At 48.1% G+C, this 69,828-nt stretch overlaps 4 protein-coding genes and 2 long non-coding RNA genes across 21 annotated transcripts; 2 read left to right on the top strand and 4 right to left on the bottom strand.

The window, feature by feature from the left end:
• Nucleotides 1-11,152: 11,152 nt before the first annotated feature.
• LOC146075135 (uncharacterized) lies at nucleotides 11,153-15,749 on the bottom strand. Its single transcript, XR_014473510.1, has 3 exons — nucleotides 15,714-15,749; nucleotides 12,675-12,752; nucleotides 11,153-11,237 (listed from the first exon to the last, which is right to left on the bottom strand). It is a non-coding gene; the product is annotated as an uncharacterized LOC146075135 (long non-coding RNA).
• Nucleotides 15,750-19,668: 3,919 nt separating this feature from the next.
• LOC146075133 (protein Hook homolog 2-like) lies at nucleotides 19,669-40,167 on the top strand. 5 transcript variants are annotated; one of them, XM_083184061.1, is made up of 5 exons: nucleotides 19,669-20,108; nucleotides 21,257-21,424; nucleotides 23,738-23,896; nucleotides 24,531-24,671; nucleotides 35,024-38,937. In XM_083184061.1, the coding sequence occupies exons 3-5, from the start codon at nucleotides 23,769-23,771 to the stop codon at nucleotides 35,184-35,186; spliced, it is 432 nt and encodes a 143-aa protein (XP_083040187.1). In that variant the 5' UTR covers nucleotides 19,669-20,108; nucleotides 21,257-21,424; nucleotides 23,738-23,768; the 3' UTR covers nucleotides 35,187-38,937. The 5 variants fall into 5 exon arrangements, with proteins under 5 accessions (XP_083040187.1, XP_083040186.1, XP_083040189.1 ...); XM_083184060.1 differs by having other exon boundaries at nucleotides 19,683-20,108; nucleotides 21,257-21,392; nucleotides 35,024-38,759; XM_083184063.1 differs by having other exon boundaries at nucleotides 19,693-20,108; nucleotides 21,257-21,392; nucleotides 34,992-35,034.
• On the bottom strand, nucleotides 35,324-38,992 carry LOC146075132 (uncharacterized). Of its 2 annotated transcripts, none has more exons than XM_083184059.1 (4): nucleotides 38,603-38,992; nucleotides 38,127-38,307; nucleotides 36,465-36,619; nucleotides 35,324-36,279 (listed from the first exon to the last, which is right to left on the bottom strand). In XM_083184059.1, exons 3-4 carry the CDS (start codon nucleotides 36,611-36,613, stop codon nucleotides 35,853-35,855), a joined length of 576 nt encoding a protein of 191 aa, XP_083040185.1. In that variant the 5' UTR covers nucleotides 36,614-36,619; nucleotides 38,127-38,307; nucleotides 38,603-38,992; the 3' UTR covers nucleotides 35,324-35,852. The 2 variants fall into 2 exon arrangements, with proteins under 2 accessions (XP_083040185.1, XP_083040184.1); XM_083184058.1 differs by having other exon boundaries at nucleotides 38,227-38,307.
• On the bottom strand, nucleotides 39,031-41,479 carry LOC146075134 (uncharacterized). Its single transcript, XR_014473509.1, has 3 exons — nucleotides 41,449-41,479; nucleotides 39,959-40,009; nucleotides 39,031-39,652 (listed from the first exon to the last, which is right to left on the bottom strand). It is a non-coding gene; the product is annotated as an uncharacterized LOC146075134 (long non-coding RNA).
• A 3,874-nt stretch (nucleotides 41,480-45,353) lies between these two features.
• On the top strand, nucleotides 45,354-65,057 carry LOC146075131 (protein Hook homolog 2-like). 6 transcript variants are annotated; one of them, XM_083184054.1, is made up of 5 exons: nucleotides 45,354-46,850; nucleotides 48,104-48,271; nucleotides 50,589-50,747; nucleotides 51,382-51,522; nucleotides 62,409-64,198. In XM_083184054.1, exons 3-5 carry the CDS (start codon nucleotides 50,620-50,622, stop codon nucleotides 62,593-62,595), a joined length of 456 nt encoding a protein of 151 aa, XP_083040180.1. In that variant the 5' UTR covers nucleotides 45,354-46,850; nucleotides 48,104-48,271; nucleotides 50,589-50,619; the 3' UTR covers nucleotides 62,596-64,198. The 6 variants fall into 6 exon arrangements, with proteins under 6 accessions (XP_083040180.1, XP_083040177.1, XP_083040179.1 ...); XM_083184051.1 differs by having other exon boundaries at nucleotides 45,381-46,850; nucleotides 48,104-48,239; XM_083184053.1 differs by lacking the exon at nucleotides 62,409-64,198 and adding an exon at nucleotides 59,272-59,643 and having other exon boundaries at nucleotides 45,962-46,850; nucleotides 48,104-48,239.
• On the bottom strand, nucleotides 59,572-65,794 carry LOC146075130 (uncharacterized). 6 transcript variants are annotated; one of them, XR_014473508.1, is made up of 7 exons: nucleotides 65,679-65,758; nucleotides 64,191-64,241; nucleotides 62,852-63,901; nucleotides 62,476-62,556; nucleotides 60,713-60,867; nucleotides 59,900-60,527; nucleotides 59,572-59,854 (listed from the first exon to the last, which is right to left on the bottom strand). XR_014473508.1 is itself a non-coding variant. In XM_083184047.1 (6 exons), the coding sequence occupies exons 5-6, from the start codon at nucleotides 60,859-60,861 to the stop codon at nucleotides 60,101-60,103; spliced, it is 576 nt and encodes a 191-aa protein (XP_083040173.1). In that variant the 5' UTR covers nucleotides 60,862-60,867; nucleotides 62,376-62,556; nucleotides 62,852-63,901; nucleotides 64,191-64,241; nucleotides 65,679-65,758; the 3' UTR covers nucleotides 59,572-60,100. The 6 variants fall into 6 exon arrangements, 5 of the variants coding, with proteins under 5 accessions (XP_083040173.1, XP_083040172.1, XP_083040176.1 ...); XM_083184047.1 differs by having other exon boundaries at nucleotides 59,572-60,527; nucleotides 62,376-62,556; XM_083184046.1 differs by having other exon boundaries at nucleotides 59,572-60,527.
• Between the last annotated feature and the right edge of the window lie 4,034 nt (nucleotides 65,795-69,828).

Here is a 69,828-nt window from a genome sequence, read left to right as displayed (position 1 = left end):
GGTGTGAGTACCTGAGACACTGGACACTGATAATACTATGCAGCACTGGATGACTTCAGGTATGAGCTTGAAACCAACAAGCAGTGAACAGAGACTGAATGAGCAAACTGAGAGTGGATCTCCCCAGGTACTGTGCAGATGGTGATTGCAGTCAGCTGTATAGGCAGGTAACACTGGAGTTTGCAGGATGAGCTTGGTGAACAGGTATTTGCAGGATTGATTACTTGCAGACAAGTACTTAGCTGGAGTGCAGGGAATTACAGCAACTGCAATTCTGGGCCAGATAACAGAATCTTTCACTTGACATGGGAGACAAGGAACAGCATGTAGCTCAGGGAAATAACACCTTGCTTCTGGCACCAGTGGGAATTCTCACAGGGAGTATCACTCAGCTGTAGGGGTGTGATAGGCTGCTGAGATCAGCTGACAAGGTGATGTCAGAGTACCAGGTATTCACACAATATAACAGAGTGTGACAAATCCATTGACAAAATTATAAACTGTACACCAGACGTTTGGAGCTGGAGCAGGGACCGGCTGCTGGAAGGCTGATATCTCTGGTTCTGGGCATGATAGAGACAAGCCGCTAGTGTCGACAGAAAGAGGAGAGTCCCAGTTTTCTAAGTCAGAGAGAACCTGAGAAATATGACTGGGAATTGCAATTAACAGGTGGGATGTGTTAGAGGCATCCTGGATGGAATACAAGCATAATAATATACAGACGGAGGAAGAATCCCCCTCATTGTTTTGGCAGGCCTCCAAATCTGTATTAAGAGGAAACATTATCTCCTACACATCTAAACATAAAAAAGATGCCCAAAAACTATATTTAGATGCCCAGGAGGGATAAACCGAAGCGTATCAAACATTCCAGAATCACCCAACATTGGCCAACAAAGTTAAATATAATGAAAAAAAGAATCTATTTGATGCCCTACTAACCCAACTGGAGTCTAAAATCACATTCCTGTCACAGGCCAGATTCCATAGATTTGGTAATAGATCAGGCAGGTTGTTATCTAATTTATTGAAAGGCCAGCATCCCCCTAGTGTCATCCAGGCACTTAAGACAGTAGATGGTACAGTGGTACACTCTGGACAGCAGATCACTGACACACTTCATAAGTTCTATGAGACATTGTATGCTCCACTTTCAGTAGGGGATCAGCGAGGGGAGACTTTCTGGGAGTCGCTTACACATCCAATCCTAGATCCAGACTCCTCAAATTCTCTACTGACACCTATAACGGAGGAAGAGGTATTAGCTACGATTAAGGCACTTAAAATGGGTAAATCCCCAGGCCCGGATGGATTATCTAATGAATATTATAAATTACTGGCACCTAAAATTGTAAAACCCCTGTCCATCTTTTATAATTCCATACTACAAGGAACACCTCCTCCATTATACTTTAATTCGGCCCTCCTTAAAATTATACATAAACCTGGTAGAGACCCTTTACTCCCGGGATCCTACCGACCCATATCCCTCCTAAACTCAGACTACAAAATTTTTACAAAAATATTAGCGGACAGACTCAAGCTTAAGCTTCCCTCGCTGGTACACCTTGATCAAACAGGATTTGTTTGGGGCCGTCACTCGGTCCTTAACGTCCGTAAGGCCCTCACAGTCATGCAGTGGGTGGAGTCCGCTGGGGAGCCCGACCATTATGCTTTGCTTTCATTAGATGCTGAGAAAGCTTTCGATTTAGGGCCTTATTCGAGTTCACTCTTTCAGACAAAATCCTTCTTAGATGGACAAAACCATGTGCACTGCAGGGGGGCAGATGTAACTTGTGCAGATCTAATTAGATTTGGGTGGGGTTTTACTTCAAAGTGAGATCTATATTGCAGTGTTAAAATAAAGCAGCCAGTATTTACCCTGCAAAGAATCACCAAATCTATTTCTATCTGCACATGTTACATCTGCCCCCCTGCAGTGCACATGGTTTTGTCCATCTAAGAAGGATTTTGTCAGAAAGAGTGAACTCGAATAAGGCCCTTAGTCACATGGGAACATTTGTATGATACCATGGAGAGGTTTGGGCTCCCGGGGGACTTCATCCGCACTATTAAGTTATTGTACTCAGGCTCGAGATCCCATATCTTAACGAACAACTATTTATCGGACCCGGTATCTGTCACACGTAGCCGCGACGGAGCGCGGCGGGTACAGTACTCACCCGTCCGCGCCCGCCGCCGGCTAGCGTGTGCAGGCTCCGGTGTGCGGGTAGCGGCAGCTCTGGGTAGGGATGGCAGCAGGGGAGCGTCGGGTAGCGGTGTCTTTGCAGATAGTGGTGCCGGGAGGCCGGCGTCGCCATCTTGGTTGAGGGCAGGAGACAGATTGGCCCAGAGTGGAGGTTCCCTCCTCATCCTGCGCTGACAGCCAATGGCAGCCGTCCCCTGGGGATATAAGGGATCTGCCTAGGCTGTTCAGTGTCAGTGCAATGAGTCTTTGGAGTCATTCACAACTCCTAGCTGATTCCCGGATCCTGGCTCTTTCTCTCCTGACTCTGGTGCCTTGCTCCCTGCATCTTGCTACAAGGAAGTTTTCTCCTGACACCAATGCTGCAAGTCCTACCTAGTGCTTGTTCCTGCTTGTGTCCCAGAATTACCCTGCACAGCATTCCGCTGTCCTCCTTCATACAACTCATTCATTCCATCATCTTTCAGTCATCCGGATCCATTTCTTCTGTCATCAAATCAACCTCTTTCCGGATCTTCCTCTATGTACTCTGGCTCATCAAATACACGTTTCCAGATTTACCTGCTCGTTATTAATATTGTGCTGGACTCTATTTAATTTATCCCAACTGTCACTTAAAGAAGTATTTGAGTGAAGTTTATCATTTATGAAATCTGTTATTAAACCTGCACGTTTCAATCCTACTCCTCCTGGTCCGTCTCCGGCTTCTGTGCACCACACGACTCCATCCAGCCCTTTAGCCGTGACAGTTTGCACTGACCCGATGGAATCGGGTGAAGCACAGGCCTCCATGACAGATGTTCTTCAAGGCATCATGGCTCGCTTGGAACAGGTAGAGGCTACTCAGCGTCAAGTGGCTCAATTTCTCCAGACCTTGTCACCACCTCAGGCGGCTCCCCCAGTTTCGGCAGCACCAACCTCCGGAGCTTCGACCTCTGCTGCTCCTCCTGGGCCAGCTGCTCCTCACCATCTACAGCTATCAACCCCCAGTAAATATGACGGGTCCCCGAGGGGGTGTCGAGGATTCCTGAATCAATGTGACGTCCATTTTACCCTCCAGCCTTCCAATTTCCCCTCTCCCAAGACTCGGGTGGCTTACATCGTGTCCCTACTGGCGGGTCCAGCCCTGGAGTGGGTGTCCCCCCTTTGGGAGCGTGCGGATCCCATCCTCAACAACTATGAAGAATTTAGGGCCTCCTTCCGTCGCATCTTCGACGAGCCTGGCAGAGTGTACTCCGCAGCCACGGAGATCCTAAGGATTCGTCAGGGCAGTCGCCCAGTGGGACAATATGTCGTACAATTTCAAACCCTGGCTTCCGAACTCAGATGGAACGAAGAGGCTCTCGTTTCTGCCTTCTGGAACGGCCTAGCCGGGCGCATCAAGGACGAGTTAGCAACTCGCGATTCTCCTTCCACCCTGGCTGAACTCATTTCATTATGTAACAAGGTCGATCTGCGACTCCAAGAACGCCAACTTGAGAGGAATCGCTCTGATCGCCTTCGCCCTCGATTCCCTTCCAATGTCGCACCAGTTTCCAAACCAACCCCGCCTCTTGCGGTGTCAACAGATGAGCCCATGCAAATCAACCGCTCCCGTCTTTCTCTCGAAGAGAAGTACCGAAGACGGCGTGAGAATCTGTGCATGTACTGTGGTTCCTCAGCTCACTTATTGGCTTCCTGCCCGCTGCGGCCGGGAAACGACCGCTCCTAATCTCCCCGAGGGAGGTCCGATTAGGAGTCTTGCTTCCATCTCCCTCTTCTTCTGATTCCACCATTCCGGTTACCCTTGTGTGTCCCCAAGGGAGAAAAAGAGTTCAGGCCCTATTGGACTCTGGAGCAGCGGGAAACTTCCTTTCTTCCTCTTTTGTCACCCAACATGCCCTGCCTGTACAACCCCTGGATCACTCGCTGGTCCTCACTGCAGTGGATGGGAGTCGAATTCGTAGTGGACAAATCACCCATCAGACCACCCCGGTGACACTGCTCATAGGAGCTCTACATCAAGAGACCCTCGAATTTTTCATTCTTCCACAGTCCTCACACCAAATGGTCCTGGGCCTTCCCTGGCTCTCCAAACATAACCCACACATCGATTGGACCAATATGGAGGTCAAGGCCTGGGGAACAGATTGCCAGTCTACTTGCATTCCTCAGATCCTTCCGGTCTACCAGACCCATCCACAACGTGAGGGTAACTGTCCTTCATCCTCTTCAGCTCCACCCTTGTCGATACCCGCACCATATCGTTCATTTACAGATGTCTTCAGTAAAGGTGGTGCCGACACCCTGCCTCCTCACCGTCCTTGGGACTGCCCGATAGAGCTGGTGGCCGGAAAATTCCCTCCTCGTGGCCGCATCTATCCCCTGTCGCTACCCGAGACTGAGGCCATGTCCTCGTACATTCAAGAGAACTTAAACAAAGGTTTCATTCAACCATCTACTTCTCCGGCCGGGGCCGGGCTTTTCTTTGTGAAAAAGAAGGATGGCGGTCTTCGGCCATGTATCGACTATAGGGGCCTGAACGACATCACCATTAAAAAACGCTATCCCTTACCCCTTATCGCAGAACTATTCGACAAGATCAGAGGGGCAGTAATCTTTACTAAATTGGACCTGCGAGGGGCCTACAATTTGATCCGGATCCGTCCAGGTGACGAGTGGAAGACGGCTTTTAATACGCGCGACGGTCACTATGAATACCTGGTGATGCCCTTCGGCCTTTGTAACGCCCTCGCCGTCTTCCAACAGTTTGTAAATTATATCTTTCGGGACTTGCTGTACCACTCCATCGTAGTCTATCTAGACGATCTACTCATCTTCTCTCCGAATCTTCAACTTCACAGACAGACAGTGTCCGAAGTCCTACGACGTCTTCGCCAAAATCAACTGTTCTGCAAGTTGGAGAAGTGCGTTTTTGAGGTCACGTCCATTCCATTCTTGGGTCACATTCTCTCCGCCACTGGGATAGAGATGGACCCAGAGAAGGTGAGAGCCATCCAAGACTGGGCAGCCCCCACAACACTCAAAGGAATTCAGAGATTCCTAGGGTTCTCAAACTATTACCGGCGATTTATCCGGAACTTCTCTACTATCGCTGCTCCCCTCACTGCTCTCACTTGCAAGGGAGCTGATCCAAGCCGATGGTCGCCAGAAGCATCCTCTGCCTTCCAGCAGTTAAAGAGAGCATTCATGACGGCACCAATCCTCCTCCAACCAGACCTCGACAAGCCCTTCATTCTCGAGGTGGACGCATCCTCGGAAGGGATCGGGGCCATCTTGTAACAAAAAGGTGAGGATCAAGAATTACACCCTTGTGCCTTCCTCTCCAAAAAATTCCTCCCGGCAGAGAGGAATTACCCCATCGGGGAACAGGAGTTGCTTGCAGTCAAAACTGCGTTAGAGGAGTGGCGCTACCTTCTGGAGGGGGCGCGGCATAAGATCACCGTGTATTCAGACCACAAAAATCTGTCCTTTCTCAAACAAGCTCAGTGCCTTACTGCCCGCCAAGCCCGTTGGGCCATGTTCTTTGAACGCTTTGATTTCCATATTAAATTCCGACCTGGAACCACGAATACTAAGGCGGACGCTCTATCCCGCTCCTTTGAGACGACCTCTGACCTAGAGACACCTCCTCGTCCAATCCTCGATTCGGTGGTCTTCACCCAAGTAACCGTACAGCCATCTCCTCCTCCAGGTAAAACGTTCGTTCCCCCCGAACTCCGCAAGAAAATATTGTCATGGGCACACTCTTCCCGCTTCGCAGGGCACGCAGGAGCACAAAAGACCTTGATGTTCCTGTCACGTTCTTATTGGTGGCCAACCATCCGCCACGACGTAACCAACTTCGTCGCCTCTTGTGTAAAATGTGCTCAGCATAAGGTGCCCAGAACAACTCCCGCTGGTCCTCTCCGCCCTCTAACCATTCCCACAGAACTATGGACCCATCTGTCAATGGACTTCATTTGCGAACTACCTCCCTCAAAAGGTCATACTGCAATCTGGGTAGTGGTTGACCGATTCTCTAAAATGGTCCATTTCGTCCCACTAAAAGGTCTCCCCTCTGCTCCAGTACTGGCTCAGCTATTTATCTCAACCATTTTTAAACTTCACGGACTGCCCAAAGAGATTGTATCCGACCGCGGAGTACAGTTTGTTGCAAAGTTCTGGAGAGCTCTCTGTGCCGCGGTACAGGTCAAACTCAAGTTTTCCACTGCCTTTCATCCCCAGACCAACGGCCAGACAGAACGGGTGAATCAAGACTTGGAGGCCTTTATCCGACTGTTTGTCTCATCTTCCCAAGATGACTGGGTGGATCTTCTCCCGTGGGCAGAATATATGCATAACAACTCCTATCACTCTTCCTCCGGAACCACCCCCTTCTTTACAGTATTCGGCAAACATCCACGATCTCCAGATTTCTCAGAATTATCCTCTTCCAAAGTTCCTGCAGCAACCACTTCATTACAACGCTTTGCTAAAATCTGGTCGGATGTCCACACCGCTCTCCTTAAATCTTCCGCCCGATACAAGAGGATGGCAGACAGGAAAAGAAGGGCAGCGCCCAGATTGAAAGTCGGAGATCGGGTATGGCTGTCTACCCGCCATATACGCCTCCGTCTGCCCTCTATGAAGCTGGCTCCCCGGTTCATTGGACCATACCCTATCACCCAAGTCATTAATCCGGTCGCTTATAGACTTCAACTTCCTCCTTCCCTAAGGATTTCCAATTCCTTCCATGTGTCCCTCCTCAAGCCTTTAAGGTTGAACTCTTATCAAAAGAAGATTCCCAAACCGCCCAAGATTAACTCTGAAAGTGGGGCTGAATTCGAGGTAAGACGCATTATAGACTCTCGTTGCCGCAATTCTCGTACCCAGTATCTGGTGGAATGGGTTGGGTTTGGTCCCGAAGAGAACTCTTGGGTGGATTCCATTGATTTGCACGCTCCGAAACTGATAAAGCAATTTCTCCAGAGAAATCCTCACAAGGCCCATAGGCGCCCTGGGGTCACCCTGAAAAGGGGGGGTACTGTCACACGTAGCCGCGACGGAGCGCGGCGGGTACAGTACTCACCCGTCCGCGCCCGCCGCCGGCTAGCGTGTGCAGGCTCCGGTCTGTGGTGTGCGGGTAGCGGCAGCTCTGGGTAGGGATGGCAGCAGGGGAGCGTCGGGTAGCGGTGTCTTTGCAGATAGTGGTGCCGGGAGGCCGGCGTCGCCATCTTGGTTGAGGGCAGGAGACAGATTGGCCCAGAGTGGAGATTCCCTCCTCATCCTGCGCTGACAGCCAATGGCAGCCGTCCCCTGGGGATATAAGGGATCTGCCTAGGCTGTTCAGTGTCAGTGCAATGAGTCTTTGGAGTCATTCACAACTCCTAGCTGATTCCCGGATCCTGGCTCTTTCTCTCCTGACTCTGGTGCCTTGCTCCCTGCATCTTGCTACAAGGAAGTTTTCTCCTGACACCAATGCTGCAAGTCCTACCTAGTGCTTGTTCCTGCTTGTGTCCCAGAATTACCCTGCACAGCATTCCGCTGTCCTCCTTCATACAACTCATTCATTCCATCATCTTTCAGTCATCCGGATCCATTTCTTCTGTCATCAAATCAACCTCTTTCCGGATCTTCCTCTATGTACTCTGGCTCATCAAATACACGTTTCCAGATTTACCTGCTTGTTATTAATATTGTGCTGGACTCTATTTAATTTATCCCAACTGTCACTTAAAGAAGTATTTGAGTGAAGTTTATCATTTATGAAATCTGTTATTAAACCTGCACGTTTCAATCCTACTCCTCCTGGTCCGTCTCCGGCTTCTGTGCACCACACGACTCCATCCAGCCCTTTAGCCGTGACAGTATCATTATATCGAGGCACCAGGCAGGGTTGTCCCTTGTCGCCCCTACTATTTGCACTCGCAGTCGAACCACTAGCAATAGCTCTGAGAGCTTCGAGCGAATTTACTGGAGTAAAGGTGAATAATATGGAGGTCAAGCTTAGCCTCTTTGCGGACGACATCCTTTTATTTATAGCCAATCCCACGACTTCGATCCCCGCCATACAAGAGATTGTATCTCGTTTCTCTACCTTCTCGGGGTTTAGGGTGAATTATGATAAATTCCGTTTACTGCCACTGAACTCCTCCTCAGCATATTTTAATTCTCCCTCCTTCACTTCACAGTTTGCCATCTGTCCACATTCGCTTAAATACTTGGGAGTTCAAATCCCTATAAAACTAGATGACCTTTATATTATAAATATTAACCCCTCTTACTTGTCAATTGAAAAACTTTTGAATGGCTGGATGGGGTTGCCTCTGTCTCTAGCGGGCAGGATAGTTGTAATTAAAAATATAGCCTTTCCCAAATTATCCTACCTCATTCAGATGTTGCCACTGCAGCTCAGAAAGGGAGATCTGCAAAAATTCAAATCGTTGTTTCTTAAGTTTGCCTGGGCGGGAAAGGGGCACGTGTACCGTATACTAGATTAAAGCTTAACAAGGCTGATGGAGGTTTTGGCATGCCCGACATACAATCATTTGCTCTGGCAGCGCATTTCAGATATATTACGGACTGGTTCACAGCTAGGTCAGAATATACCTCCCCCTCTCTTGAAAAACAATTATTCCATCCTTACTCACCAGCAGCGTTATTACATGCCCCAACAAGACTAATACCTAAACCAATCAGAGATTTAGTCCTATTTAAAGACACTTACAGGTCCTGGAGGCAAATTAATAAAATATTGCACAGAGAATATACTTCATCCCCATTTACAACCTTATGGGGGAACCCCCAGTTCCTCCCGGGACTTGAGAATGCAGAGTTCCGTGGCTGGAGAGACAAAGGTATATCTAATGTTCGTACATTATTCGACCCGGGTGGCTCAATGCGCCCATACTCTGAACTGGTAGAAAAATTTGATCTACCCAACAGACAATTTTACATGTACCTTCAGTCGAGACACTTTGTACAATCTCAACCACCCTCCATGAGTTTGACCACTCAGACAGATCCAATTGTATCTTTGCTACGTCCGGAATATGTATTGGGATATCGGATCAAATATTTATATTCAGAACTTATTGTGGCAGGGAAGGATCTACAACTTCAGAGACTTCACACTAGATGGCTTCTGGATGTTCCTGACCTTCCAGAGCCAACTACTCTATATAACAAATTGTCATTCACCATGAGGCATTTGCAGTCGGCTGCTTTACAAGAAACCCATTCCAAATTTATAAATAGAGCATACATGGCCCCAGCGCAGAGGGTGCACTATGTCCCCACTGATACTGGGGCGTGTTACAAATGTCAAAAATCCAATGCCTCTTACTTTCATAACTTTTGGGAGTGTAGGAAAATTAGATACTTCTGGGACAAAGTGATCAGTTATATAAATAGCATCTATTCGCTGAAACTTCGAAAGCACCCGACTGCATGCCTATTCCTATGTTTTCAGGTCTGGGACCTCGGCCCCAAGAAACCACAGATCATACCTGTTTTGTCCATTATTCTAACTCTAGCCAAAAAATTGATCCTTACGCACTGGATCCATGGAGTTGGCCCCTCTATTACTGAGCTAAAAAAATCCATTATGAATACCCTGTTTTATGAAAGGCAAGCAATGAGATCAGACCTGGAGAAGGGGGCTCCACGCTTTTATAAAAAATGGGAAACCTATATATTGAGTCTTGAACATCAGGTTCAACTACAAATACAAAAAATGTTTGAGTCCACCACCTGGTTTCTTCTCCGACAGATTTAGATTTCATCCCTTCCTAATGAGATGTTTGTCTGACTCAGAGAGATCTATTTGTTGAGAAGTGATAGATTATGTGAAGAGAATTGTATTCTATACTTGAAAAATTATTTTAGGTTCTGTCTTGTGTCTCCCCCCCCCCCCCTCTCCTCCCTTTTCTTCCCTTACCTTATCTTACCCACTTGTTACTATTTTTAGAGTGATGCATAGAATAATGCTATTCTGTTAAAACTGATATACAGAAACAATTTTTATTTTTTATATGGAAAATATGTATACTTGAAAACTTGTCACACAATTGTATACATCTATTTCTGCTATATTTTACTTGTATTGTTCTATATTGCTCTATTCTGCAAAACAATAAAAATTGTTTAAAAAAAAAAAAAACAGGTGGGATGTGGACTTCTGCTTTGAAGTTGGATATCTCCAGTTCCCCAGGGTCGATTTTCAAAATTCTAGTATCCCTGGAAGAAGGGGGTCCTCAGTTATCAGCATAGGTCCCTTATACACCTGGGGCCCCTGGGCAAGTGCCCATTAAGCCCATATGAAAAGACGGCCCTGAGCGTGGAGACTTGGTTATGATGACATGAAAGGTTGGGGGTTGCTAAGAGCTACGTCATTATGAGGTGGGGTGCCTAGGACTGACCTAACTCCATTCACATGAATATTTTGGCACTAGATCCTGGGGCGAGTCCTCCAGTGACGGATGCAGGTTACACCGTGTTCTTGGGAAAAGTTCTTGCTACCTGGAAATTCCGGTCGATCAAGAAGTTGGTTTCAAAATCATCATCGTCGTCACCAAAGGGATTGTTCAGCTGCTCAGCCACCTGGAGGGGGGAATATGGAGAACGGTCAATTGGATTTAGACATGGTGCACAACGGCCCCTTATGTAATTACCACCAGCTGCCGACACAGGTGTGATCCCGGTGACGTATCTTTATCGGCAATAAATTTAAAATGAAGATAAACAGTTTGGTCGTTCCAGAACATTTCTTTATTCGGCATGCGCAGAACTATTGCAAAGAACAGATTCATTATTACTCTGGAGCTTTAAACTGAACATTTAATTAATGGCACCATAAAAAGTGTTGAAGGGTATCCAGGCACATTAACATCCCCACCTTGAGCCAGCCAGCATAGAAGAAGAACTGCAGCAGAGTGAATACAGGGACGTAGAGGTTCAGGTCATGTCCGGTGTACCCCTTGGATGTATCCAGAAACTGCCGTCCAATCAGACAGGTGATAAAATAGCTGTACACCGCGATGGTCACCACCTAGTGGAGAGAGAAGAGATGACAACGCGACTCTGTGACCTGGTGTCAGAAAGGGAGTCTGCACCCTACAAACACACATGCCCACACACCCACTCCACAAGCAGGATCTCTGTGTTAGATGTATGAAGCAGTGAGAAGTAGGCGGGAGGAGAAGTTGGCCCATGGTGACCAATCAGCATTGAAGTAACATCTATAGTTTGCATAATATAAGATTATACAGAGCAGCTGATTGGTTGCCATGGGCTACTTCTCCCCTGGCTCACTTCTTTCTTATCACTGCTTCATACATCTACCCCCAAGTACTAATTATATATATATATAAATCTAAACAAAAGATTTGTAAAAGAGAAAGTTCTCTTTAGTGAGGGATCAGATAGAGGTAAGATTTATACAGCAAACATGACTGGAATCTCTGGGACAGGTGCTCATCTGACAGACTCTCTGTACAACCGCCGCCTGAGACCATCTTAGACCTCCTAAGGAGGAATCTCCAAATACATATCATTTTATAGTATCCTCCGAACCTTCCGAGATTAAAAAAAAAAGGTACTTGTTTCCTAGCAGGGCGCCCACTAAGCTATTTCCTTAGTGGGTTATTCTGCGTAGTGAAATCGCATCGCACATTTTTGTGGCTTGCGATGTGTGCGATGCGATCTCAGTAGTTAATTTAGTTCATTTATTCACTGCACCCTGAGTGAAATCACATCGCAGATGAGATGAGATCTCAGTAGTTCATATGGTAAAACACCTAAAACAGCACCACTCTCCACATCACCCCGAAGCATGGCGAACGCAGCGGAACGCATCCTCCGACCTTTTCATACCCCCACTATCCACGTCGGCGTGGAGTTGATATTATATAGTGTGGCGAGACACCAAGCCCGAAGCATGGCGAGCGTATCGAGCCCCGCGGATTACTTTACATGTATTCCACGTCCCCTTGCTGCGCTCGCCACACTATATAAAATCAACTCACCGCTGATGTGGATAGTGGGTGTATGAAAATGTCGGAGGATGCGTTCCGCCGCCCCTCGCGGGGCTCGCCACGGGGTGACGTGGAGAGTGGTGATGTTTTAGGTGTTTTACCATATGAACTACTGAGATCTCATCTCACGCCACAAAAAAGCGATGCGATTTTACTCAGGGTGCAGTGAATAAATTAACTAAATTAACTAGTGAGCGTACGTAGGAAATCTGGGCGCCCTGCTAGGAAACAAGTACCAAAAAAAAGTATAATATGCCCCGACACTGGACGCAATTATACATTGCTACCAACCACTAACTGTTCAGAGTCCTTACATAGAAGTTGAGTTCTGGGAATTGTTTTTTTATCCCAGCAACCTGTGTATAAGATTTCTATACGCTGACTGATAACACGCCCCCTTAGAAAAACCAATCAGCTGCCGACCTGCTGGGCACTAGTGACGCCCTCCTTACCTGAGTGTAGACCAATGGGATGCTGATCCAGTCATAGTGGAAGAGCATGCTGCAGTTCCCCCGAAACGCATTCAGTTCCTAGACACAGAGAGAGCAGCGGAGATAGGACATAACTGTAAATACGGTTCTCTTTAAGTCTCTGTAAATGGTCAGAAATATATCGAAAAGGAGAAATATTAACATTCATAAGCTGGGTTCACAGACCGTACACTAAACGCATGACCACCGGTAACCATATTATTGTGTATGCACTATATTAAATCGTTCGTGACCCCCATTGTTTTCTGTACATGTGGCTCATTCCGGACTATATTGACAATGACATTTACATTCCTGTATGTGGTCACTGAACGATATCATCTGTAAAAATCGTTTAGTGTGTAAGCACGATATTATTTGTCCTGGAGCTCTGGGGAGTTCAAGGGAAATTGTTATTGATATTATATCATTTACAACAGTGGTGGAACTTGTGAGTGGTTGGTGCAAAATAGCATTTGGGCTCCCACTCCAACCCAAGATTACAATATGCCACCCAGCAGTGGACGATCGGGAGAGGCAGAGGGTGACAGGGGGAGCAAGGTGGGTGACTGTTTAAAGGTGCGTACACATTAGACGATAAAATCAACAATAAGCACAATAACGAGGAACGCTAATGATTTTTTCATGCAGACCATCTAAGATATATGTCCTACAATGCTAAAAATGTGCTCTCCCGAGGGTCCTGAGAGATGTCGTACATAGTCTGTATTGGAGGATATCGCTAGCGGGAGCCATGTTGCAGAATCCATCATGGGCGCTGCTCCACCTCCGCTCATCGCAGTTGGTATCAGCACGTGTGTATGCACTAGCCAATACAGACTACACAACACTTTTATTGGCAAGCTGCTCAGTCAGAGGTAATGTCATTCAGGTGCCAACAGGGAGGGGTCAATCTGGTTAGGAAAAAAAACAGTTTGTATCCCAATTGCACACTGAATGAGAAATATACATATAATAATCAGATAATACAGAGATCTTGGTTGCATATATCTGCAGATATAGGGCTAAACCCCCAGGCCGTACGTCAAGGCATCTCTGTCACTGGGGGTCCCTAACACTGGGTATGGGTCTGGGGTGTCGGCCCCCAATATGCCGGCACAGGCTGACTACTCCAGGGCAGCACACAAATGAAAATTAGTAGGTGTTAAATAAGAAGCACATAAGTGCTATGTAAGGAGGTGAAGGTGTGGTTAAAATAATACATACAATGTGATAGGGAAAAACATAAATGTTAATAAAGTGTTATGGTTTGCTGACCTGGAGCAGACCAGCCATACCAACAAAGAGGGAATCACACTCCCAAACCCATCCCATGCACAATAACAAATTTTTGGGCCTAATAGCCCAGTGTAAGGCCACATGATAATGGCTTACAACATCTGAGAGCCAGCTTACCTGGAGATACCCCTGGCTTCTCCAATGGCACTCAGGTGTCAGCAATCCCTCCTAATGCTGACCCATCTATGCCTCTCTCAACTACACAACACTTTTATTGGCAAGCTGCTCAATCAGAGGTAATGTCATTCAGGTGCCAACAGGGAGGGGTAAATCTGGTTAGGAAAAAAAAACAGTCTGTATCCCAATTGCACACTGAATGAGAAATATACATATAATAATTAGAAAATACAGACTATCTCGCCAGGTCCCGTAACCAACAAGGTCGCTGGGTACACAGTATCGTCTAGTACCCAGCTTAAGGCTGGGGGAAGCAGACGGTGACAATGGAAAGCAGAGGGAGCCAGTGGGTGACAGGGAGAGGCAGTGGGAAGGAGACTGACAGAAAACGGCAGGGAATAGGGTGGGGCACTGGGTGACAAGGAGAAGCAGAGGTTGATATACAGAGGAAGACCACAACAACGAAAGGAAAGAGGTAGAAGGTGAAGGCGGAGCAGTGGGTGACAAGTACAAGCACAATCTCCTGCATGGTGCGGAGAACAGGGTAAGGTAAGGTGCAGGTCCCTCAGACAGTGGGGTCCACCTCAAAATGGTCTGCGGAGGGCTCAGGGGTATAACTCATTGCTGGTCTGGGCAAAAGTGGGCCCCAATGCTATACACCTGCTACACCAATGGTAGTTCTGTCTCTGGTTTACAATTCATCTAATATGGACCCAACTATAGACTCCAAGGGTGCAGCACCCCCTTGTGGACAAATAGTAATTACCAAGTCACAGAGCTGAATATTTCTTTAATCGCTTGCTCTAGTAAAGTATATTCTGGAAAATGTAAATGTTGGTTGTAACACAGTTGGATGACACAGTTTTGTAACCTGTTTTATAATATTAGATCAGACTGCACGCACTATGGTTGATAAACTACAAGATGGCGCTATAGTACTGAATACCGGACACATGTTACTGCATAGTCACCAAGTATTAGTACATTCTCATTAGAGCAATGTGGAGCTTGTTGAACCTAAAAGGGAAAATGCTCTAATCCAGGGGTTCTCAACCCTAATCCTCAGGTACCACCAACAGGTCATGTTCTCAGGATGTCTTAGCGCTATCCACTCTACCTAAAGCGCAATTACCAAGTCCCTCAGCGATAACAAGTTCTGGCCAATGCGGTTGAGAGGGAGGACCAATCAGAAGCTTCACTCAGAGACAGTGGCATCTGGTTGGCCAACCTGCTCACCAGAGGCGGAACTACTATTGGTGCAGCAGGTGCATTGCACCGGGGCCCCTGACAACCAAGGGGCCCACTGCTGCATAAAACCATCAATGACTTATGGTGAACCTGGGTTGGGGTGGAGGAGGGGGCCCAGATTATATATGTGCACCTGGGCCCACAACCCACAAGTTCCGCCACTGCTGCTCACACAAATCATCTGCAGGCAGATCAGAAGTGAGTAATGCATTGGGGTTTCCGGATTTGGCTATAATGAAGCATTTAGCCAGGTATAGCAGCCCTGGGTGTACCCAATGGTTGGACCTTACAGCTACACACTACAGAAATAAAAGGGAGAATGTATCATTATGTTACCACTAGATGGCAGTCTCTCACCTGTATGAGCATTTGATATGCGTGGTCATCGTGTACAAGAGGAGAAGGCAGGTGAGCCAGGGGGAGAGAAAAAGATGAGAGGAGTCTATTACTTGCTAATTTAACCCCCTCCTCCACCACCACCACCACCAGAGGGTACTTTGCCCACTCTCTCCCCCCAACACCGGGCACCTTGCAACACCTCAGAACACTGGGTACTTTGCCCTGCTCAACCCCAGTAAGACCTGTACACCGCCCTCAGGAGACTTTATTGAGGCCAAGCCAGGGGGGGAGAGCGGCCTGGCGGGCAACCGGGCCATTTCCCGGTGGGCTGGCCCATAACATATTAAAACAGGCCGCTCTCCCCCCCTGGCATGGCCGCGGGACCTCAGCGGTATTTCGATTTTTTTCCCAAAAGCAAGATGGTGAGGCTGTGAGCGGCGGGGGAGGCAGCGGCTAATTACAGATCAGTAGCCTGTCTGTCACTAGTACACAGACCCCAAGACCAGAGTAGGTGAGCGCCGAGTGTCCGACAGCGATCAGCCTGGCGAGAGGGGAGGGGCGAGATGCGGCTGGAAGAGCAGACACGCTGCTGAACTCAGAACAGCGTGTGTGCTCTTCCAGCCATATCCCGCACTGATAGGCCTAGGCTGCAGGTTAGGGATGAACATCGGAAGCCAACCATCAAATGATGGCAGTGCTTCCACCATTGAAACTTTCAATGCGATGGTAACTAACCATAGCATCAAAAGTATTCGATGGTGAAAACTAGTTATATGACTAGCGCATGCGCAAAAGCCTGTATTGCCATTTGTAAGGTGGTAATTGGGTTTAGTGGCAGGGCCCAGGCTCTGAGCAGCATATTACTTTATCACTGGACATTGTGTGTATAATATACATACTGTATATAATATTCACACAATGCCCAATGATGAAGTAGTATATTCATTTTGTACACATTATTAACACTTTAACAGCAAGTAATCAAAATGTAATAAAATTAGATAAATTGTAAACTAACTCGCTTTAGGTTTCACTATTTTTTCCAGATAGGAAAATGTCTATTTATTAAGGCAAGTGTAATTACACACACAAATAATGGAGATGACGGTACAGTGGTTATCACATCATTTTTATGGTGAGATAAATATTGCAAAGAGCAGGGCCAGCTCTACCATTAGGCAGCTGCCTAGGGTGCCAGGATCTGTGGGGGCACCACTAATAATGCTACACACTAGGCGATTCTAGCTTCCATCATCAGCTATATGGTCGCTCAGTGACCATATTGCCGGTGATACCTAGCGACCTTCGCCGTGTGTGCGCTCCCACCGCAGCCCAGCGGTCGCTGGTCGCAGGAACTTGCTAGAATCGCTGGTCACCAGTAAAATACTGATAACAAGCAATTCAGTCGCTGAGCGACCAATCGCTAGCGACCAGGTCACGTAATATAAAAAATAGTTCACTATATATAAAAACAGTTAAGGTGCCCCTACACTGAGGCGATTTGGTCCGATTTTGGCCAATTGCGACCAATCGACCCGTTAAATTGGACCAAATCGCCTCTCCCTGACATGCCGTTGGGTCCCGTGCGCATCGGACCCGACCAGGTGGTCGGACCGGCAGGCCGTCCACCCGTTCCTCCTGGCGGTGAGGCGGGCCGGAAGCAGGGACGCATGCAATCTATCACAACGGATCGCATGCGTCCGTGCATGCAGGCTGTCGTGTGTCCGTACACTGCTGCGAGGCGTTGCAGCAGTGTATGGGCACCTTTAGCTTGGTCGATTCCACTGGTACCCCAGGACTGGGTATATTGTTCCTCATTATATTGACAGAAACAGACAATCTCTGACCAACACTTCACTGATGATCATATAGTGGTTTCTGCCTGGTAATACTAATGCAGTTTATTAATGAGTGTTGTATGTGAATGACATTCACAAATATCTGTAGCTAGTTGTATTGTGTACTTATTATTATTATTATTATAGCTTGCCTGAGCTGGTATAACATTCAGTGACTCCTCCTCTCTGAATCCTCCAGAGCTTAAGGCCCCCACATACAGCACGATATTCAGGCATTTTCTGAGCGATTCTAACAAATCGCTCAGAAAATGCCTGAAGATGCATGTAAATCGCTGTGTATATAGCCCACACAGCGATTTACATGCGCGCACCCGCCGTTCTGAATCTGTCATAGATTCAGAACGGACGGGCTGTTCAATTCAGAGCAGTCGCTCAGAAAGCTCCTGCTCATCTCCCGCATGTGTGGCTGCGGGCAGATGAGCAGGGCCGAGCGACTGCGGACGCCGCAGACCCGCCGCACCCCGCGCCGCAGAACCCGCCGCCGCCGCCACCCCTGACCCCCCTCCCCCACCAGCAGTAGCACCCATCCCCATCGCCACCCCCACCTCACCTCTCCTCTCGGCGGCAGCGGGGCGGCAGCGCGGCGGAAATGTTTAAAAAAAAAAAAAAAATAAATTTCAAAATGGCCGCGGCCAGCCAATCACGGCTCGCCGCGTCATTGCCCCGCCCCCTAGAGCTGGCTATATTAGCCAGCTCGAGACGGGGAAGGAGCAGTCAGTCCGACGGCGGAGAAGGAGAGAAGAGCTCCTGAAGTCCTGGGAGGCGCGGCCAATGCAAAAGAGCTTAAAAGGCCGCCGCCCCCAGGTGAAGAACACAGATGAAGAGGCCGAAGCCCTGGGAGGCGGCGGCCATGCAAAAGAGCTTAGGGGGCCGCTGCCCCCAGGTGAAGACCAGATGCAATTTAATAAAATACTAAAAACTCTGTGTTTGTGTTTTTATTAAATAAAACATTTAAAACCAGTGTTTGTTGTTTTATTTTAATATTTCCTTTACAGGGGGGCTATAGGTACCGGTGGGCCTTTAATGCCCCACATGCTGGTACCTGTGGTTCTGCCAAGTGCCAGCATGTGGGGCAGGCTTGCTGGGACCTGTAGTCCTACTGTAAAAGACAATATTACTGTTAAATAAGCTATCAACCCTGCACCCACCGCCCAGGGGTGCAGGGGATAGCCCCGGGCTGCAGCCCAGGCCTGGGGTGCCCTGGAGAGGGGGGACCCCCTTATTTGGGGGGTCCCCACCTCCCCAAAAACTCCCGGCCTGGGCTGACTAGTTAGGGTGGGTAATGCTTTGGCCACGGGACACCATCAAGCGTGTCCCCTGGCTATGGCATTACACCCCTTGCTAGTTGAGCCTGGTGCTGGTCTCCAAAATATGGGGGACCCCTATTCATTTTGTCCCCCGTATTTTGGAAACCAGGGCCAGCTCAAGAGCCTGGTGCTGGTCCCCAAAATCCGGGGGACCCCACGCACTTTGTCCTCTGGATTTTGGGAACCAGGACCACTCAAAAAGCCCGGGGCTGGTCATACCTGGGGGGGGGGGACCCCATGCCATTTTTTTTTTTACAAAATCATTGTCTGTATGACAGAGGATGAGACGCTGGACCCCGGACTTGGTAAGTATTTTTTTTGTCAGCTCCCACTGTACCACCAACGTTTAATAGTTTGCATATGGGTTTGCATTCGGTTCAGGGGGAACCACTAGCCACCATGATTTAATTTCTTTTTTTTTGGGGGGGGGGGGGGGGGGTAGCATATTAGGGGAGGTGAAAGAATACTTATTAAAGAAGACATAAAGTTATGTGCTAGATGTGTTCAGTAATAATAACATTTTTGTGATGAAGTGCAGTGTTTTTACTTCACTTTCTGTGACAGATTTGAAATCTCCCGTGCTGAATCTCCCATTATGAATCTCTGACACAAATCTCTCTGTATGTGGCTCATTGTCTGAAATGAGTCACAAGAGTGAAATCTCTTGTGCTGAATCTCCCGTTATGTATCTCTGGCACACATCTCTGCGTATGTAGGGCCCATAAGTGTGTGTCTGTGAAATTTGCTGCTGTTTGAGTGACTGGTGCTGCAGGGTGAGGTTTGTGCTCTGATTGGCTCTCTGAGTCAGTGAGAGCCAATCAGAACTAGCAGTGGGCCCTGTTGCCTAGCAGCTACAGCAATCATAGAGAGGGAGGGAAGCAGAGAGAAAGTCAGACAGCCTCCAACGAACCTAGGAAGTTTCCCTGACACAGACACAGCAGCCAGGGGAGGCATATCTTTTGAGAATTACAAAAAATAAGCCACCGTCGGTACACCATCGAATGATTAGCATTCGATGGTGACAAACATCGGAAGGTCACCATTAAATGGCAAAAACACTAACATCGAAAGAAAACATCGATGTTTCTGAAACATCGACCATCGATGTCCATCCCTACTGCAGGTGCCGCCGCGGGACAGCAGAATTAGCAGTGTGCGCCGCTCAACAGTTATGCGCCGCTGCCGCCCTAGGATAGAAGGCCACTGATCGGTCCCCTAGCTGCCGGAGCCTGCCACTGATGTTACCAGTGAGTAGTAGGGGAAGGGGGTTGGTGCTTTCTGTGTATGTGAGAGAGGTGTCAGGTGGGTGGATATGGTGCTGTGTGAGAAAGCTGTCACTGAGGAGGGGGTTCTGGTGCTGTGTGAGATGTCAGTGTGTGTGTGGGGGTCTGTGTGTGAGGTGTCAGTGTGTGGGGGGGGTCTGTGTGTGAGGTGTCAGTGTGTGGGGGGGTGCTGTGTGTGAGGTGTCAGTGCAGGGATTTTGCTGTGTGAAAGAGGTGTCAGTGGGGGGTGCTGTGTGTGAGAGGTGTCAGTGGGGCGGTGGTGGTGCTGTGTGTGATAGGTGTCAGTGGGGGGTTTGGGGCTGTGTGTGATAGGTGTCAGTGGGGGGTTTGGTGCTTTGCGTGTGTGTGGGAGAGTTGTCAGTGGGGCAGGGGTTGGTGCTTTGTGTGTGAGAGGTGTCAGTGTGGGAGGGTGCTGTGTGTGAGAGGTGTCAGTGTGTGGGGGGGGGGGGTGGTGTGTGTGAGAGGTGTCAGTGGGGGGGTGCTGTGTGTTAGAGGTGTCAGTGTGGGGGGGGGGGGTGCTGTGTGTGAGAGGTGTCAGTGTGTGTGGGGGGGGGGTGGTGTGTGTGAGAGGTGTCAGTGGGGGGGTGCTGTGTGTGAGAGGTGTCAGTGTGGGGGTGTGTGCTGTGTGTGAGAGGTGTCAGTGTGGGGGGGTGCTGTGTGTGAGAGGTGTCAGTGTGTGTGTGGGGGGGGGTGCTGTGTGGGGGGGGTGCTGTGTGTGAGAGGTGTCAGTGTGGGGGGGTGCTGTGTGTGAGAGGTGTCAGTGTGGGGGGGGGTGCTGTGTGTGAGAGGTGTCAGTGGGGGGGTTTGGTGCTTTGCGTGTGTGTGTGAGAGGTGTCAGTGGGGGGGTTTGGTGCTTTGCGTGTGTGTGGGAGAGTTGTCAGTGGGGCAGGGGTTGGTGCTTTGTGTGTGAGAGGATTCAAGATGGCTGCAGGTGGACTGCGGTGCATGCGCTGCTACCTGCAGCTCCTCTCATATGCCTTTACAGAGCAGAGCACTTGAGCGACAGCTCACGGCTCTGCCTCAGATCCCCATGTCTCTTGTAGGCCATGCAGAGGTGTGTGTGTGGCTACGCTGTGTAAATTGGAAACAACATTGGTAGTTCTTGTTCACAGTAATCGCGGGTGCTAGCATCTTCTGGAGCTAATGCGGATTAGGAAGCTCAGGAGGGTGTGAAGGCTGCATGAAAAGGATTCAGGGAACCGGAGTTCCCCGCTGGAGGTATCCAGAGCCCAAGTGCCATGACATGAGGTGAATGATGTCCAGTGTGTCTCCCCCCAAAGGCAGGTTTATTTCATCCTTTCAATGGAGGTCCAGGCTAGTAGCCACTACACCCCCCCTCACAGCCTAACCCTATCTATATAGACACCCAGCCGCAGCCTATCCATATACACACGCATAGCCTAACCCTCTCCATACACACACACACACCTGTACCCTAACCCTATCCATACACACAGCCGTAGCCTAACCCTGTCCATACACACATATAAACACAGCTACTGCCTCACCTTACACATATACACACACACAGCTTAACCCTATTCATACACACACACATAGCTTAATCCTATTCATACACACCCAGCTGCAGCCTATCCCTATCAATACACACACCTGTAGCCTAACCCTGGTCATACACACACACACACACATATACACAGCCACAGCCTAACCCTAACCCACATATATATATACCCATAACTTAACCCTATTCATACACACACACCTGTGGCCTAACCCTGTCCATATACACACAGCTGCAGCCTAACCCTACACACACACACACACCCACCCGCACCCATAGCTTAACCCTATTCATAACTGTGGTGGAGAAATCTCATGAGGGGTCGTGGTCAGCAGGGAGGGGAGAAGTGATATGAGGCAGGAGTAGCCCCTTCCCCTTGGCTGACCATGTCCCCTCATGAGATCCCACCCCCATTAGGGCTGCTTTGAGAAATTTCCCAGGCTGGTTTAAAATCCCAATCTGCCCCTGGGGCCAATCCGCCCCTGCCAGTACTCCTCTGTGCTACCTGTTACTTCTATGTGCTCATTATCCACAGACCATCTTACTCATTATTACTGGCAGAGTACCAATTAGTTCCTGTTATACATATATGCTACTAGTCCACATGCCCTGTTATTTATTATTACTGCTACCTGATTACAATTCTACATACTCTTAAGCCCCGTACACACGGGGGATATATCGCTGAGCGATATATCGCTCGCAATGAGCGATATATCGCTCAGTGTCCCATTTGCATCAGTGACCAGAGATGGTCGCTGATGAAAATGAAACTGCCGGGGGAGCCGCAGAGGGAATCAGCTGGTCGCAGGAGCATGTTCCTGCGACCAGCGATCACTACGGGGGAGAAAACGGGAGCACGCACCCGGCGATATATCCCCGGTGCACACTCCTATCGCGGGCAATATGGTCGCTCAGCGACCATATTTCCCGCTATATTAGACAAAATCGCCCCCCTGTGTACGCACCTTTACCCATAATTACTACCATAGTACTAATTAATACCCGGTGCTTATCTATACTTACAGTCTACAGAGCCTCCTACTAATCACTTCCAGAGGATTACATGATACATATTCCTCATCTATACTACCAGATTAGAGACTCACTAATTATTACAGACAGGGTACCACTAGTCCACAGATCCTTACTTATTATTACTACCAGAGTACCCAGATAGTGCTTGTTCCTCATCTATACCACCAGGTTAGAGACTCTCTTATTATCCCTACCAGTTCATATTTTCATTTTGCTCATTATAACTACTAGAATATGTTACGCGTGGCTGTCATTCCTTTATACTATCAGTCCAGAGCCAATTTTACTCATTATTGCTCTACCACCAGAGTTCCAAATACGGATTCAGTATTGAATCCCGGCGGTCGGATCCCGGCGTTCAGAATCCCGACAGCCGAAATGCTGGCAAGGGGGGGACGTGGATCGCCCCCCCTTGCGGGCTCGCTGCGCTCGCCACACAGCGGGCCCGGTGCCTCGCTACGCTCGGCACACTAATTTATTCTCCCTCCAGGGGTGTCGTGGACACCCCAGGAGGGAGAATATGTCGGCATTTCGGCGGTCGGGATTCCGGCGTCGGGATTCTGAACGCCGGGATCCCGACCGCCGGGATATTAACTGCATCCCCCAAATACAACCTGTTACTCATCTGTGCTACCAGATCCAGAACCCTTACTGTCTAAACCTGTGGAACACATTGGGGAAGGGAGTGAAGAGTCTGCAGATTGCTGCATGTACATTCCCTGTTCTATACCCTCCCCCCCTCTATGCATGGACTGCCTGCGGACCCCGCTGCATCTTGGATCCTTCGCCCTGTCACATAACCAGCCAGCCCTGCTGAGAATTGTATCTTGCCACAATGTCCCGCAGAGATAACGGTTACTATGTTCATAGTCTTTGGGCTGATCCATTGTTTGAGGATTTGGTAGGGAACCCCATATTTGTTACTACCACTTTCCTCTTAACCCCTTATTTATGTGCTCTTTATTAACCCTTCTTACACTGTGGGCCTTGCTCCTCTCCCCCCCCCCCCCCCCCCCATTTGCTTCATCAGGTGTCGGTGCTCATGGAAGAAGAGGAGTCTAATGAGCGAAAACAGAAACCTGAAGGAGCAGCAGGAACAGTCGGCAGAGGGCATGGGGACACCAGTGTTTGGCAAGAAGCTGCTTCTGCTGCAGAGTCAGATCGAGCAACTGCAGGAGGAAAACTACCGGTAATGGGAGAAGGGTGGGGCCTAACGGTCAAGAGGACCAGCGCTTGCTTTACGCATGGCTGTAGGAGCTTTGCGATCCGGTACATGTGGGGCTTGCTTGATGGCGGTTTTTGCTGCCTATATGGGAACGTGTAAATTATAGGGATTATAGCAGTTGCAACATATTTTTATTAACCCCTTCAGTGGTAATCCAGGAAGCTTTCCAGGCTATGCTTCAGTGCTAGCACTTCCAGGATTGCCACTGTCTTTTCACCCTCCTTGGCTCTGGGCAGCACCGCTGAGCTGAGCGATGATCTCCTCTGCAGCGGCTGCCCGTCCCCGGCTCCTTCCTTCCTGGCTGTTTGCGGCTTGACCTTGCTAACGTCACGCCATACACAGCCAGGTTGCTGGGGTAAGTTCCGGAAGGCGCTGCCCAGCCTCGGGACACTCATCGGTGGCTTTTTTTTTTTCTTTTACTGAGCCCCCTCCAAAAATCCTGCCCTGTGGGGAGCGCTCCCTAAACAAAAACAAACAATGACTGTAGGGGGTTAAATGTCCAGAATGAATGGCTGTCCATGTGCCCCCAGTGGCTTTGGATGATCTCTGTGAGAGGCCGCATAGAAGGTAACTTGTGATGTTTCTGGGCTTACTTCAGGCTGGAGAGCGCGAGAGATGACTACAGACAGCGATGTCAGGAACTGGATCGGGAGGTTCAGGATCTGCACATGCGTAACCAAGATCTAACCGGGCTGGCTCATGAGGCGCAGTCCCTCAGGGATGAGATGGACGTACTCAGGTGAGCAGTGGTCCAGGGAATGGGGGCTCTCGGGCCTGGAATTGCAGAGAGATCACCTGCTTTTTGACTTATTTATCCCTTGTCTGAGGTGTGGTCACAATTTGTAATTTAGTGAGACCAGATTGACTCTAGGCCAGTTGCAGTATCAGACTATGCACAGCAACACAGAGTATTTCAGGAGTTGAGCCAGCTGTACTTGTTGAAGTCTTGTATTTGTAAAATTAAACAGCAGGAGTGGAATGGATGCATCAAGAATCCAGAGGCTGAAAGTTGTATGGTAGAAGGAGCAGAGTCCACAACAGAGTAGTGATATGAGGATGCAGCAAGAAGCCACAGGCTAAAGTCCCCCATACATTAGTTTGACTATTCCAAGTCGGACCTGATTTCTCCTGCACTTTTCCCCTGGAGGGGTCACACACGATTAGGCACTTGATGCACTGGCGGAAATAGCGTAAGGCAGCCCCCGCTGCTGCTTGGGGGAGCGGGGGCTGCGTGGGCGCCGGGTGTTGGATAAGTGAGTGTGACAGACAGAGAGTCTGTCACACTACACTCAGTGGGAGCGGGGGCGCCGGGTGCCGGACAAGTGAGTGTCCGGCACACACACTACACAGTATGCGGCCGCCCACCGCCGCCTGCCGCTGCCCGTGCGCTCGCTGATCACAAGCGAGTCGGCACGGGCGCGGCCATGACAGTGGATCTGTCATAAGAAAAAAAAATTTTTTTGACGGACGGGTGGGTTGCCCAATGGGAGGGAGGGAGTTCAGGATAAATATCCAATGGGAGGGAGGGTGGGCGGCCGGGGCGCGGCCTTGTAATGTCAGTCAGACTGAGGCAGGGGAAGCAGCAGTGTCTGCTGGTCCCTGCCTCAGCTGCTCCTATGCGTGTGACGTCACACGCTGGAGCCTGGTGATGCCGGAGGAGCCGGAAAGCCAGCAGGAGAGGGAGCGCTGAGAGAGCGCTTGTTAATAACAGAGGTGTGTGTGTTTTTTTTTTACACCAGTACTAGTTAAAAAAAAATCTATATATATAGATATCTATATATATATATATATATATATATATATATATATAATATACTGTATAGGTGGGATCAGGCGGCATGGAGCATCGTAGTAAGGGGACGCACGCGCATCTCGTGCGCGCACGTTCCCTTCCGGGTGCTGGCGGCTGGCGAATCTACCGCCAGCCCCTGAAAGAATGACGGGCACTCCATCTGTATGTGTGTGTGTAGTATATGTATGTATGTCTATATATGTCTATATATATATATATATATATATATATATATATATATATATATATAGCTGCTCTATATATACAGATGGAGTGCCCGTCATTCTTGCAGGGGCTGGTGGTAGATTTGCCAGCCGCCATCCCCCGCAAGGGAACGTGTGCGCAACAGATGCGCATGCGTCCCCTTACTACGGTGCTCCATGCCGCCTGATCCCACCTTTCCACTCCCCCCTAAACCTGCCCGACTCCGTGAAGCCGAGACGGGCAGGGTTCAAGTCCCCTGCCACCAGGAAAAAGGGACGTGCGTGCGTGTGGGACGCTCGCGCGTCCCAGTTAGATGCAGCGCCCGCTCGCTAGTGGGGGAGTTCTGACAAGTCCCAGCGTCTAATGGAAAAAAGAAGGACAGGATGAGCTGCCAGCCTGAAGTGCCCTGATCTACTTGAGTAAAATGTGACTGTACTGCGTCTGGTGTGGACATATGTACAGGCAGTGCTACTAGCGTCGGCAACTGGTGTGGACATATGTACAGGCAGTGCTACTAGTGTCGGCAACTGGTGTGGACATATGTACAGGCAGCGCTACTAGCGTTGGCAACTGGTGTGGGCATATGTACAGGCAGTGCTACTAGTGTCGGCAACTGGTGTGGACATATGTACAGGCAGCGCTACTAGTGTCGGCAACTGGTGTGGGCATATGTATGGGCAACACTGCTACTGTTGGAACTGGTGTGGGTGTTACGTATTGGCAACACTACTATTGTCAACAACTGGTGTAGATGTTATGTATAGGCAGCACTACTCATGTTGGCAACTGGCGTTGGCATATGTATAGGCATCGCTACTCGTGTCGGCAACTGGTGTGGGCATATGTATAGGCAGTGCTACTGCTGTCTGCAACTGGTGTGGACATATGTATAGGCAGCAGTACTACTGTCTGCAACTTGTGTGGGCATATGTATAGGCAGCACTACTACTATCTGCAACTGGTGTGGGCATATGTATAGGCAGCGATACTAGTGTTGGCAACTGGTGTGGGCATTATATATAAGTTATGATACTACTACTATCGGCAACTGGTGTGATCAATATATACAGTATGAGTTGCGCTGCTACTGTCAGTAACTGTCAGAGATCTTACACTTGTTTTTGTTGTTGTTTTCCTGCACCTTGAAAACGGGGTTGATCCCCGAAACGTCGGTATCTTTTGCACCTGTGATGCTTTGATAAACAGAATTTTTTCACTAAGCCTACGAGTGCCGCCATTATTGTTGTTTCCTTCCTATATATATATATATATATATATATATATATATATATATATATATATATATATATATATATATATATATATATATATATATATATAAGCAGCGCTACTACTGTCGGTAATTCTGTGCATTATGTAGTCGTATGTAGGAGGTGTACTCGGGGCATTGCGTGAAGCATAATGTGTGTCGTAATATATGGGCATTATGGTGTGTGGCATATTGTGTAATGAGCATTACGCTGTGTGGCATAATACATAAAGCATCACTCCTACATTTTGCCGCGCGCCTTCGGCGCGCACTATCCTGTTTTTCTTGTGGTGGTGGGGCACTCACCAATTCCCTTTCTGTCACAAGGTACCAAATGGCTAGTTACGCCACTGGTTCTGTTGTGCTACTGTGTGGTGTAATTTGGAATGGGATTACTATTGTGTGACCATGCCCATTTCTTGTGAGATGACATCTCTCTCTTTCGGAGTGCACTGTATTTTTTTATATGGGGGGGGGGGGGGGCGCCACAAAATTTTATGGCAGGGGGGAGCAAAATTTATAGTTACGCCACTGACTTGATGTGCCATGTTTTGAATGCGATTTATCATATGCAACTCCCGGGGAGCTGCAGGGGGAGAGGAGGACAAAGAGGCAGCGGACAGGGGATGCTGGTGAGCCAGGCAGGTGGAGCAGCGGACACAGATGCAGTGGGAGGGGGATGCCGGTGAGCCAGTGGGGGGTGGGTGAAGAACGGTGAGCTGGGCAGGGGGATCAGGGAGCTGCAAGGGGGAAAAAACACCCCAATACTAATTAATGGGCTGAATCAAATGAATCAGCAATTGGCTGAGAGCAATCAGCCAATCACTGGCTGCCCATTCATTTGTATTGGTTTTTACTTTCCTTGCAGCTCCCTGATTGTCCTGCCCAGGCGTCCCCTGCCCGCTACCGCTGTGTTCGCTGCCTGCTTGTCACTGCACTTGCAGTGTCTCCCGCCCAGAGGCTGCACATAAGTTTTAGAAAGTGTTATGTGCAGCCGGCCTGACTCTGATCCGGTGCGCAGAGTTACATCAGAAGGAGCAGGGTACCCAGCAGCACATAGTAGTAATATGAGTGGGGAATAGTGGTGGCAGGTAGACTGAGAGCCAAACAGGTACTGTATGTACTAGAAGGGTCACAGAACTGAAAGAGACCACCTTCCCTGTCAGTTCCATGTGTTCTATACAAGGGCGTAGCTACCATAGGGGCAGGGGGGTGCAGCTGTTATGGGGCCCAAAGCTAAGAGGGGCCACCTTCCCTGTCAATTCCATGTGTTCTATACAAGGGCGTAGCTACTATAGGGGCAGGGGGTGCAGCTGCTATGGGGCCTAAAGCTAAGAGGGGCCACCTTCCATGTCTGTTACGTTTATAGTTATTTAGGTGTGTGTTTATTTTATTATACAATTTATTAAATGAATCGCCATAAAATTCGACACAACACAACAAAATACAGTAGCAGTAATATCACAATAAGTCAGATCCAGTTTATCAGACTAAAAGATAACCGTCAAAGGCAATAGAACCAAGAGAAGGTCGAGAAGGAGAAGACATAAGGAAAGAGAGAAAAAACAAAGTGTGTGGGGTGTGGAGGGGGGGGGGGGGGGGGGGTGGAGAAGTCGGCATGGAGACCAGATCTTGCTAAATGTTTTGGAAGTATGTATTATGGCAGCCATATATTCCTTATCTGGTATGTTTAGAAGATTGAATATAACGGCCTGCATGGGGAATGTGGGGGATTTTTCCAGTTGTATAGTTACTTTCCAGACGATGCTGGTCTAGAGCGGTGAAGTGGTTAAATTGCCCCCCCCCCCCCCCCAAGAAAAAATTACATGTGGCTTGTGGATTGTAAGCTCCGCTGAGGCAGGATCTAAGGTGTACCCAGCTTAATTCTTATCCATGAAATGGGTGTAACTATAATTATAACCTTTCAAAAATAATTAACAGCTCTTCCAACACACCCATGAGGTGGCTGCCTAGTGTCGTTTTTTTTGTGGGGTGTCGCCAGTAGCCCTAATCCCCAGATGACATTGTAGTTCAGACCAAACTACAGACATGGAAAGTCGTGACTGCTTAGAGTCGGTTAGCAGAACTGTACCGGACAGGTGGAACACGGTACATCTCGGAGAAGTAGTCGAGGACGGAGCAGGCAGCAGGTGCAACAGGTGTCTATTCTTTGTCATGCAGGTCGCCATTAACTGATGATATGGTATCTAGCTCCATTGGCACGTTGTGATAGCTTTTACCCCATTTAGGGCACACAAATTGAATGTCGTCAAAGAGGCTTTGGTCCATGTCAGTAATCGACTCTTTGTAGGCTTCGCTGTAAGACAGGGGACATTGTTGAGCTTGTACCATGCACGTGTGCCTTGCACATGTGCGGTTTGAGTGGAGACGCTGTTTTTCCAGTCTCTACGTTTTGCCATGCAACTGAAGAGAAGTAGGGGTGTTCTCGCACGTTGCCGTTTACCCCGAGCCGGAGGGTCTGGTCCTTGCGCAGGAGTTGGGATATAATGTCCTTTGTTGCGGGATCAGTAATATATGCGTACGATGGTTTCTTAAGGGTACTTCTCATGATCTTTTCCTTAACCTTTCCAGGAAAAGGGTGGGTTCCTAGGGTGAGCTTATATAATATCACACCGAATGCAAACCAGTCCACGCCTGCACTATATGATGCACCTAATAAAACTTCTGGAGCCTTATAGCCACGTGTCCCAACAATCATACTGTCCTTGGTTTCTCCATATACATTTAACATGGCCAGACCAAAGTCTGTGATCTTTACATGTCCACACTTTGTCAGCAAAACATTCTCAGGTTTTAGGTCTCTGTGGATTATTCCTCTGGAGTGCAGGAACTGCAATCCACAGACCAGTTCTGCGGCAATAAATTTTATCGCCAATGCGTTCAGCATGTTCCTGACCCCAAAATCAAAGAGGTCCCCTCCGCCAGCAAGTTCCATTACATAATAAAGATAGCTGTTTGTTTGGAAGGCTGCGTATCCACGGATCAGGAAAGGACTCTCATGTGCCACCTGAAGTACCTGACACTCGGTCATAACGTACTCACGTTCCAGTGATGCTCTCATCTTTGCACTTTGAATGAGTGCTCTTTTCTTTAGGATCTTAACTGCTACTCTTTTCTTATGAACAGAGTCTTTGGCAAGCATCACTTTGCCGTAACCTCCCTTTCCAAGAAGCGAGTGGAAAGTAAATGTTTCCACTGTTAAGGGGACAGTAACGCTCTCTTCTGCAGTTTGCTGACCTTCTGCAGTTTGCTGACCTTCTGCAGTTTGCTGACCTGGTAGGGTGTCTGGTTGTCCTCTGCCAATTGCTGTTATAAATTGACTCTCTTTCTCTTTAATAAAACCAGCAAATCTATTCCAGTGTCTATGCCAAGCTACTTTGCCTAACTTCTTATCGCAACTCTTTTTCTCTGCCAAGTTTGTCTGGCCTGCCCAACGGCTTAATCCTTCCCCTGGATCTTCATCAATGGACATGTTTCTCCTTTTTTTCACTTGCCAAAATCTGGGACATCTGCGACATGATTTAAGGAACTGATCTCTTTTCTTTGTCATAAAGGCTACCAATCTCTTCCAGCCTCTTTGTACACCTGCTACCATTGGCACATTTCTCATGTGTCTCACTCCCTGCTTTATTTTCCTGCTCACTTTCCTTCTCCTCTGCATTTTCTTTCCTTTCTTTATCCATGCTTTCTTTCTCTTGATAGGACCCATGTTATGTCCAAAGACAAGACTAGGGCTCTTAGAGAACAAACAAATTTGCACTATCGCAAAAACAAATTTGCACAAATCGCAACTGTGACCTCCAGTAAGAACTGTATATCACATCTGAGACTCTGTGTCTTCAGCAGTTGTGTGATGTCATCGGTAACTGTGATGTCACAATGGAGCATAGTTCTAAAGGTCACCTACATTATGCCAGCTGATATGAGGTGTTTTTTTTTTTCTTTACAAATTCTAAAACTTATTTTCACCAGTTATGATATTAACTATTAGAAAACCTAAATGTGTTCTTTAATATTGCCAATGTTTTCCACCAGTCCTACAAGGAGTTATTTGCTCAATGTAGCTTATATCTATCTAGTGCTTAGTGCTGCTTCAGTAATCCGGAAGCCCTAACTTGGCTTAATGGGGACAACCGATAATGTGGCAGATGTATTAAGCCTGGAGAAGAGATAAAGTGGAGATCAGATAAAAGGAGATAAAGCACCAGCCAGTCAAATCCCAACTGTCATTTTCAAACACAGACTGAGAGTTATATAGTAGAAGGTAGAAGCTTCCCAACTGGCAGAGTAGGAATAAAAGGCTCTTGTTGGTTGATGTTGATGAAGTTTGTTCTGGGGGAATGGGATAAATGTACAGATATGCCCTGCTTCATCTTTTCCCCAGCTGCGACTATTCAATATACCCGCGATAGTAGTTCCCATGAACGGGTTAATATGTTGCGCTCGTACCCACATCCCAAAGGGAAAGAATGGTTGCTTATGCACGGCATCAAAGACCCATGCGGCCTCCAACAGTTACATGCTTCAATGGGCATGGCCTAGATTATGCCGGACTCCTCTGTATGCAGCTATTGAACGCTTTACATGGCTGGATCAGTCCCAGTGCCTAGTGAGAGTATAAGCCACATCCTTACATCGCTTGTTATTGTGGTGCGCATGTCTCACGACACTGTGTACATACAATAAACAGCTGCTATCCCAATATAGTGTTCATTCTAGCACCTTTTTGAAACGTGTGCAGTTCCGCTTTCTTGCCTGTGGGGGCGCTGTCTGCTGTGGTGCTTCTAGTGGAGTCTAGTCTGTATGAAGAAAACCACAGCAGGTGACGCCACCACAGGCAGGAAAAGGAACTGCACATGTTTTGAAAGGTGCAGGTTGCTAGAATGAACACTGCCAAAACTGCTGGGAAAAGAAACTCTTCAATTGTGGAATCTGAACGAATGTAAGGTTCCTACATGCTACGGTAATAGGATAGAGCATCTAGGCGGACATCTAGAGGATGATGCACAGTGGGAGGTATTGTACGGTGTATCTGGTGTGCAGGAGGGCGGACATCTAGAGGATGATGCGCAGTGGGAGGTAATGTACGGTGTATCTGGTGTGCGGGAGGGCGGACATCAATAGGATGATGCACAGTGGGAGGTATTGTACAGTGTATCTGGTGTGCGGGAGGGCGGACATCTAGAGGACGATGGACAGTGGGAGGTATTGTACGGTGTATCTGGTGAGCGGGAGGGCGGACATCTAGAGGATGATGCACAGTGGGAGGTATTGTACGGTGTATCTGGTGAGCGGGAGGGCGGACATCTAGAGGATGATGCACAGTGGGAGGTACTGTACGGTGTATCTGGTGAGCGGGAGGGCGGACATCTAGAGGATGATGCACAGTGGGAGGTATTGAACGGTGTATCTGGTGTGCGGGAGGGCGGACATCTAGAGGATGATGCACAGTGGGAGGTATTGTACGGTGTATCTGGTGTGCGGGAGGGCGGACATCTAGAGGATGATGCACAGTGGGAGGTAATGTACGGTGCATCTGGTGTGCAGCCACTGTGTGCATACCCAGTTAGTGTGCGCCTATGGAGACTTGCGCCCTTCCGTGTGTGGAGTGATGGGACGTGGGGAAGGGAGGGAGCAATATGGGGGAGTATCTGTGACCAACGAATAAAATATTGCATTCAAGCTCAAGTTTAAGCCCCAGCAGCAGCACCAACACACAGGAGGGGAGGAGGAGGCGCGGCAGAGGGGAGGGAGCCGGGCAGCGCTGAAACAAGCTGAGTTCAGCGATGCCTGGCCCTAAACACTGGGAATCCCTAGAATTTTCCAGGCTTGCCAGTCTGGGCGTTAAAGCATAGCCCGGAAAATTCTCGGGATTACCAGCGAAGGGGTTAATGGAACTTCCATCTTAGTAAATAAACCACTTAACCCTTAACTGTGGTGTCCCAGAGCCTCCCCCTATGTATATATACTGTACACAATGCATTGGGGAACCTCATCTGCTGACGTTAATGTTCTAGCAAACTCCAAATTAGCGGGATGGCAGGAACTGTAGTGACCAGGTGCAGGCGCTGAGCCATAACTCAGAGTAACTACAACCCAACGAATCTCCAGAAAACTTCCCTTGTTCAAAGTGGTGATGCAAGTGCCGTTATAACATCTACACTGACTCCCTGGAGTGTATTACTGTGGGAAAGGTTTATTCAGAGCTTAACTGGCTGGATAATATAGAAGCCAATACTGTAATAGTCCTGTGGAAAAACGTGTTCTGTACTTTATCTCCATATTACAGTAATACGAGCATGGTTTGGCGGGGTGTTTGCACTTTAGGCACCTGTAATCAGCACAACGGCTGTATGCAGCACCATTGGGGTAATACTGTACTGTTGTACCAAATGGAAGGCATTGCCCATTTCAGAAGAAGGAGGGAGCAGTTGGAAGAGAGTAACCCACCAGGGACTTCTAGATGAATATGAGTCAGTCTCTACAGTCTGTGGAGATAAAAATAAGTTTCCCATAACTCATCCCCAGATCTTTTTGCCAATAATATAAAAAAAACAGTACTTTTAGGATTTCTACTACAGCGGGGATTGATTTAGTAGCTGGAGGCAATTCTAGGCATATGGAGCTGGAAGGGACAACCACATCTTGTCCAGGTCCAAAGCATCACTTAGGATAATGTAACGGGGCAGATCTATGGACCTCGGCCCCGCCGGACCTGCCAGTGCAGCCTAGTCACCGCTAAGCCATCTGGTTTATACAGTATCTCCGCTTCGTTTCCTGCCCTCTTTGGTATATGACTCTCAGTTCCTCATTGATGGGAAGAGGAAGGATTTTAAATTTTCCACCTTTTCTGTTTGCCCATTGATAGTCTCTTATACAGCCCGTTATCCTTGGGAGCAGCAGCAGGGGTCTGATAGAAGTAGATGCCCCCCTGAATACAGTGTCCCAGGATGCAGCAGTGGATCTCCTGTGACACCATTGGCCAGTTGCTTGACAAATGAGGCCACGCAAGCTGACCGCTGCCGCTCCAAACTGGAGGCCAGGAAATCTGTCTTCCTGGCTGTGGCCATCACTGCATCCAACTGACGGCAATTACTGACAGTCTGCACCCGTAGCGCGCCCAACATCGCGGGACCTTTACTGCACATGCTCAGTACAAGTCCTGTGGATAAATGGGCTAAAGATAAAAGCCAGACATGGACCAAGCTTGAGCTTACATTCCAGGTTACATGCAGATTGCAGACATTTCCATAACCTGTATCCTAATACCATATTTTGTAAGGGTAACACACATCACAAAGTCACGATTACCCTTATGTCCATGTTTATAGCACCTGCTGCCTCGTGGAGAAATATTTTCGGCACACATTGTGCCATGAATACTGTGGTCAGAACAGCCCACAGAAATACACGGTCAGGGAGGCCAAGGTCAAACAGGACACATCCAGGGGTCCACTGACTGTCACGTGGGCACAGTCCTTGAGGAGCGTGAATGTGGAGCTGAGCTGGCTGTAGCCACGTCCATGTCTGGTCTCTTGCTGCAATAGTCTCTGAGAATTCACGCAAGTACCGCTACAGACACATACAGCAGAGAGAGAGAGTGAGAGATACAAGTACCAGCCAACCAGCTCCTAACTGCCATGTTACAGGCTGTGTTTAAAAGATGAGATTTCAGAGTTAAGTGGTTGGCAGTTTAGGTGTGTGTGTGTGTGTGTGTGTGTACCACACACTGGGCCTGATTCAGACTTGATCAATGCTGTGCAAATTTGCAGAACCCTGTGATCGGATATCCTCTCCCCAACAGAGTGACATCCCGCCCTGTGCAGGTCTACGAATGGATCACTGAACTGAAAACCAGTCCACAACTTGCTCATCATGACATGATTTCCCCGGTCTGTGCACGCATGCGTAACCCTGTCCCTTCCACTAGTCTGCCACAGAGACAGGCTGATCGAGGCCAGAGGTGACAACACAGACCCTTCCTGACAAGCCTAGGAATGCCTGCGGGTTTTCCTGACACTCTCAGTAAAGGCCGGTCACCACTCCCAAATGCCAGATTCCCGCCAGTCACGTGAAGGGAATGTGATTTTGCCCTTTGGGGTTGAACAGTGCAAAACACGGATTTACACAACAGTAGAAAAATAGCTTTAATAATAAAATGTAATGTTAAAAACTCCCTAGCCTGAAAGCAGACTAGCTTGTTATTTTATGTGCAAAATACATAATAATATATACAGGTAGAGCAGGCCTAGAAGCGGCTTTGGCACAGGGTGAGGTCGAGGTGGGGGGACATTGTGCAGACAGAAACAACTTGTGCCACAGACTAGTCACTCTAGAAGTTCAGGCAGAGGGTTTGTACCGCAATGGGCAGAGGTGTGTTCCTTTACCTCGCAACCATGTAAGGGGAGTCTATGTCCATTTTGGTCCTTTACCTCGCAACCATGTAAGGGGAGTCTATGTCCATTTTGGTCAGGCATGTCCAACCTTGGCCCACTAGCTGTTGTGAAAGTACACGACCCATCATGCCTTGCCACAGTTTTGCGATTACAGAATGCTAAAATTATGGCAAGGCATGCTGGGATGTGTAGTTTCACAACAGCTGGAGGGCCAAGGTTGGGCATGCCTGATTTAGGTTATATTTGGAGGGGCCTCACTTGACTACTGGATTCATTTTCCGGCAAGACAGGGACAGTATCCACTTTGGGAGTTGTGGGCTCATTTGGGGTATAAAAGGGACTGACATTGAATATCGTGTGGACCGGGACGTCTGGTGGTCTGGTCTCCGGATGCGGTAGAGTCTCTTTGCACGCTGGGTCCTCAGGAATCTCCCGGTCCAGGCTGCCAGAAGTCTCAGAGGCTGAACTGGCAGATCGTCTCAATAGCATCTCACCGCTCCCAGGGGCGGCAGATGGGTCTGAGAGAGAGGAGGATGAGGAGAGTGGAGAGGCCCCAACGCCTGGAAGCAGGCGGCTCAGCAGAGGAAACGGATGGGTGACCGATTCTTCGTTCATCTCCTCGATGTCCGAGAGGGGCTGGAACTGCATGTTTTCCTTAGCGATCCTGCCACCAAAAAAAAAGGAGTCCAGGTAGGTTATGAGGTAAAATAAGAACATGTCCACGTCATCTCTACGTTCAGATTGAGTAATAAGTAGGTAATGAAGCGGAAATGCCCATAGCAACTGATTCTGAATGGTTGCTATGGGCACTGGTCTCTTTTTAAAGCTTTAAATAGTGGTGGTACTCACGCCATGTCAAATGTTGATCCCTGGAAGGAGGTTTGATGTTTCTGAAATAACGTGGCGTCGGTGTAGGGAGGACGGGGATCCGAATCATTCCAGTATCGATCCTTCACTAAGAGAGGGACATCCCCATACATCTCATCAACAGCCATCATGGACACCTAGAGGAAACGGGAAGCCGGAGTTACAGGTGCTCATGCGTGTGACTGCCATGTGTGGTAAGGGACACAATGGGCCATAATACAGTACAATATAATGCCAACACGAGAAACAAAAGAACGTGCAGAGTTGCTGCCATAGCTGGAGACCTATGGTGGAGGAAATGGAAAGCGGTGATGACCAGACCTTGCCTTGAATAGCACTATAGCAGTTAACATAGGTATCCCCAGAGCTTTCTCCACAGTACCGGAGCATGGATACAGGTATCAGTTAGTGCTGGGATGTAGCCTCTCCTGCACTTACCCCATCAGTCATGGTCCTATTACAGTGGTTCTCAAACTCGGTCCTCAGGACCCAACACAATTCACATTTTCCAGGTCATCCGACAGATGCATTCATAACCGACTGACACATTTTGAAAGATCCACAGGTGGAGCTAATTACATCACTTTATTCTGTGAGGAGACCTGCAAGACATGCGCTGTGTGGGGGGCATGAGGACTGACTTTGAGAACATGTGTCCTATTAGAATACCAGCAGGATAGGGGCACATTTCGCATGGCTATTAATGACTATAGAGCTTGGACAGGGCAGTCCAAGCAGTGTGGGCCCCTGGGCAAAGCACTGGGGCCCTTACCCATTCTCCCCTCCTAGGGGTGGGGGGTGCTATCAGCAGCAGCTTTGATGTCCCACGGGTTGCAGTGGGTGCTCTATCTTCCATTCAACATGTAGGACCTGGAGCAGTAACTTCTGCTAATTACTCCTTTACTGCACAGGTGGTGGGAGGGAGAACACTAACGTGTGGAAGGGGGCACTGCGCTGATTGAAGGGTCCCTTGTAAAATGACTTCCAGGGAGGTAAGGGGTGTTTTATACTCAGGGGAGGGTTGGATAATGGAGTGGGCTTATTTTCGTCATTTTCCGGTGGAAGGGCAGCTTGTTTGACTGCAGATATCGCCATTATCTAGAAATATATTTCTTAGCCTTCAATAGTATAAAAACCTAGAGTCCCAACTTTCAGGAGGTGCTGGGAACTTGGGGATCAGAGATCAGGAGCCAGAACAATCCATTGACAAAATTATAAACTGTACACCAGACGTTTGGAGCTGGAGCAGGGACCGGCTGCTGGAAGGCTGATATCTCTGGTTCTGGGCATGATAGAGACAAGCCGCTAGTGTCGACAGAAAGAGGAGGGTCCCAGTTTTCTAAGTCAGAGAGAACCTGAGAAATATGACTGGGAATTGCAATTAACAGGTGGGATGTGGACTGCTGCTTTGAAGTTGGATATCTCCAGTTCCCCAGGGTCGATTTTCAAAATTCTAGTATCCCTGGAAGAAGGGGGTCCTCAGTTATCAGCATAGGCCCCTTATACACCTGGGGCCCCTGGGCAAGTGCCCATTAAGCCCATATGAAAAGACAGCCCTGAGCGTGGAGACTTGGGTATGATGACATGAAAGGTTGGGGGTTGCTAAGAGCTACGTCATTATGAGGTGGGGTGCCTAGGACTGACCTAACTCCATTCACATGAATATTTTGGCACTAGATCCTGGGGCGAGTCCTCCAGTGACGGATGTAGGTTACACCGTGTTCTTGGGAAAAGTTCTTGCTACCTGGAAATTCCGGTCGATCAAGAAGTTGGTTTCAAAATCATCATCGTCGTCACCAAAGGGATTGATCAGCTGCTCAGCCACCTGGAGGGGGGAATATGGAGAACGGTCAATTGGATTTAGACATGGTGCACAACGGCCCCTTATGTAATTACCACCAGCTGCCGACACAGGTGTGATCCCGGTGACGTATCTTTATCGGCAATAAATTTAAAATGAAGATAAACAGTTTGGTCGTTCCAGAACATTTCTTTATTCGGCATGCGCAGAACTATTGCAAAGAACAGATTCATTATTACTCTGGAGCTTTAAACTGAACATTTAATTAATGGCAGCATAAAAAGTGTTGAAGGGTATCCAGGCACATTAACATCCCCACCTTGAGCCAGCCAGCATAGAAGAAGAACTGCAGCAGAGTGAATACAGGGACGTAGAGGTTCAGGTCGTGTCCGGTGTACCCCTTTAATTGTATCCAGAAACTGCCGTCCAATCAGACAGGTGATAAAATACAAAAACAAGAGGGCAAGTGCAATTATATGTGCGCACCTTGTGCTAGGATGGGTATCACCTGGGGGCGTTTCTCAGACACCCAGAGACGTATGCAATAGAAGAAAGGTAGGTTCAACCACCACCAGCGTAGGGTAAATAAGATAATACTTCCCTTCTATGGGTATAATCCTTTCTCTGTATACACTTGTATATGTCATACGTTTCCTCTGCTCAACTTGTATTCATTTGTACATGAAAAAAGAGCATATACATGACATAGTGTATACTGTTTAATCTATAACATAGGGATATCACATACATATAAAAACATCAATATACAATTTGCACACAATAAAAAATTCCAAGGTGGCTAGTGCATCAGTTAAAGAACTTGGAGGTAGTTACCAGATGGCCAGTGAACCATAAGTCAATATAGTTCAAAGTGAGCATGCAAGAATGATTCCACGATCGCCCGGGCACAATCAGGATCACACGCTGCTGCAGGATAACAGTCCCCCAGTCCAGTCCAATGCCTCTGCCCGCCGACGCATTTCAGACTCGATCTGAGTCCTTTTTCAAGGCTTATCCTTGTGTGCATATGTCCAGTCTTTTTATGTGGTTCAAATCTCGCGGTGTTACGCGAAAACCCCGGCACTTCCGGGTTCGCGGCACCGCGATGACATGTGTGGCGGCGTCCTCGTCATCACGCATTGATACGCGAGATCCCGATACTTCCGGGTTCGCGTAAACGCGCTGACGTCTGTGGTTGCGTCCGCATCACTCTGTGATGACGCTCCGAATAGCTTCCTTCATCTACGCTATTCTAGGCTTCTCCTATACCCGGTCATGTGATCACTGCCACTCTCACATGATCGGGAGATGATGCCATTAATACATATTTGACTTCCGCCCATACAGACTGTGGGCATACGCAATTTACCTTGGATAAAAAGAAATGAAGAATGGAATAAATACATAATAAAGATACTATAAAAGACATGATTAAGACATTTATAAAAACCAAAGACATGATTAAGACATTTATAAAAACCATTTCAGCTCGAAGTCTGAGTTAATGCCATTGGGTTTTAAGGTATTAAAATTATAAATAGTTTGCATTTCTATCCTGGCTAGTTGGACATCTGTGTCCCTACGGCGACAATGTCCTTCCACATATTTGATTCCCAGGAATATCTTGATTTCATTGGGGGAGCTTTTATCCTACGCTGGTGGTGGTTGAACCTACCTTTCTTCTATTGCAGGTGATAAAATAGCTGTACACCGCGATGGTCACCACCTAGTGGAGAGAGAAGAGATGACAACGCGACTCTGTGACCTGGTGTCAGAAAGGGAGTCTGCACTCTACAAACACACATGCCCACACACCCACTCCACAAGCAGGATCTCTGTGTTAGATGTATGAAGCAGTGAGAAGTAGGCCGGAGGAGAAGTTGGCCCATGGTGACCAATCAGCATTGAAGTAACATCTATAGTTTGCATAATATAAGATTATACAGAGCAGCTGATTGGTTGCCATGGGCTACTTCTCCCCTGGCTCACTTCTTTCTTATCACTGCTTCATACATCTACCCCCAAGTACTAATTATATATATATATATAAATCTAAACAAAAGATTTGTAAAAGAGAAAGTTCTCTTTAGTGAGGGATCAGATAGAGGTAAGATTTATACAGCAAACATGACTGGAATCTCTGGGACAGGTGCTCATCTGACAGACTCTCTGTACAACCGCCGCCTGAGACCATCTTAGACCTCCTAAGGAGGAATCTCCAAATACATATCATTTTATAGTATCCTCCGAACCTTCCGAGATTAAAAAAAAAAGGTACTTGTTTCCTAGCAGGGCGCCCACTAAGCTATTTCCTTAGTGGGTTATTCTGCGTAGTGAAATCGCATCGCACATTTTTGTGACTTGCGATGTGTGCGATGCGATCTCAGTAGTTAATTTAGTTCATTTATTCACTGCACCCTGAGTGAAATCACATCGCAGATGAGATGAGATCTCAGTAGTTCATATGGTAAAACACCTAAAACAGCACCACTCTCCACATCACCCCGAAGCATGGCGAACGCAGCGGAACGCATCCTCCGACCTTTTCATACCCCCACTATCCACGTCGGCGTGGAGTTGATATTATATAGTGTGGCGAGACACCAAGCCCGAAGCATGGCGAGCGTATCGAGCCCCGCGGATTACTTTACATGTATTCCACGTCCCCTTGCTGCGCTCGCCACACTATATAAAATCAACTCACCGCTGATGTGGATAGTGGGTGTATGAAAATGTCGGAGAATGCGTTCCGCCGCCCCTCGCGGGGCTCGCCACGGGGTGACGTGGAGAGTGGTGCTGTTTTAGGTGTTTTACCATATGAACTACTGAGATCTCATCTCACGCCACAAAAAAGCGATGCGATTTCACTCCGGGTGCAGTGAATAAATTAACTAAATTAACTAGTGAGCGTACGTAGGAAATCTGGGCGCCCTGCTAGGAAACAAGTACCAAAAAAAAGTATAATATGCCCCGACACTGGACGCAATTATACATTGCTACCAACCACTAACTGTTCAGAGTCCTTACATAGAAGTTGAGTTCTGGGAATTGTTTTTTTATCCCAGCAACCTGTGTATAAGATTTCTATACGCTGACTGATAACACGCCCCCTTAGAAGAGCCAATCAGCTGCCGACCTGCTGGGCACTAGTGACGCCCTCCTTACCTGAGTGTAGACCAATGGGATGCTGATCTAGTCATAGTGAAAGAGCATGCTGCAGTTCCCCCGAAACGCTTTCAGTTCCTAGACACAGAGAGAGCAGCGGAGATAGGACATAACTGTAAATACGGTTCTCTTTAAGTCTCTGTAAATGGTCAGAAATACATCGAAAAGGAGAAATATTAACATTCATAAGCTGGGTTCACAGACCGTACACTAAACGCATGACCACCAGTAACCATATTATTGTGTATGCACTATATTAGATCGTTCGTGACCCCCATTGTTTTCTGTACATGTGGCTCATTCCGGACTATATTGACAATGACATTTACATTCCTGTATGTGGTCACTGAACGATATCATCTGTAAAAATCGTTTATTGTGTAAGCACGATATTATTTGTCCTGGAGCTCTGGGGAGTTCAAGGGAAATTGTTAATGATATTATATCATTTACAACAGTGGTGGAACTTGTGAGTGGTTGGTGCAAAATAGCATTTGGGCTCCCACTCCAACCCAAGATTACAATATGCCACCCAGCAGTGGACGATCGGGAGAGGCAGAGGGTGACAGGGGGAGCAAGGTGGGTGACTGTTTAAAGGTGCGTACACATTAGACGATAAAATCAACAATAAGCACAATAACGAGGAACGCTAATGATTTTTTCATGCAGACCATCTAAGATATATGTCCTACAATGCTAAAAATGTGCTCTCCCGAGGGTCCTGAGAGATGTCGTACATAGTCTGTATTGGAGGATATCGTTAGCGGGAGCCATGTTGCAGAATCCATCATGGGCGCTGCTCCACCTCCGCTCATCGCAGTTGGTATCAGCACGTGTGTATGCACTAGCCAATACAGACTACACAACACTTTTATTGGCAAGCTGCTCAGTCAGAGGTAATGTCATTCAGGTGCCAACAGGGAGGGGTAAATCTGGTTAGGAAAAAAAACAGTTTGTATCCCAATTGCACACTGAATGAGAAATATACATATAATAATCAGATAATACAGAGATCTTGGTTGCATATATCTGCAGATATAGGGCTAAACCCCCAGGCCGTACGTCAAGGCATCTCTGTCACTGGGGGTCCCTAACACTGGGTATGGGTCTGGGGTGTCGGCCCCCAATATGCCGGCACAGGCTGACTACTCCAGGGCAGCACACAAATGAAAATTAGTAGGTGTTAAATAAGAAGCACATAAGTGCTATGTAAGGAGGTGAAGGTGTGGTTAAAATAATACATACAATGTGATAGGGAAAAACATAAATGTTAATAAAGTGTTAGGGTGTGCTGACCTGGAGCAGACCAGCCATACCAACAAAGAGGGAATCACACTCCCAAACCCATCCCATGCACAATAACAAATTTTTGGGCCTAATAGCCCAGTGTAAGGCCACATGATAATGGCTTACAACATCTGAGAGCCAGCTTACCTGGAGATGCCCCTGGCTTCTCCAATGGCACTCAGGTGTCAGCAATCCCTCCTAATGCTGACCCATCTATGCCTCTCTCAACTACACAACACTTTTATTGGCAAGCTGCTCAATCAGAGGTAATGTCATTCAGGTGCCAACAGGGAGGGGTAAATCTGGTTAGGAAAAAAAACAGTTTGTATCCCAATTGCACACTGAATGAGAAATATACATATAATAATTAGAAAATACAGACTATCTCGCCAGGTCCCGTAACCAACAAGGTCGCTGGGTACACAGTATCGTCTAGTACCCAGCTTAAGGCTGGGGGAAGCAGACGGTGACAATGGAAAGCAGAGGGAGCCAGTGGGTGACAGGGAGAGGCAGTGGGAAGGAGACTGACAGAAAACGGCAGGGAATAGGGTGGGGCACTGGGTGACAAGGAGAAGCAGAGGTTGATATACAGAGGAAGACCACAACAACGAAAGGAAAGAGGTAGAAGGTGAAGGCGGAGCAGTGGGTGACAAGTACAAGCACAATCTCCTGCATGGTGCGGAGAACAGGGTAAGGTAAGGTGCAGGTCCCTCAGACAGTGGGGTCCACCTCAAAATGGTCTGCGGAGGGCTCAGGGGTATAACTCATTGCTGGTCTGGGCAAAAGTGGGCCCCAATGCTATACACCTGCTACACCAATGGTAGTTCTGTCTCTGGTTTACAATTCATCTAATATGGACCCAACTATAGACTCCAAGGGTGCAGCACCCCCTTGTGGACAAATAGTAATTACCAAGTCACAGAGCTGAATATTTCTTTAATCGCTTGCTCTAGTAAAGTATATTCTGGAAAATGTAAATGTTGGTTGTAACACAGTTGGATGACACAGTTTTGTAACCTGTTTTATAATATTAGATCAGACTGCACGCACTATGGTTGATAAACTACAAGATGGCGCTATAGTACTGAATACCGGACACATGTTACTGCATAGTCACCAAGTATTAGTACATTCTCATTAGAGCAATGTGGAGCTTGTTGAACCTAAAAGGGAAAATGCTCTAATCCAGGGGTTCTCAACCCTAATCCTCAGGTACCACCAACAGGTCATGTTCTCAGGATGTCTTAGCGCTATCCACTCTAACTAAAGCGCAATTACCAAGTCCCTCAGCGATAACAAGTTCTGGCCAATGCGGTTGAGAGGGAGGACCAATCAGAAGCTTCACTCAGAGACAGTGGCATCTGGTTGGCCAACCTGCTCACACAAATCATCTGCAGGCAGATCAGAAGTGAGTAATGCATTGGGGTTTCCGGATTTGGCTATAATGAAGCATTTAGCCAGGTATAGCAGCCCTGGGTGTACCCAATGGTTGGACCTTACAGCTACACACTACAGAAATAAAAGGGAGAATGTATCATTATGTTACCACTAGATGGGAGTCTCTCACCTGTATGAGCATTTGATATGTGTGGTCATCGTGTACAAGAGGAGAAGGCAGGTGAGCCAGGGGGAGAGAAAAAGATGAGAGGAGTCTATTACTTGCTAATTTAACCCCCTCCTCCACCACCACCACCACCAGAGGGTACTTTGCCCACTCTCTCCCCCCAACACCGGGCACCTTGCAACACCTCAGAACACTGGGTACTTTGCCCTGCTCAACCCCAGTAAGACCTGTACACCGCCCTCAGGAGACTTTATTGAGGCCAAGCCAGGGGGGGAGAGCGGCCTGGCGGGCAACCGGGCCATTTCCCGGTGGGCTGGCCCATAACATATTAAAACAGGCCGCTCTCCCCCCCTGGCATGGCCGCGGGACCTCAGCGGTATTTCGATTTTTTTTCCCAAAAGCAAGATGGTGAGGCTGTGAGCGGCGGGGGAGGCAGCGGCTAATTACAGATCAGTAGCCTGTCTGTCACTAGTACACAGACCACAAGACCAGAGTAGGTGAGCGCCGAGTGTCCGACAGCGATCAGCCTGGCGAGAGGGGAGGGGCGAGATGCGGCTGGAAGAGCAGACACGCTGCTGAACTCAGAACAGCGTGTGTGCTCTTCCAGCCATATCCCGCACTGATAGGCCTAGGCTGCAGGTTAGGGATGAACATCGGAAGCCAACCATCAAATGATGGCAGTGCTTCCACCATTGAAACTTTCAATGCGATGGTAACTAACCATAGCATCAAAAGTATTCGATGGTGAAAACTAGTTATATGACTAGCGCATGCGCAAAAGCCTGTATTGCCATTTGTAAGGTGGTAATTGGGTTTAGTGGCAGGGCCCAGGCTCTGAGCAGCATATTACTTTATCACTGGACATTGTGTGTATAATATACATACTGTATATAATATTCACACAATGCCCAATGATGAAGTAGTATATTCATTTTGTACACATTATTAACACTTTAACAGCAAGTAATCAAAATGTAATAAAATTAGATAAATTGTAAACTAACTCGCTTTAGGTTTCACTATTTTTTCCAGATAGGAAAATGTCTATTTATTAAGGCAAGTGTAACTACACACACAAATAATGGAGATGACGGTACAGTGGTTATCACATCATTTTTATGGTGAGATAAATATTGCAAAGAGCAGGGCCAGCTCTACCATTAGGCAGCTGCCTAGGGTGCCAGGATCTGTGGGGGCACCACTAATAATGCTACACACTAGGCGATTCTAGCTTCCATCATCAGCTATATGGTCGCTCAGTGACCATATTGCCGGTGATACCTAGCGACCTTCGCCGTGTGTGCGCTCCCACCGCAGCCCAGCGGTCGCTGGTCGCAGGAACTTGCTAGAATCGCTGGTCACCAGTAAAATACTGATAACAAGCAATTCAGTCGCTGAGCGACCAATCGCTAGCGACCAGGTCACGTAATATAAAAAATAGTTCACTATATATAAAAACAGTTAAGGTGCCCCTACACTGAGGCGATTTGGTCCGATTTTGGCCAATTGCGACCAATCGACCCGTTAAATTGGACCAAATCGCCTCTCCCTGACATGCCGTTGGGTCCCGTGCGCATCGGACCCGACCAGGTGGTCGGACCGGCAGGCCGTCCACCCGTTCCTCCTGGCGGTGAGGCGGGCCGGAAGCAGGGACGCATGCAATCTATCACAACGGATCGCATGCGTCCGTGCATGCAGGCTGTCGTGTGTCCGTACACTGCTGCGAGGCGTTGCAGCAGTGTATGGGCACCTTTAGCTTGGTCGATTCCACTGGTACCCCAGGACTGGGTATATTGTTCCTCATTATATTGACAGAAACAGACAATCTCTGACCAACACTTCACTGATGATCATATAGTGGTTTCTGCCTGGTAATACTAATGCAGTTTATTAATGAGTGTTGTATGTGAATGACATTCACAAATATCTGTAGCTAGTTGTATTGTGTACTTATTATTATTATTATTATAGCTTGCCTGAGCTGGTATAACATTCAGTGACTCCTCCTCTCTGAATCCTCCAGAGCTTAGTGTGTGTCTGTGAAATTTGCTGCTGTTTGAGTGACTGGTGCTGCAGGGTGAGGTTTGTGCTCTGATTGGCTCTCTGAGTCAGTGAGAGCCAATCAGAACTAGCAGTGGGCCCTGTTGCCTAGCAGCTACAGCAATCATAGAGAGGGAGGGAAGCAGAGAGAAAGTCAGACAGCCTCCAACGAACCTAGGAAGTTTCCCTGACACAGACACAGCAGCCAGGGGAGGCATATCTTTTGAGAATTACAAAAAATAAGCCACCGTCGGTACACCATCGAATGATTAGCATTCGATGGTGACAAACATCGGAAGGTCACCATTAAATGGCAAAAACACTAACATCGAAAGAAAACATCGATGTTTCTGAAACATCGACCATCGATGTCCATCCCTACTGCAGGTGCCGCCGCGGGACAGCAGAATTAGCAGTGTGCGCAGCTCAACAGTTATGCGCCGCTGCCGCCCTAGGATAGAAGGCCACTGATCGGTCCCCTAGCTGCCGGAGCCTGCCACTGATGTTACCAGTGAGTAGTAGGGGAAGGGGGTTGGTGCTTTCTGTGTATGTGAGAGAGGTGTCAGGTGGGTGGATATGGTGCTGTGTGAGAAAGCTGTCACTGAGGAGGGGGTTCTGGTGCTGTGTGTGAGAGGTGTCGGGGGTTGGTGCTTTGTGTGTGTGTGTGGGGTCTGTGTGTGTGAGGTGTCAGTGTGTGTGTGTGTGGGGGGGTCTGTGTGTGTGAGGTGTCAGTGTGTGTGTGGGGGTCTGTGTGTGAGGTGTCAGTGTGTGTGTGGGGGTCTGTGTGTGAGGTGTCAGTGTGTGGGGGGAGTCTGTGTGTGAGGTGTCAGTGTGTGGGGGGGTGCTGTGTGTGAGGTGTCAGTGCAGGGATTTTGCTGTGTGAAAGAGGTGTCAGTGGGGGGTGCTGTGTGTGAGAGGTGTCAGTGGGGCGGTGGTGGTGCTGTGTGTGATAGGTGTCAGTGGGGGGTTTGGGGCTGTGTGTGATAGGTGTCAGTGGGGGGTTTGGTGCTTTGCGTGTGTGTGGGAGAGTTGTCAGTGGGGCAGGGGTTGGTGCTTTGTGTGTGAGAGGTGTCAGTGTGGGAGGGTGCTGTGTGTGAGAGGTGTCAGTGTGGGGGGGGGGGGTGGTGTGTGTGAGAGGTGTCAGTGGGGGGGTGCTGTGTGTTAGAGGTGTCAGTGTGGGGGGGGGGGTGCTGTGTGTGAGAGGTGTCAGTGTGTGTGTGGGGGGGGGGTGGTGTGTGTGAGAGGTGTCAGTGGGGGGGGGGTGCTGTGTGTGAGAGGTGTCAGTGTGGGGGGGTGTGCTGTGTGTGAGAGGTGTCAGTGTGGGGGGGTGCTGTGTGTGAGAGGTGTCAGTGTGTGTGGGGGGGGTGCTGTGTGTGAGAGGTGTCAGTGTGGGGGGGTGCTGTGTGTGAGAGGTGTCAGTGTGGGGGGGTGCTGTGTGTGAGAGGTGTCAGTGTGGGGGGTGGTGCTGTGTGTGTGAGAGGTGTCAGTGGGGGGGTTTGGTGCTTTGCGTGTGTGTGGGAGAGTTGTCAGTGGGGCAGGGGTTGGTGCTTTGTGTGTGAGAGGATTCAAGATGGCTGCAGGTGGACTGCGGTGCATGCGCTGCTACCTGCAGCTCCTCTCATATGCCTTTACAGAGCAGAGCACTTGAGCGACAGCTCACGGCTCTGCCTCAGATCCCCATGTCTCTTGTAGGCCATGCAGAGGTGTGTGTGTGGCTACGCTGTGTAAATTGGAAACAACATTGGTAGTTGTTCTTGTTCACAGTAATCGCGGGTGCTAGCATCTTCTGGAGCTAATGCGGATTAGGAAGCTCAGGAGGGTGTGAAGGCTGCATGAAAAGGATCCAGGGAACCGGAGTTCCCCGCTGGAGGTATCCAGAGCCCAAGTGCCATGACATGAGGTGAATGATGTCCAGTGTGTCTCCCCCCAAAGGCAGGTTTATTTCATCCTTTCAATGGAGGTCCAGGCTAGTAGCCACTACACCCCCCCTCACAGCCTAACCCTATCTATATAGACACCCAGCCGCAGCCTATCCATATACACACGCATAGCCTAACCCTCCCATACACACACACACACCTGTACCCTAACCCTATCCATACACACAGCCGTAGCCTAACCCTGTCCATACACACATATAAACACAGCTACTGCCTCACCTTACACATATACACACACACAGCTTAACCCTATTCATACACACACACATAGCTTAATCCTATTCATACACACCCAGCTGCAGCCTATCCCTATCAATACACACACCTGTAGCCTAACCCTGGTCATACACACACACACACACACACACATATACACAGCCACAGCCTAACCCTAACCCACATATATATATACCCATAACTTAACCCTATTCATACACACACACCTGTGGCCTAACCCTGTCCATATACACACAGCTGCAGCCTAACCCTACACACACACACACACACCCACCCGCACCCATAGCTTAACCCTATTCATAACTGTGGTGGAGAAATCTCATGAGGGGTCGTGGTCAGCAGGGAGGGGAGAAGTGATATGAGGCAGGAGTAGCCCCTTCCCCTTGGCTGACCATGTCCCCTCATGAGATCCCACCCCCATTAGGGCTGCTTTGAGAAATTTCCCAGGCTGGTTTAAAATCCCAATCTGCCCCTGGGGCCAATCCGCCCCTGCCAGTACTCCTCTGTGCTACCTGTTACTTCTATGTGCTCATTATCCACAGACCATCTTACTCATTATTACTGGCAGAGTACCAATTAGTTCCTGTTATACATATATGCTACTAGTCCACATGCCCTGTTATTTATTATTACTGCTACCTGATTACAATTCTACATACTCTTAAGCCCCGTACACACGGGGGATATATCGCTGAGCGATATATCGCTCGCAATGAGCGATATATCGCTCAGTGTCCCATTTGCATCAGTGACCAGAGATGGTCGCTGATGAAAATGAAACTGCCGGGGGAGCCGCAGAGGGAATCAGCTGGTCGCAGGAGCATGTTCCTGCGACCAGCGATCACTACGGGGGAGAAAACGGGAGCACGCACCCGGCGATATATCCCCGGTGCACACTCCTATCGCGGGCAATATGGTCGCTCAGCGACCATATTTCCCGCTATATTAGACAAAATCGCCCCCCTGTGTACGCACCTTTACCCATAATTACTACCATAGTACTAATTAATACCCGGTGCTTATCTATACTTACAGTCTACAGAGCCTCCTACTAATCACTTCCAGAGGATTACATGATACATATTCCTCATCTATACTACCAGATTAGAGACTCACTAATTATTACAGACAGGGTACCACTAGTCCACAGATCCTTACTTATTATTACTACCAGAGTACCCAGATAGTGCTTGTTCCTCATCTATACCACCAGGTTAGAGACTCTCTTATTATCCCTACCAGTTCATATTTTCATTTTGCTCATTATTACTACTAGAATATGTTACGCGTGGCTGTCATTCCTTTATACTATCAGTCCAGAGCCAATTTTACTCATTATTGCTCTACCACCAGAGTTCCAAATACGGATTCAGTATTGAATCCCGGCGGTCGGGATCCCGGCGTTCAGAATCCCGACAGCCGAAATGCTGGCAAGGGGGGGACGTGGATCGCCCCCCCTTGCGGGCTCGCTGCGCTCGCCACACAGCGGGCCCGGTGCCTCGCTACGCTCGGCACACTAATTTATTCTCCCTCCAGGGGTGTCGTGGACACCCCAGGAGGGAGAATATTTCGGCGGTCGGGTTTCCGGCGTCGGGATTCTGAACGCCGGGATCCCGACCGCCGGGATATTAACTGCATCCCCCAAATACAACCTGTTACTCATCTGTGCTACCAGATCCAGAACCCTTACTGTCTAAACCTGTGGAACACATTGGGGAAGGGGAGTGAAGAGTCTGCAGATTGCTGCATGTACATTCCCTGTTCTATACCCCCCCCCCCCTCTATGCATGGACTGCCTGCGGACCCCGCTGCATCTTGGATCCTTCGCCCTGTCACATGACCAGCCAGCACTGCTGAGAATTGTATCTTGCCACAATGTCCCGCAGAGATAACGGTTACTATGTTCATAGTCTTTGGGCTGATCCATTGTTTGAGGATTTGGTAGGGAACCCCATATTTGTTACTACCACTTTCCTCTTAACCCCTTATTTATGTGCTCTTTATTAACCCTTCTTACACTGTGGGCCTTGCTCCTCTCCCCCCCCCCCCCCCCCCCCCATTTGCTTCATCAGGTGTCGGTGCTCATGGAAGAAGAGGAGTCTAATGAGCGAAAACAGAAACCTGAAGGAGCAGCAGGAACAGTCGGCAGAGGGCATGGGGACACCAGTGTTTGGCAAGAAGCTGCTTCTGCTGCAGAGTCAGATCGAGCAACTGCAGGAGGAAAACTACCGGTAATGGGAGAAGGGTGGGGCCTAACGGTCAAGAGGACCAGCGCTTGCTTTACGCATGGCTGTAGGAGCTTTGCGATCCGGTACATGTGGGGCTTGCTTGATGGCGGTTTTTGCTGCCTATATGGGAACGTGTGAATTATAGGGATTATAGCAGTTGCAACATATTTTTATTAACCCCTTCAGTGGTAATCCAGGAAGCTTTCCAGGCTATGCTTCAGCGCTAGCACTTCCAGGATTGCCACTGTCTTTTCACCCTCCTTGGCTCTGGGCAGCACCGCTGAGCTGAGCGATGATCTCCTCTGCAGCGGCTGCCCGTCCCCGGCTCCTTCCTTCCTGGCTGTTTGCGGCTTGACCTTGCTAACGTCACGCCATACACAGCCAGGTTGCTGGGGTAAGTTCCGGAAGGCGCTGCCCAGCCTCGGGACACTCATCGGTGGCTTTTTTTTTTTCTTTTACTGAGCCCCCTCCAAAAATCCTGCCCTGTGGGGAGCGCTCCCTAAACAAAAACAAACAATGACTGTAGGGGGTTAAATGTCCAGAATGAATGGCTGTCCATGTGCCCCCAGTGGCTTTGGATGATCTCTGTGAGAGGCCGCATAGAAGGTAACTTGTGATGTTTCTGGGCTTACTTCAGGCTGGAGAGCGCGAGAGATGACTACAGACAGCGATGTCAGGAACTGGATCGGGAGGTTCAGGATCTGCACATGCGTAACCAAGATCTAACCGGGCTGGCTCATGAGGCGCAGTCCCTCAGGGATGAGATGGACGTACTCAGGTGAGCAGTGGTCCAGGGAATGGGGCTCTCGGGCCTGGAATTGCAGAGAGATCACCTGCTTTTTGACTTATTTATCCCTTGCCTGAGGTGTGGTCACAATTTGTAATTTAGTGAGACCAGATTGACTCTAGGCCAGTTGCAGTATCAGACTATGCACAGCAACACAGAGTATTTCAGGAGTTGAGCCAGCTGTACTTGTTGAAGTCTTGTATTTGTAAAATTAAACAGCAGGAGTGGAATGGATGCATCAAGAATCCAGAGGCTGAAAGTTGTATGGTAGAAGGAGCAGAGTCCACAACAGAGTAGTGATATGAGGATGCAGCAAGAAGCCACAGGCTAAAGTCCCCCATACATTAGTTTGACTATTCCAAGTCGGACCTGATTTCTCCTGCACTTTTCCCCTGGAGGGGTCACACACGATTAGGCACTTGATGTGCCATGTTTTGAATGCGATTTATCATATGCAACTCCCGGGGAGCTGCAGGGGGAGAGGAGGACAAAGAGGCAGCGGACAGGGGATGCTGGTGAGCCAGGCAGGTGGAGCAGCGGACACAGATGCAGTGGGAGGGGGATGCCGGTGAGCCAGTGGGGGGTGGGTGAAGAACGGTGAGCTGGGCAGGGGGATCAGGGAGCTGCAAGGGGGAAAAAACACCCCAATACTAATTAATGGGCTGAATCAAATGAATCAGCAATTGGCTGAGAGCAATCAGCCAATCACTGGCTGCCCATTCATTTGTATTGGTTTTTACTTTCCTTGCAGCTCCCTGATTGTCCTGCCCAGGCGTCCCCTGCCCGCTACCGCTGTGTTCGCTGCCTGCTTGTCACTGCACTTGCAGTGTCTCCCGCCCAGAGGCTGCACATAAGTTTTAGAAAGTGTTATGTGCAGCCGGCCTGACTCTGATCCGGTGCGCAGAGTTACATCAGAAGGAGCAGGGTACCCAGCAGCACATAGTAGTAATATGAGTGGGGAATAGTGGTGGCAGGTAGACTGAGAGCCAAACAGGTACTGTATGTACTAGAAGGGTCACAGAACTGAAAGAGACCACCTTCCCTGTCAGTTCCATGTGTTCTATACAAGGGCGTAGCTACCATAGGGGCAGGGGGGTGCAGCTGCTATGGGGCCCAAAGCTAAGAGGGGCCACCTTCCCTGTCAATTCCATGTGTTCTATACAAGGGCGTAGCTACTATAGGGGCAGGGGGTGCAGCTGCTATGGGGCCTAAAGCTAAGAGGGGCCACCTTCCATGTCTGTTACGTTTATAGTTATTTAGGTGTGTGTTTATTTTATTATACAATTTATTAAATGAATCGCCATAAAATTCGACACAACACAACAAAATACAGTAGCAGTAATATCACAATAAGTCAGATCCAGTTTATCAGACTAAAAGATAACCGTCAAAGGCAATAGAACCAAGAGAAGGTCGAGAAGGAGAAGACATAAGGAAAGAGAGAAAAAACAAAGTGTGTGGGGTGTGGGAGGGGGGGGGGGGGTGGAGAAGTCGGCATGGAGACCAGATCTTGCTAAATGTTTTGGAAGTATGTATTATGGCAGCCATATATTCCTTATCTGGTATGTTTAGAAGATTGAATATAACGGCCTGCATGGGGAATGTGGGGGATTTTTCCAGTTGTATAGTTACTTTCCAGACGATGCTGGTCTAGAGCGGTGAAGTGGTTAAATTGCCCCCGAACCCCCCCCCCCCCCCCCCAAGAAAAAATTACATGTGGCTTGTGGATTGTAAGCTCCGCTGAGGCAGGATCTAAGGTGTACCCAGCTTAATTCTTATCCATGAAATGGGTGTAACTATAATTATAACCTTTCAAAAATAATTAACAGCTCTTCCAACACACCCATGAGGTGGCTGCCTAGTGTCGTTTTTTTTGTGGGGTGTCGCCAGTAGCCCTAATCCCCAGATGACATTGTAGTTCAGACCAAACTACAGACATGGAAAGTCGTGACTGCTTAGAGTCGGTTAGCAGAACTGTACCGGACAGGTGGAACACGGTACATCTCCGGAGAAGTAGTCGAGGACGGAGCAGGCAGCAGGTGCAACAGGTGTCTATTCTTTGTCATGCAGGTCGCCATTAACTGATGATATGGTATCTAGCTCCATTGGCACGTTGTGATAGCTTTTACCCCATTTAGGGCACACAAATTGAATGTCGTCAAAGAGGCTTTGGTCCATGTCAGTAATCGACTCTTTGTAGGCTTCGCTGTAAGACAGGGGACATTGTTGAGCTGTACCATGCACGTGTGCCTTGCACATGTGCGGTTTGAGTGGAGACGCTGTTTTTCCAGTCTCTACGTTTTGCCATGCAACTGAAGAGAAGTAGGGGTGTTCTCGCACGTTGCCGTTTACCCCGAGCCGGAGGGTCTGGTCCTTGCGCAGGAGTTGGGATATAATGTCCTTTGTTGCGGGATCAGTAATATATGCGTACGATGGTTTCTTAAGGGTACTTCTCATGATCTTTTCCTTAACCTTTCCAGGAAAAGGGTGGGTTCCTAGGGTGAGCTTATATAATATCACACCGAATGCAAACCAGTCCACGCCTGCACTATATGATGCACCTAATAAAACTTCTGGAGCCTTATAGCCACGTGTCCCAACAATCATACTGTCCTTGGTTTCTCCATATACATTTAACATGGCCAGACCAAAGTCTGTGATCTTTACATGTCCACACTTTGTCAGCAAAACATTCTCAGGTTTTAGGTCTCTGTGGATTATTCCTCTGGAGTGCAGGAACTGCAATCCACAGACCAGTTCTGCGGCAATAAATTTTATCGCCAATGCGTTCAGCATGTTCCTGACCCCAAAATCAAAGAGGTCCCCTCCGCCAGCAAGTTCCATTACATAATAAAGATAGCTGTTTGTTTGGAAGGCTGCGTATCCACGGATCAGGAAAGGACTCTCATGTGCCACCTGAAGTACCTGACACTCGGTCATAATGTACTCACGTTCCAGTGATGCTCTCATCTTTGCACTTTGAATGAGTGCTCTTTTCTTTAGGATCTTAACTGCTACTCTTTTCTTATGAACAGAGTCTTTGGCAAGCATCACTTTGCCGTAACCTCCCTTTCCAAGAAGCGAGTGGAAAGTAAATGTTTCCACTGTTAAGGGGACAGTAACGCTCTCTTCTGCAGTTTGCTGACCTTCTGCAGTTTGCTGACCTTCTGCAGTTTGCTGACCTTCTGCAGTTTGCTGACCTGGTAGGGTGTCTGGTTGTCCTCTGCCAATTGCTGTTATAAATTGACTCTTTTTCTCTTTAATAAAACCTGCAAATCTATTCCAGTGACTATGCCAAGCTACTTTGCCTAACTTCTTATCGCAACTCTTTTTCTCTGCCAAGTTTGTCTGGCCTGCCCAACGGCTTAATCCTTCCCCTGGATCTTCATCAATGGACATGTTTCTCCTTTTTTTCACTTGCCAAAATCTGGGACATCTGCGACATGATTTAAGGAACTGATCTCTTTTCTTTGTCATAAAGGCTACCAATCTCTTCCAGCCTCTTTGTACACCTGCTACCATTGGCACATTTCTCATGTGTCTCACTCCCTGCTTTATTTTCCTGCTCACTTTCCTTCTCCTCTGCATTTTCTTTCCTTTCTTTATCCATGCTTTCTTTCTCTTGATAGGACCCATGTTATGTCCAAAGACAAGACTAGGGCTCTTAGAGAACAAACAAATTTGCACTATCGCAAAAACAAATTTGCACAAATCGCAACTGTGACCTCCAGTAAGAACTGTATATCACATCTGAGACTCTGTGTCTTCAGCAGTTGTGTGATGTCATCGGTAACTGTGATGTCACAATGGAGCATAGTTCTAAAGGTCACCTACATTATGCCAGCTGATATGAGGTGTTTTTTTTCTTTACAAATTCTAAAACTTATTTTCACCAGTTATGATATTAACTATTAGAAAACCTAAATGTGTTCTTTAATATTGCCAATGTTTTCCACCAGTCCTACAAGGAGTTATTTGCTCAATGTAGCTTATATCTATCTAGTGCTTAGTGCTGCTTCAGTAATCCGGAAGCCCTAACTTGGCTTAATGGGGACAACCGATAATGTGGCAGATGTATTAAGCCTGGAGAAGAGATAAAGTGGAGATCAGATAAAAGGAGATAAAGCACCAGCCAGTCAAATCCCAACTGTCATTTTCAAACACAGACTGAGAGTTATATAGTAGAAGGTAGAAGCTTCCCAACTGGCAGAGTAGGAATAAAAGGCTCTTGTTGGTTGATGTTGATGAAGTTTGTTCTGGGGGAATGGGATAAATGTACAGATATGCCCTGCTTCATCTTTTCCCCAGCTGCGACTATTCAATATACCCGCGATAGTAGTTCCCATGAACGGGTTAATGTGTTGCGCTCGTACCCACATCCCAAAGGGAAAGAATGGTTGCTTATGCACGGCATCAAAGACCCATGCGGCCTCCAACAGTTACATGCTTCAATGGGCATGGCCTAGATTATGCCGGACTCCTCTGTATGCAGCTATTGAACGCTTTACATGGCTGGATCAGTCCCAGGGATGTACTAAGTGCCTAGTGAGAGTATAAGCCACATCCTTACATCGCTTGTTATTGTGGTGCGCATGTCTCACGACACTGTGTACATACAATAAACAGCTGCTATCCCAATATAGTGTTCATTCTAGCACCTTTTTGAAACGTGTGCAGTTCCGCTTTCTTGCCTGTGGGGGCGCTGTCTGCTGTGGTGCTTCTAGTGCAGTCTAGTCTGTATGAAGAAAACCACAGCAGGTGACGCCACCACAGGCAGGAAAATGAACTGCACATGTTTTGAAAGGTGCAGGTTGCTAGAATGAACACTGCCAAAACTGCTGGGAAAAGAAACTCTTCAATTGTGGAATCTGAACGAATGTAAGGTTCCTACATGCTACGGTAATAGGATAGAGCATCTAGGCGGACATCTAGAGGATGATGCACAGTGGGAGGTATTGTACGGTGTATCTGGTGTGCAGGAGGGCGGACATCTAGAGGATGATGCGCAGTGGGAGGTAATGTACGGTGTATCTGGTGTGCGGGAGGGCGGACATCAATAGGATGATGCACAGTGGGAGGTATTGTACAGTGTATCTGGTGTGCGGGAGGGCGGACATCTAGAGGACGATGGACAGTGGGAGGTATTGTACGGTGTATCTGGTGAGCGGGAGGGCGGACATCTAGAGGATTATGCACAGTGGGAGGTATTGTACGGTGTATCTGGTGAGCGGGAGGGCGGACATCTAGAGGATGATGCACAGTGGGAGGTACTGTACGGTGTATCTGGTGAGCGGGAGGGCGGACATCTAGAGGATGATGCACAGTGGGAGGTATTGAACGGTGTATCTGGTGTGCGGGAGGGCGGACATCTAGAGGATGATGCACAGTGGGAGGTATTGTACGGTGTATCTGGTGTGCGGGAGGGCGGACATCTAGAGGATGATGCACAGTGGGAGGTAATGTACGGTGTATCTGGTGTGCAGCCACTGTGTGCATACCCAGTTAGTGTGCGCCTATGGAGACTTGCGCCCTTCCGTGTGTGGAGTGATGGGACGTGGGGAAGGGAGGGAGCAATATGGGGGAGTATCTGTGACCAACGAATAAAATATTGCATTCAAGTTCAAGTTTAAGCCCCAGCAGCAGCACCAACACACAGGAGGGGAGGAGGAGGCGCGGCAGAGGGGAGGGAGCCGGGCAGCGCTGAAACAAGCTGAGTTCAGCGATGCCTGGCCCTAAACACTGGGAATCCCTAGAATTTTCCAGGCTTGCCAGTCTGGGCGTTAAAGCATAGCCCGGAAAATTCTCGGGATTACCAGCGAAGGGGTTAATGGAACTTCCATCTTAGTAAATAAACCACTTAACCCTTAACTGTGGTGTCCCAGAGCCTCCCCCTATGTATATATACTGTACACAATGCATTGGGGAACCTCATCTGCTGACGTTAATGTTCTAGCAAACTCCAAATTAGCGGGATGGCAGGAACTGTAGTGACCAGGTGCAGGCGCTGAGCCATAACTCAGAGTAACTACAACCCAACGAATCTCCAGAAAACTTCCCTTGTTCAAAGTGGTGATGCAAGTGCCGTTATAACATCTACACTGACTCCCTGGAGTGTATTACTGTGGGAAAGGTTTATTCAGAGCTTAACTGGCTGGATAATATAGAAGCCAATACTGTAATAGTCCTGTGGAAAAACGTGTTCTGTACTTTATCTCCATATTACAGTAATACGAGCATGGTTTGGCGGGGTGTTTGCACTTTAGGCACCTGTAATCAGCACAACGGCTGTATGCAGCACCATTGGGGTAATACTGTACTGTTGTACCAAATGGAAGGCATTGCCCATTTCAGAAGAAGGAGGGAGCAGTTGGAAGAGAGTAACCCACCAGGGACTTCTAGATGAATATGAGTCAGTCTCTACAGTCTGTGGAGATAAAAATAAGTTTCCCATAACTCATCCCCAGATCTTTTTGCCAATAATATAAAAAAAACAGTACTTTTAGGATTTCTACTACAGCGGGGATTGATTTAGTAGCTGGAGGCAATTCTAGGCATATGGAGCTGGAAGGGACAACCACATCTTGTCCAGGTCCAAAGCATCACTTAGGATAATGTAACGGGACAGATCTATGGACCTCGGCCCCGCCGGACCTGCCAGTGCAGCCTAGTCACCGCTAAGCCATCTGGTTTATACAGTATCTCCGCTTCGTTTCCTGCCCTCTTTGGTATATGACTCTCAGTTCCTCATTGATGGGAAGAGGAAGGATTTAAAATTTTCCACCTTTTCTGTTTGCCCATTGATAGTCTCTTATACAGCCCGTTATCCTTGGGAGCAGCAGCAGGGGTCTGATAGAAGTAGATGCCCCCCTGAATACAGTGTCCCAGGATGCAGCAGTGGATCTCCTGTGACACCATTGGCCAGTTGCTTGACAAATGAGGCCACGCAAGCTGACCGCTGCCGCTCCAAACTGGAGGCCAGAAAATCTGTCTTCCTGGCTGTGGCCATCACTGCATCCAACTGACGGCAATTACTGACAGTCTGCACCCGTAGCGCGCCCAACATCGCGGGACCTTTACTGCACATGCTCAGTACAAGTCCTGTGGATAAATGGGCTAAAGATAAAAGCCAGACATGGACCAAGCTTGAGCTTACATTCCAGGTTACATGCAGATTGCAGACATTTCCATAACCTGTATCCTAATACCATATTTTGTAAGGGTAACACACATCACAAAGTCACGATTACCCTTATGTCCATGTTTATAGCACCTGCTGCCTCGTGGAGAAATATTTTCGGCACACATTGTGCCATGAATACTGTGGTCAGAACAGCCCACAGAAATACACGGTCAGGGAGGCCAAGGTCAAACAGGACACATCCAGGGGTCCACTGACTGTCACGTGGGCACAGTCCTTGAGGAGCGTGAATGTGGAGCTGAGCTGGCTGTAGCCACGTCCATGTCTGGTCTCTTGCTGCAATAGTCTCTGAGAATTCACGCAAGTACCGCTACAGACACATACAGCAGAGAGAGAGAGTGAGAGATACAAGTACCAGCCAACCAGCTCCTAACTGCCATGTTACAGGCTGTGTTTCAAAGATGAGATTTCAGAGTTAAGTGGTTGGCAGTTTAGGTGTGTGTGTGTGTGTGTGTGTGTACCACACACTGGGCCTGATTCAGACTTGATCAATGCTGTGCAAATTTGCAGAACCCTGTGATCGGATATCCTCTCCCCAACAGAGTGACATCCCGCCCTGTGCAGGTCTACGAATGGATCGCTGAACTGAAAACCAGTCCACAACTTGCTCATCATGACATGATTTCCCCGGTCTGTGCACGCATGCGTAACCCTGTCCCTTCCACTAGTCTGCCACAGAGACAGGCTGATCGAGGCCAGAGGTGACAACACAGACCCTTCCTGACAAGCCTAGGAATGCCTGCGGGTTTTCCTGACACTCTCAGTAAAGGCCGGTCACCACTCCCAAATGCCAGATTCCCGCCATTCACGTGAAGGGAATGTGATTTTGCCCTTTGGGGTTGAACAGTGCAAAACACGGATTTACACAACAGTAGAAAAATAGCTTTAATAATAAAATGTAATGTTAAAAACTCCCTAGCCTGAAAGCAGACTAGCTTGTTATTTTATGTGCAAAATACATAATAATATATACAGGTAGAGCAGGCCTAGAAGCGGCTTTGGCACAGGGTGAGGTCGAGGTGGGGGGACATTGTGCAGACAGAAACAACTTGTGCCACAGACTAGTCACTCTAGAAGTCCAGGCAGAGGGTTTGTACCGCAATGGGCAGAGGTGTGTTCCTTTACCTCGCAACCATGTAAGGGGAGTCTATGTCCATTTTGGTCCTTTACCTCGCAACCATGTAAGGGGAGTCTATGTCCATTTTGGTCAGGCATGTCCAACCTTGGCCCACTAGCTGTTGTGAAAGTACACGACCCATCATGCCTTGCCACAGTTTTGCGATTACAGAATGCTAAAATTATGGCAAGGCATGCTGGGATGTGTAGTTTCACAACAGCTGGAGGGCCAAGGTTGGGCATGCCTGATTTAGGTTATATTTGGAGGGGCCTCACTTGACTACTGGATTCATTTTCCGGCAAGACAGGGACAGTATCCACTATGGGAGTTGTGGGCTCATTTGGGGTATAAAAGGGACTGACATTGAATATCGTGTGGACCGGGACGTCTGGTGGTCTGGTCTCCGGATGCGGTAGAGTCTCTTTGCACGCTGGGTCCTCAGGAATCTCCCGGTCCAGGCTGCCAGAAGTCTCAGAGGCTGAACTGGCAGATCGTCTCAATAGCATCTCACCGCTCCCAGGGGCGGCAGATGGGTCTGAGAGAGAGGAGGATGAGGAGAGTGGAGAGGCCCCAACGCCTGGAAGCAGGCGGCTCAGCAGAGGAAACGGACGGGTGACCGATTCTTCGTTCATCTCCTCGATGTCCGAGAGGGGCTGGAACTGCATGTCTTCCTTAGCGAGCCTGCCACCAAAAAAAAAGGAGTCCAGGTAGGTTATGAGGTAAAATAAGAACATGTCCACGTCATCTCTACGTTCAGATTGAGTAATAAGTAGGTAATGAAGCGGAAATGCCCATAGCAACTGATTCTGAATGGTTGCTATGGGCACTGGTCTCTTTTTAAAGCTTTAAATAGTGGTGGTACTCACGCCATGTCAAATGTTGATCCCTGGAAGAAGTTTTGATGTTTCTGAAATAACGTGGCGTCGCTGTAGGGAGGACGGGGATCCGAATCATTCCAGTATCGATCCTTCACTAAGAGAGGGACATCCCCATACATCTCATCAACAGCCATCATGGACACCTAGAGGAAACGGGAAGCCGGAGTTACAGGTGCTCATGCGTGTGACTGCCATGTGTGGTAAGGGACACAATGGGCCATAATACAGTACAATATAATGCCAACACGAGAAACAAAAGAACGTGCAGAGTTGCTGCCATAGCTGGAGACCTATGGTGGAGGAAATGGAAAGCGGTGATGACCAGACCTTGCCTTGAATAGCACTATAGCAGTTAACATAGGTATCCCCAGAGCTTTCTCCACAGTACCGGAGCATGGATACAGGTATCAGTTAGTGCTGGGATGTAGCCTCTCCTGCACTTACCCCATCAGTCATGGTCCTATTACAGTGGTTCTCAAACTCGGTCCTCAGGACCCAACACAATTCACATTTTCCAGGTCATCCGACAGATGCATTCATAACCGACTGACACATTTTGAAAGATCCACAGGTGGAGCTAATTACATCACTTTATTCTGTGAGGAGACCTGCAAGACATGCGCTGTGTGGGGGGCATGAGGACTGACTTTGAGAACATGTGTCCTATTAGAATACCAGCAGGATAGGGGCACATTTCGCATGGCTATTAATGACTATAGAGCTTGGACAGGGCAGTCCAAGCAGTGTGGGCCCCTGGGCAAAGCACTGGGGCCCTTACCCATTCTCCCCTCCTAGGGGTGGGGGGTGCTATCAGCAGCAGCTTTGATGTCCCACGGGTTGCAGTGGGTGCTCTATCTTCCATTCAACATGTAGGACCTGGAGCAGTAACTTCTGCTAATTACTCCTTTACTGCACAGGTGGTGGGAGGGAGAACACTAACGTGTGGAAGGGGGCACTGCGCTGATTGAAGGGTCCCTTGTAAAATGACTTCCAGGGAGGTAAGGGGTGTTTTATACTCAGGGGAGGGTTGGATAATGGAGTGGGCTTAATATTCGTCATTTTCCGGTGGAAGGGCAGCTTGTTTGACTGCAGATATCGCCATTATCTAGAAATATATTTCTTAGCCTTCAATAGTATAAAAACCTAGAGTCCCAACTTTCAGGAGGTGCTGGGAACTTGGGGATCAGAGATCAGGAGCCAGAACAATCCATTGACAAAATTATAAACTGTACACCAGACGTTTGGAGCTGGAGCAGGGACCGGCTGCTGGAAGGCTGATATCTCTGGTTCTGGGCATGATAGAGACAAGCCGCTAGTGTCGACAGAAAGAGGAGGGTCCCAGTTTTCTAAGTCAGAGAGAACCTGAGAAATATGACTGGGAATTGCAATTAACAGGTGGGATGTGGACTGCTGCTTTGAAGTTGGATATCTCCAGTTCCCCAGGGTCGATTTTCAAAATTCTAGTATCCCTGGAAGAAGGGGGTCCTCAGTTATCAGCATAGGCCCCTTATACACCTGGGGCCCCTGGGCAAGTGCCCATTAAGCCCATATGAAAAGACAGCCCTGAGCGTGGAGACTTGGGTATGATGACATGAAAGGTTGGGGGTTGCTAAGAGCTACGTCATTATGAGGTGGGGTGCCTAGGACTGACCTAACTCCATTCACATGAATATTTTGGCACTAGATCCTGGGGCGAGTCCTCCAGTGACGGATGCAGGTTACACCGTGTTCTTGGGAAAAGTTCTTGCTACCTGGAAATTCCGGTCGATCAAGAAGTTGGTTTCAAAATCATCATCGTCGTCACCAAAGGGATTGATCAGCTGCTCAGCCACCTGGAGGGGGGAATATGGAGAACGGTCAATTGGATTTAGACATGGTGCACAACGGCCCCTTATGTAATTACCACCAGCTGCCGACACAGGTGTGATCCCGGTGACGTATCTTTATCGGCAATAAATTTAAAATGAAGATAAACAGTTTGGTCGTTCCAGAACATTTCTTTATTCGGCATGCGCAGAACTATTGCAAAGAACAGATTCATTATTACTCTGGAGCTTTAAACTGAACATTTAATTAATGGCAGCATAAAAAGTGTTGAAGGGTATCCAGGCACATTAACATCCCCACCTTGAGCCAGCCAGCATAGAAGAAGAACTGCAGCAGAGTGAATACAGGGACGTAGAGGTTCAGGTCGTGTCCGGTGTACCCCTTTAATTGTATCCAGAAACTGCCGTCCAATCAGACAGGTGATAAAATACAAAAACAAGAGGGCAAGTGCAATTATATGTGCGCACCTTGTGCTAGGGTGGGTATCACCTGGGGGCGTTTCTCAGACACCCAGAGACGTATGCAATAGAAGAAAGGTAGGTTCAACCACCACCAGCGTAGGGTAAATAAGATAATACTTCCCTTCTATGGGTATAATCCTTTCTCTGTATACACTTGTATATGTCATACGTTTCCTCTGCTCAACTTGTATTCATTTGTACATGAAAAAAGAGCATATACATGACATAGTGTATACTGTTTAATCTATAACATGGGGATATCACATACATATAAAAACATCAATATACAATTTGCACACAATAAAAAATTCCAAGGTGGCTAGTGCATCAGTTAAAGAACTTGGAGGTAGTTACCAGATGGCCAGTGAACCATAAGTCAATATAGTTCAAAGTGAGCATGCAAGAATGATTCCACGATCGCCCGGGCACAATCAGGATCACACGCTGCTGCAGGATAACAGTCCCCCAGTCCAGTCCAATGCCTCTGCCCGCCGACGCGTTTCAGACTCGATCTGAGTCCTTTTTCAAGGCTTATCCTTGTGTGCATATGTCCAGTCTTTTTATGTGGTTCAAATCTCGCGGTGTTACGCGAAAACCCCGGCACTTCCGGGTTCGCGGCACCGCGATGACATGTGTGGCGGCGTCCTCGTCATCACGCATTGATACGCGAGATCCCGATACTTCCGGGTTCGCGTAAACGCGCTGATGTCTGTGGTTGCGTCCGCATCACTCTGTGATGACGCTCCGAATAGCTTCCTTCATCTACGCTATTCTAGGCTTCTCCTATACCCGGTCATGTGATCACTGCCACTCTCACATGATCGGGAGATGATGCCATTAATACATATTTGACTTCCGCCCATACAGACTGTGGGCATACGCAATTTACCTTGGATAAAAAGAAATGAAGAATGGAATAAATACATAATAAAGATACTATAAAAGACATGATTAAGATCTGTTTAAAAACCATTTATAAAAACCATTTCAGCTCGAAGTCTGAGTTAATGCCATTGGGTTTTAAGGTATTAAAATTATAAATAGTTTGCATTTCTATCCTGGCTAGTTGGACATCTGTGTCCTTACGGCGACAATGTCCTTCCACATATTTGATTCCCAGGAATATCTTGATTTCATTGGGGGAACTTTTATCCTACGCTGGTGGTGGTTGAACCTACCTTTCTTCTATTGCAGGTGATAAAATAGCTGTACACCGCGATGGTCACCACCTAGTGGAGAGAGAAGAGATGACAACGCGACTCTGTGACCTGGTGTCAGAAAGGGAGTCTGCACTCTACAAACACACATGCCCACACACCCACTCCACAAGCAGGATCTCTGTGTTAGATGTATGAAGCAGTGAGAAGTAGGCGGGAGGAGAAGTTGGCCCATGGTGACCAATCAGCATTGAAGTAACATCTATAGTTTGCATAATATAAGATTATACAGAGCAGCTGATTGGTTGCCATGGGCTACTTCTCCCCTGGCTCACTTCTTTCTTATCACTGCTTCATACATCTACCCCCAAGTACTAATTATATATATATATAAATCTAAACAAAAGATTTGTAAAAGAGAAAGTTCTCTTTAGTGAGGGATCAGATAGAGGTAAGATTTATACAGCAAACATGACTGGAATCTCTGGGACAGGTGCTCATCTGACAGACTCTCTGTACAACCGCCGCCTGAGACCATCTTAGACCTCCTAAGGAGGAATCTCCAAATACATATCATTTTATAGTATCCTCCGAACCTTCCGAGATTAAAAAAAAAAGGTACTTGTTTCCTAGCAGGGCGCCCACTAAGCTATTTCCTTAGTGGGTTATTCTGCGTAGTGAAATCGCATCGCACATTTTTGTGGCTTGCGATGTGTGCGATGCGATCTCAGTAGTTAATTTAGTTCATTTATTCACTGCACCCTGAGTGAAATCACATCGCAGATGAGATGAGATCTCAGTAGTTCATATGGTAAAACACCTAAAACAGCACCACTCTCCACATCACCCCGAAGCATGGCGAACGCAGCGGAACGCATCCTCCGACCTTTTCATACCCCCACTATCCACGTCGGCGTGGAGTTGATATTATATAGTGTGGCGAGACACCGAGCCCGAAGCATGGCGAGCGTATCGAGCCCCGCGGATTACTTTACATGTATTCCACGTCCCCTTGCTGCGCTCGCCACACTATATAAAATCAACTCACTGCTGATGTGGATAGTGGGTGTATGAAAATGTCGGAGGATGCGTTCCGCCGCCCCTCGCGGGGCTCGCCACGGGGTGACGTGGAGAGTGGTGCTGTTTTAGGTGTTTTACCATATGAACTACTGAGATCTCATCTCACGCCACAAAAAAGCGATGCGATTTCACTCCGGGTGCAGTGAATAAATTAACTAAATTAACTAGTGAGCGTACGTAGGAAATCTGGGCGCCCTGCTAGGAAACAAGTACCAAAAAAAAGTATAATATGCCCCGACACTGGACGCAATTATACATTGCTACCAACCACTAACTGTTCAGAGTCCTTACATAGAAGTTGAGTTCTGGGAATTGTTTTTTTATCCCAGCAACCTGTGTATAAGATTTCTATACGCTGACTGATAACACGCCCCCTTAGAAGAGCCAATCAGCTGCCCACCTGCTGGGCACTAGTGACGCCCTCCTTACCTGAGTGTAGACCAATGGGATGCTGATCTAGTCATAGTGGAAGAGCATGCTGCAGTTCCCCCGAAACGCTTTCAGTTCCTAGACACAGAGAGAGCAGCGGAGATAGGACATAACTGTAAATACGGTTCTCTTTAAGTCTCTGTAAATGGTCAGAAATACATCGAAAAGGAGAAATATTAACATTCATAAGCTGGGTTCACAGACCGTACACTAAACGCATGATTACCAGTAACCATATTATTGTGTATGCACTATATTAGATCGTTCGTGACCCCCATTGTTTTCTGTACATGTGGCTCATTCCGGACTATATTGACAATGACATTTACATTCCTGTATGTGGTCACTGAACGATATCATCTGTAAAAATCGTTTAGTGTGTAAGCACGATATTATTTGTCCTGGAGCTCTGGGGAGTTCAAGGGAAATTGTTAATGATATTATATCATTTACAACAGTGGTGGAACTTGTGAGTGGTTGGTGCAAAATAGCATTTGGGCTCCCACTCCAACCCAAGATTACAATATGCCACCCAGCAGTGGACGATCGGGAGAGGCAGAGGGTGACAGGGGGAGCAAGGTGGGTGACTGTTTAAAGGTGCGTACACATTAGACGATAAAATCAACAATAAGCACAATAACGAGGAACGCTAATGATTTTTTCATGCAGACCATCTAAGATATATGTCCTACAATGCTAAAAATGTGCTCTCCCGAGGGTCCTGAGAGATGTCGTACATAGTCTGTATTGGAGGATATCGCTAGCGGGAGCCATGTTGCAGAATCCATCATGGGCGCTGCTCCACCTCCGCTCATCGCAGTTGGTATCAGCACGTGTGTATGCACTAGCCAATACAGACTACACAACACTTTTATTGGCAAGCTGCTCAATCAGAGGTAATGTCATTCAGGTGCCAACAGGGAGGGGTAAATCTGGTTAGGAAAAAAAACAGTTTGTATCCCAATTGCACACTGAATGAGAAATATACATATAATAATCAGATAATACAGAGATCTTGGTTGCATATATCTGCAGATATAGGGCTAAACCCCCAGGCCGTACGTCAAGGCATCTCTGTCACTGGGGGTCCCTAACACTGGGTATGGGTCTGGGGTGTCGGCCCCCAATATGCCGGCACAGGCTGACTACTCCAGGGCAGCACACAAATGAAAATTAGTAGGTGTTAAATAAGAAGCACATAAGTGCTATGTAAGGAGGTGAAGGTGTGGTTAAAATAATACATACAATGTGATAGGGAAAAACATAAATGTTAATAAAGTGTTAGGGTGTGCTGACCTGGAGCAGACCAGCCATACCAACAAAGAGGGAATCACACTCCCAAACCCATCCCATGCACAATAACAAATTTTTGGGCCTAATAGCCCAGTGTAAGGCCACATGATAATGGCTTACAACATCTGAGAGCCAGCTTACCTGGAGATACCCCTGGCTTCTCCAATGGCACTCAGGTGTCAGCAATCCCTCCTAATGCTGACCCATCTATGCCTCTCTCAACTACACAACACTTTTATTGGCAAGCTGCTCAATCAGAGGTAATGTCATTCAGGTGCCAACAGGGAGGGGTAAATCTGGTTAGGAAAAAAAACAGTTTGTATCCCAATTGCACACTGAATGAGAAATATACATATAATAATTAGAAAATACAGACTATCTCGCCAGGTCCCGTAACCAACAAGGTCGCTGGGTACACAGTATCGTCTAGTACCCAGCTTAAGGCTGGGGGAAGCAGACGGTGACAGTGGAAAGCAGAGGGAGCCAGTGGGTGACAGGGAGAGGCAGTGGGAAGGAGACTGACAGAAAACGGCAGGGAATAGGGTGGGGCACTGGGTGACAAGGAGAAGCAGAGGTTGATATACAGAGGAAGACCACAACAACGAAAGGAAAGAGGTAGAAGGTGAAGGCGGAGCAGTGGGTGACAAGTACAAGCACAATCTCCTGCATGGTGCGGAGAACAGGGTAAGGTAAGGTGCAGGTCCCTCAGACAGTGGGGTCCACCTCAAAATGGTCTGCGGAGGGCTCAGGGGTATAACTCATTGCTGGTCTGGGCAAAAGTGGGCCCCAATGCTATACACCTGCTACACCAATGGTAGTTCTGTCTCTGGTTTACAGTTCATCTAATATGGACCCAACTATAGACTCCAAGGGTGCAGCACCCCCTTGTGGACAAATAGTAATTACCAAGTCACAGCTGAATATTTCTTTAATCGCTTGCTCTAGTAAAGTATATTCTGGAAAATGTAAATGTTGGTTGTAACAGTTGGATGACACAGTTTTGTAACCTGTTTTATAATATTAGATCAGACTGCACGCACTATGGTTGATAAACTACAAGATGGCGCTATAGTACTGAATACCAGACACATGTTACTGCATAGTCACCAAGTATTAGTACATTCTCATTAGAGCAATGTGGAGCTTGTTGAACCTAAAAGGGAAAATGCTCTAATCCAGGGGTTCTCAACCCTAATCCTCAGGTACCACCAACAGGTCATGTTCTCAGGATGTCTTAGCGCTATCCACTCTACCTAAAGCGCAATTACCAAGTCCCTCAGCGATAACAAGTTCTGGCCAATGCGGTTGAGAGGGAGGACCAATCAGAAGCTTCACTCAGAGACAGTGGCATCTGGTTGGCCAACCTGCTCACACAAATCATCTGCAGGCAGATCAGAAGTGAGTAATGCATTGGGGTTTCCGGATTTGGCTATAATGAAGCATTTAGCCAGGTATAGCAGCCCTGGGTGTACCCAATGGTTGGACCTTACAGCTACACACTACAGAAATAAAAGGGAGAATGTATCATTATGTTACCACTAGATGGCAGTCTCTCACCTGTATGAGCATTTGATATGCGTGGTCATCGTGTACAAGAGGAGAAGGCAGGTGAGCCAGGGGGAGAGAAAAAGATGAGAGGAGTCTATTACTTGCTAATTTAACCCCCTCCTCCACCACCACCAGAGGGTACTTTGCCCACTCTCTCCCCCCAACACCGGGCACCTTGCAACACCTCAGAACACTGGGTACTTTGCCCTGCTCAACCCCAGTAAGACCTGTACACCGCCCTCAGGAGACTTTATTGAGGCCAAGCCAGGGGGGGAGAGCGGCCTGGCGGGCAACCGGGCCATTTCCCGGTGGGCTGGCCCATAACATATTAAAACAGGCCGCTCTCCCCCCTGGCATGGCCGCGGGACCTCAGCGGTATTTAGATTTTTTTCCCAAAAGCAAGATGGTGAGGCTGTGAGTGGCGGGGGAGGCAGCGGCTAATTACAGATCAGTAGCCTGTCTGTCACTAGTACACAGACCACAAGACCAGAGTAGGTGAGCGCCGAGTGTCCGACAGCGATCAGCCTGGCGAGAGGGGAGGGGCGAGATGCGGCTGGAAGAGCAGACACGCTGCTGAACTCAGAACAGCGTGTGTGCTCTTCCAGCCATATCCCGCCCCCCGCCGCACTGATAGGCCTAGGCTGCAGGTTAGGGATGAACATCGGAAGCCAACCATCAAATGATGGCAGTGCTTCCACCATTGAAACTTTCAATGCGATGGTAACTAACCATCGCATCAAAAGTATTCGATGGTGAAAACTAGTTATATGACTAGCGCATGCGCAAAAGCCTGTATTGCCATTTGTAAGGTGGTAATTGGGTTTAGTGGCAGGGCCCAGGCTCTGAGCAGCATATTACTTTATCACTGGACATTGTGTGTATAATATACATACTGTATATAATATTCACACAATGCCCAATGATGAAGTAGTATATTCATTTTGTACACATTATTAACACTTTAACAGCAAGTAATCAAAATGTAATAAAATTAGATAAATTGTAAACTAACTCGCTTTAGGTTTCACTATTTTTTCCAGATAGGAAAATGTCTATTTATTAAGGCAAGTGTAACTACACACACAAATAATGGAGATGACGGTACAGTGGTTATCACATCATTTTTATGTGAGATAAATATTGCAAAGAGCAGGGCCAACTCTACCATTAGGCAGCTGCCTAGGGTGCCAGGATCTGTGGGGGCACCACTAATAATGCTACACACTAGGCGATTCTAGCTTCCATCATCAGCTATATGGTCGCTCAGTGACCATATTGCCGGTGATACCTAGCGACCTTCGCCGTGTGT

Source organism: Crinia signifera, chromosome 4 (genome assembly GCF_055691185.1).
Source record: "Crinia signifera chromosome 4, ASM5569118v1, whole genome shotgun sequence".
In the NCBI taxonomy this organism is placed as follows: Eukaryota; Metazoa; Chordata; class Amphibia; order Anura; family Myobatrachidae; genus Crinia; species Crinia signifera.
The sequence above is the reverse complement of the archived record's forward strand: the minus strand, read 5'-3'. Positions and strand labels throughout refer to the sequence as shown.

What these genes read in the sequence shown, in the direction of transcription:
- LOC146075133 (XM_083184060.1), top strand. Translation starts at nt 21,325, where the DNA reads ATGAAAAGGATTCAGGGAACCGGAGTTCCCCGCTGGAGGTATCCAGAG. An exon ending in CCCAAGTGCCATGACATGAG is followed by an intron (nt 21,393 to 23,737) that starts GTGAATGATGTC and finishes TTGCTTCATCAG; the next exon opens with GTGTCGGTGCTCATGGAAGA. An exon ending in GATGAGATGGACGTACTCAG is followed by an intron (nt 24,672 to 35,023) that starts GTGAGCAGTGGT and finishes TCTCCCCAACAG; the next exon opens with AGTGACATCCCGCCCTGTGC.
- LOC146075132 (XM_083184059.1), bottom strand. Translation starts at nt 36,613, where the DNA reads ATGATGGCTGTTGATGAGATGTATGGGGATGTCCCTCTCTTAGTGAAG. An exon ending in GGATCAACATTTGACATGGC is followed by an intron (nt 36,280 to 36,464) that starts GTGAGTACCACC and finishes TTTTGGTGGCAG; the next exon opens with GATCGCTAAGGAAAACATGC.
- LOC146075131 (XM_083184051.1), top strand. Translation starts at nt 48,172, where the DNA reads ATGAAAAGGATCCAGGGAACCGGAGTTCCCCGCTGGAGGTATCCAGAG. An exon ending in CTGCAGGAGGAAAACTACCG is followed by an intron (nt 50,748 to 51,381) that starts GTAATGGGAGAA and finishes GGCTTACTTCAG; the next exon opens with GCTGGAGAGCGCGAGAGATG. An exon ending in GATGAGATGGACGTACTCAG is followed by an intron (nt 51,523 to 62,408) that starts GTGAGCAGTGGT and finishes TTTTGGCACTAG; the next exon opens with ATCCTGGGGCGAGTCCTCCA.
- LOC146075130 (XM_083184050.1), bottom strand. Translation starts at nt 60,861, where the DNA reads ATGATGGCTGTTGATGAGATGTATGGGGATGTCCCTCTCTTAGTGAAG. An exon ending in GGATCAACATTTGACATGGC is followed by an intron (nt 60,528 to 60,712) that starts GTGAGTACCACC and finishes TTTTGGTGGCAG; the next exon opens with GCTCGCTAAGGAAGACATGC.